At 43.0% G+C, this 60,948-nt stretch overlaps 1 protein-coding gene across 1 annotated transcript; it reads right to left on the bottom strand.

Annotated features, from left to right (window-relative positions):
* Nucleotides 1–3,472: 3,472 nt before the first annotated feature.
* JAG1 (jagged canonical Notch ligand 1) lies at nucleotides 3,473–41,152 on the bottom strand. The gene is made up of 26 exons (XM_064446779.1): nucleotides 40,576–41,152; nucleotides 39,383–39,688; nucleotides 28,509–28,560; nucleotides 22,727–22,981; nucleotides 21,670–21,730; nucleotides 17,663–17,793; nucleotides 17,225–17,344; nucleotides 16,662–16,775; nucleotides 15,997–16,110; nucleotides 14,532–14,645; nucleotides 14,080–14,126; nucleotides 13,365–13,538; nucleotides 12,713–12,863; nucleotides 12,014–12,178; nucleotides 11,419–11,532; nucleotides 10,654–10,767; nucleotides 10,430–10,543; nucleotides 10,189–10,305; nucleotides 9,637–9,664; nucleotides 9,439–9,524; nucleotides 8,514–8,627; nucleotides 8,160–8,269; nucleotides 7,842–8,078; nucleotides 7,385–7,516; nucleotides 6,748–6,898; nucleotides 3,473–6,284 (listed from the first exon to the last, which is right to left on the bottom strand). The coding sequence occupies exons 1-26, from the start codon at nucleotides 40,648–40,650 to the stop codon at nucleotides 5,827–5,829; spliced, it is 3,654 nt and encodes a 1,217-aa protein (XP_064302849.1). The 5' UTR covers nucleotides 40,651–41,152; the 3' UTR covers nucleotides 3,473–5,826.
* Between the last annotated feature and the right edge of the window lie 19,796 nt (nucleotides 41,153–60,948).

Below are 60,948 nucleotides of genomic sequence, written 5' to 3'. Positions count from 1 at the left end.
TAAAATGTGGACTATCCCAGATTGTGCATTATAAGTAGGTATATCTCCTTGCCTCTATCAGTGTCTGATAAAAGGTTTCATACTGTATTAAAACACCCTAACACAGGCTTGATCAAACAGAGTTAATAGTATCAAGAGTCTTTGAGCCAGCAGCGGGAAGTGTGGGTTGGCCTCAGAAATTAGCTTTAATAAAAGGCACCCCTCAATTCTTTGCTTTCTGCTTTTTCCTTCTCTAACAAGCATTAACTAGCACCCAAAGACCTATGTGAATGAGATGATGTTGGCTGGGGGAATAGCAGTACATCGAGCCTTTCACCACAGAGATACCAAAGCGTTCTGCAGCTGAACCTGGGAGGGATATGAATATGCTTATTTGGACAGTTGGGGCAGCACTGAGGGTAAGCAGCTTCTTCAAGGTAAAGCAAGCTGGGTAAGGAACTTGTACTGCAAATTCTTTCAGCAACTTGTTCAGGTATTTCTGAACACAGTTCTCCCATCTTGTTCACCTTCCCCCCCACCCCGATAATTAAAATGGAACCTGGCAGCATGTGATGTTGTCCCTTCCGCAGTGGCAATAAGGTGACATTTATAGATGGGGACTTTTTGTTTGTTTCTTTGGTGTTGGGTTATGCTGAGAAATTGTAAGAGTTCTGAAATTGATGTAGTGTCACAGGGTGTGTCAGCTGTAACCTGGAAATTGTCCAGGGAATTAACCTCTGCTGTCCTACCTCCTTTACTATCCATTTCAATCATTCCAGAGCTGGGAATGGGTTCCTGTGAGAGCTGACAATACACCTTTTCTGAATGAGAATTTCAGTGGTTTGCTCCCATTCTGTCCAAGTTAGATTCTTTGTTATAGCTGAGACATATAGTGCCTCAGTAGTAGGAATTGGTAATCTAGCTCCCTAACTGCTTTATTTGCTGCCAGAATAATTGTCTTTTTGATTTCTGCATCAGATCTTTAAAGGAAAGTGTCTTGAGCTATAATTCTAGAGATGAACATGCCCCTTTTAAATATAAATATGATCTCATAGCGCTAGAATGAAAGGAATATAGGTTTATTTCTCCACCCTGTAGAGAAACTGGTTGAAACAATTTGCACATCGCAGAGAAGGCGCCCACTGGAAGATCTGGGCTAGAACTCCAGCCTGGTGCCCTGTCTGACACTGCATTGCCCCAGTGCTGCCCCGGCACTAGGTGAGCCCTCTGCTGAACCTCTGTCTGGTGGCTGGCCCACAGTACAGAACCTGCACCGTTTTCTTCCTCCTCATGCCCAGAAGCTGGAATTAATTGTTGCACAGCTCTTTTAGTGTTTTTCCCCTCTTTTGGGAAAAATAACTAACCTTTAAAAGCAAACTCTGTGTGACTGGTAAACCATGATTGTGATGGCCACTGGTGTCAATACTGAAAAAAGAGGAAGCTGAAAATTTTTCTTAAATATACTTAAATATTCTTGCTCTGTTTAGAGGGGAAGGAGGAGCTTATGCAATCACTTCCATCTTCTGGGGAGAAAAAGGCGGAATTTGGTACTTTCTGTGTCAGAACTTCTCATCTTTGCATCCACTAATAAAAACATGAAGCCTCTGCCTTGTGACTTGTTCCAGAGGGAACAATGCAGATGGCAGGGGTAGCAACCTAGGCCCCGATGGCTGAGGAGACAAGGCTAACATCAGCCTGATGGCTGGAGCGGCCACGTTGGGGGCTGGCAGAGAAGAAGCTGAATCGTGCAGTCTTCAAGGAGCAATGGAGAGCATAACCTAGTATATTTTCTAGGTTGGCAGAGAGCTGATTAATAGTATTAACTCTTGCTGTACAGGTATGTCAGCTGGTGTAAGAACAAGTGCTGTTTCTGAGGATGTTTAGGCCCTTGTGTTTAGGCCCAAACCTGGTTTATGTTACTCGCTTGCTAGGCTTCGGGTGTACACACGCTAGCTGGCTGTCACTTGCTTTTATTAGCAATGCAGAAATAGCTGTTCCCAAGGCTGTCTTTCCCCCAGTGACATGAATATATTGGTGTAAAGGCTGATGTAACGTGCATGATCAGTGCCTTTTCACTGGTTACCTCGATGTCAGATGGGCCCTTTCCCTGCAGAGGCGCGGTAGCTTTGATGTGGCTATGTGCAGCTCGATTGGAACCAAACCGAGAGTCAACAGGCTCGATTAGCTGCAGGTATAGCAAAGCTGAGGGTGCTAAGGGGAGTCGTTTATGTATATTTTTAAAGTTATGTTTAAATGGTGGCTTAGGAAGCGCACACTTTTCAGTTCTTAGATGAATAAGCAGCCTAAGAACAAACACACTAGCAGCGGGAAACTTCTGACTAAACAGAATGTATCTACCCAGAGTAGTAAACTATTTTACTGGCAAAGTATAATTTCCACAAAGATAAATATGCCTTGGTAGCCTAATGGGAAAGCCTGAAACTTCATGTTTCTATTTATTTTCCTGACAACTGAGAGCTTGGTTCTGGTTCTGGGCTTTGGCAGGCTGGTTTTGGTTTAAATTGACCGCGTGTATTTTGAAGCTACCACTGAGATACAAGGATATAATTCAAAAGTATCATTATAGCCATTTCAAGGGACTCTCTTTCCCCCCCCCCCCCGCACAACTCGTGTGGCTCTAATTTTATAACGCTATGAGGTAGCACTGGAATGAGTTATATGGGGAAAAGCAGGTTGTGTATGGAGAAAGTCTGCAGTAACAAAACTGCTGCATGGTCAATACAATACTTTGTAGCGCAGGAGTGGCTGGAAAGAAAGAAGTGAATGCTGTGCTTGAGGCTTTGGCAAGTTTTGAAGCTTGAGGAACCCAGGTTTGGCTCTACAATGAGTCTTCAGAGACCTAAACAGCTTTGTTACTGTATCAAATGATTAAGTCTGTAATTAGAATTTGCTTCGGTAGACTTCAAAGCAGCCTGTCAAGTAGATGTTCCCAGGACTAGCAAAAGCCACCTTTTTTTTTTTTAAATTGTGCTTGTAGAAGGCAGACTCAGATTTTTTCCTCCAAATTCAGGTATAAATGTTTCAGTCAGAAGAGGTGGTTGGTTTCTGCATCCCCAATTTTGACCCCAAAATTAACAGCAGACATCAGGAAGATGGTTAATTCAATGTTAAAAGTACAGAAAAGCATTCAGTTAAGAGCCTCACTCTCTGCTTCTGAGGCACGTGGAAGATTCTATTATCTTTAAGGGGCTTGTTTAGACATGATGTGTTTGCTTTATTGCAGATTGTAGAAGTCAGGGAACAAAGGGAAATAAATACTCATGGGATTTGTTTGGTGAGGAATTATTGAAGTGGTCAGATGAAGCTAATCTTGTTGGCTTCCCACTCAGCAGGCACCAAACTGATGATTCTCGGGTACTTAAGCTACATGGTGTGTAAGCGTGAGGAATAAGAGCAATCCCCCCATCATGGTAGTGTAGGACAGGTTAGACATCTCCTTTAAAGTGAGTTTGAAATAAAACATAACACTAAATGGATTATACCCATTTTTTTGGATAGCTATAAAGAAGGTACAGGACAGAGTGTGTCTCATTACCAGGTTTTTTTAAAGTCATCATTGTATTCATATCACAGCAACCTCGGTATCAAATATCCATATTTACTACAACCAAATTGTGGATAAAAAGGCCTAACCTTGCAATGGGCTGGTTTAAGCTGAAGTACAAGCAGCAGCCCATCTTATACTATTATTTTTCACTTGCGATTGTTACACACAAGTGTTCCTCCAGATTTGTACCAACACCTTAACCAAACAACATAGCACCTTCATCAGGAAAGCGTGCTGAAATCAGACTGTCAGACAGCTAACCATGACTTCCACACACATGCCTTCTGGCTGGGAGGGGCTGCATTAGTTTAGTTAAGCATGAAAAGCCATTGTGCTGAATATTCTAAGAGTTTATTTTATGCTTCCCAAAGCACTTTTTGTCTATAAGAAATCAGTGTAATCTGTGGATCCTTTTCCCATCCAAGTCAGCAGTTTGGATCTCGCCTAGCTACTTCAATGGGGTTGCTATCTGGTGGCAGCTCATTGGCCCGTGCAAAACAAACTCATTGCACAATGCCAGTCACATCATCATCCTCTTAGAAGGGAGGTACACTAGCCAGGAGCCACCAAGACTGAGGGGCATGCTGCTTTCAAACCCCTTCAATTTGATCGAGAGCCAGAGGGAAATGTGGAAGCATCAAGCACCAGTCTGACTCCACCAAGATCAGCAGCAGGTCTTGGAAACCTAAACTGGGCCCTGGTTTTGCAGAACTGGCTAGTGGGGAGTGGCTTTAAGCTCAATAATCTCCACGCTCTTTTATGTTTTCATACAAAAAATTTAATAAATATTACTTTTTAAGATTTATTGCCAGGAACAACACATCAAAGATGCATTTTTCATATAACACTAATATCACAATACAAGGTATCTTCATGATCTCAATGGTTAACCACTGAGATGACTATGTTTATAAGCCTTTTGATCTTAAACATCATAATAGCACTTTGATTTCCTCACTTGTTAAGGCGGGCAGTGTAATCTATAGTAAAACCTACACAGTGATCTTACTGGACATTCTACTGTTCAAGTATTCAGCAACTAGCTTATTAGAAGAATACTCCCTAAATGCAGTAGATTACAAAAAAAGTCAAATCTACAAGTGGTAGATATTCATGGTGAGAAAAAAAATCAATTTACAAAATAAGATTGCTGTGTTTCCAACTTCACACGCTAATTTGATATTTTAATTACATGCAACCACTCACATTTCATCTACATAAAGTAATAGCTCAGTTTTGTTCCCTTAAACTGCTTCTTAGCAGATTATCTGCCTGTCACTCGTTTTTCAAGTCTAAAGCAGCGGAAAAAAAAAATAGTCTAGTCTAATTATATAAACTGCCTCAGTCAGTACTTACAAATAGTCTTAAAGTGATACTATGGAAGGTGGTTCAAACATTTGACATTTGTACAGAAACCAGCATTGAGGCCCAAAAGCCTGTCCTATTAAAAATAAACTATTTTAGAAGACCTTAGTTTTGGCATATAGGCAACATGTAACAAGAAAACAAATTCAAAATAGAGAAGCCACAAGCTTACAATGCTATCAGAAACCTTCAACTCTAATCACATACATATAAATAAAAAGGAATGATATTTTAAGGCTCTTGATTATTAAGTTAATAAATCAAATATACACAGTGATTAATAAAAAAGAATTATTTACATATCTATACAAACTTCTATTTTTGACATGTTTTCCTCTTTAAATTCTTCATTTATCAGCAACCACTGACAAGTTCCCCCCACCCACCCCCAACAAAAATACAATAAAAAAATAAATAATAAACTTATTTTTGATCGTTGCTGTGGTTCTGAGCTGCAAAGGCACTTTCAAATACAGAACTAGTTGTACGTCACCATAAAACCAATATACAAAAAACTCAAATTCAATAAATATAAATAAAATGTATTATTCTAAAGAAACTGTATAAATCGGGACATCTGGCAGAAAAAGAACAAAATTAACACTATGGAGGAGGAAGGCGGCTACGTAATACTTTGGGAAACATTTCCATGATGTGTCAGCTACAGCTGAATTTACAGGAGGGCACTTTTGACTAGTTTTGCATAGATGTGAAATGCAGCACTTGGTATTCCAGCCAACCACAGCAACTACCATTGCCAGTGTAAGCCAGCTTGTCAAAACTTAAATTAACACAGGGATTCTAAGTAAATAATAGCCTTAGACTCAAATATTACACAACAGTTTAAGAACTACAAGCTCGAGTGCCTTTCTATCAATATTTCAAGGCCCTGCACGGCAGCACCCCACTGTCTGCTATACGATGTACTCCATTCGATTTAGGCTTTGTGCGCTTTCCAAGTCTCTGTTGTCCTGTTTATTTGTCCAGTTCGGGTGTTTTGTAGGTGTGCTGTTGGGGGGCTTTTCATCTCTGTCTACCAAAGTGTACGCTGGCTGCTTGGTAAATCGGGCCTTCTGCTGGTGTTTGTCCATGTCATCTTCCTCCACTTCTGAATTGTGCGTCCTTATTTTGGCGATTTTAGAGTTTTTGTTTTCGTAGTCTTTAATTGGGACAGTGTTTGCTCCGTGTTTCTCAATAGGGTTTTTTATCTGATTCAGCTGTTCCCTTACGTTGTTGGTAGTGTTATCATCTGAGGCCGTGTGGGTATGGGTGCTCTGCTTTCTGCGCTTTCGGATGCACCAGTAAAACACAGTTACCAGGCAACAGATCCAGGCTACTGTTAGGACCGAGCTCAGTAGTGGCACCAAGAAATCTGGAAGAGAGATGAGACCAGTTAACCCCGCCATAAACCAAGCTTTCCACACAGGCTTTCTACAAAGCAAAGTCCCAGTTCTTCAGCCTTATTTTTTGACTGGGGCCCAGATAGTAACATAAGGACAGTGGCATTACCAGGTATGTACATGGGAGATCCAGAGCCAGGCGGCATGACTGCACAGGCTTGCTTCTTCCTTATTTCTCCGTGAAGAGGGCTCAAGAGTAGCAGCCCTGGTAACAGGTTAGGCCGCTGGTTTAGAGCGTTTTCAGAACTTTTTAGCTTTTTTTTTTTAAGTATTAAGATCCTGGTGCAAAGCCTCCTGGTGTTCCCAGTTAACAGAGCCAAGAGGCAGAGATTGAGACTTGCTGCATATCTCAAAAACGAGGAAAGCTTCACCTGCTGTGAAAGGCTGTTGTTGTCACGGCAGGCATACGAGTTTTCAGGGACAAGGAAAGCTTACCTGTTTTGTTTTTAACTGGTCGCCGTTGTACTCTGACTTCTGCAACTGCAGCAATTAGTGTGTTGTTACCATCGCGCTTACTGACAAGTTCAATAATCTTATCTGTGATGTCTTTGACTGGGTTTTCATCTTCCCCTGTATCTTCTGCAGACTGCAGAAAAAAAAAAATCATACCACTAATGCCAAACACCAGATCAGATGCATGGGGAATCTGCTATTTATAAACTTTCACAATCAGTTAAGGCTCTCAGTACTTTAATACTTAAAAAAAAAAGCAGGAACAAGCAAAAAGCCCACCTATGGGCAGAAACTATAACAACGCAGAATTTCTGTCCCTGTCTTTAAAAAGACAACAAAAAAAACCAAACCCCAGACAAACCCAAAAGCAGTGCTCAGGGGAGTGTAACAGAAGAATGTTTTACCACCCAATTAGAGTTGCTACCAGATGGAGGCTTTCAGGCATGGACGTGCAACGCAACCAGGATTTCTTCCCTATTTGTAAAGGGAATTGGGGTGGAAACTAATCCACAAGAAGTGCTGATAGAGCCAGGAGTGATGACTTTTATGAAATCCACATTACACTCATATCCAAGCAATTAACTACTAAGACATTTAAAAATATTCCAGGAATACTTACAATAGCTACATGTATTTCATTATTTGCCAAGTGTGAAGGCTCACAGGTAATATAGATGGAATATTCAACAGAAACATTCTTCAGAATATTCAGATTCCTCAGTTCACTGCAAATGTGCTCTGTGGTGAGTCCCTGGAAGATACAAAAAACGTGTTGTGTTTTTATAAATATATATGCACACAAGCACACAGATATGAGAAAATATTTTTTTTTGCCCTGAAATAAGAGCTCTCAGGGGAAGAGGAGATGGAATTCCCTCCAAATCAGCTTTCGTTCTCCTCTGGACACAAAAGCATTTGGGGTAGAAGTCTATTAATCCTTCTATACCTTCAGTTTTCTTTTATAATAAGGGAGCATCAGCTTTTATTGTACTTTTACCAGTCAAAAAAGTTGTTTGACACTCTGGGAAGCACATGCGCGTGTGCCACAGCAGGCTGAGCCATGTTCTGCTACTTACTGGTGCCATCATTTCTTTGTTAAAGGTAAAGGTGATGTTGGCACAGTTGTCTTGGTAGTAAGAATCAGAACTGCATTTGGTCTTCACTGGCTGTTGGTTCGAAGGCCAACATTCACCCACCGCAGCACAAGGGTGAGTGAAACAGTGGTCATCTTTGACAGGAACACAAGCATGCCCAGCTGGGCATTCGTTATGACCTTTGGCATGTATGACACAAGGTCGAGGACCACACCAAACCTAGAAGATGATAAATACTGGTAAGTAACTGCCAGTTACCGGACAGAAGACTCTGTAACCCAAAACACAGCGCAGCTATACCTTGGAACAGGTGACTTTTCCATTCAAACACTGACAGGTATTACAGTCATCATCCCACTTAGCCCCATCTGGCATTACTCGAACACTGGTAATGCACGGCCTTCCTGTAACTGAAGAGAGATTGAACAGAATTATAAACTTGAAACAGGAAAAGAGTGAAAAAAAAAAAACAAACCAAACCCTTTCCTAAGCTCATCTACACTTAGTGATAACTGCTTCTTCAATAAGAGACTTGCTTTACAACAAGAACAAATAGCACCCCCCAAAAAAGCCCCACACAACCACCAGCCTGTTACCATGCAATTACACAGGTCTTGCTACAAGTACTATGACCAGCTGTGATATCGGGAATACCTTCTTGGCATCCTGGACCACTACGACCTGGTGGGCAAATGCAACGGTAGCCGTTAATTTCATCTACACACGTGGCTCCAAAAGCACAGGGTGATGACTGGCATTCATTGATGTCTAGGATGGGAAGGAGAGGAAATGAAAAAGTTACTCAATAGTATCTTCCCATTTTGTCAGAAAGAAAAAAACATGAGAGATTTGCCTATGGTAGCTTTATGTTAATTTTCTAGGGTCTACCCAGAGATAGGTTCTTATTAGTAGCACCAGTGTAATCTCAGAGCAAGTTTTTGAAGCTTCTGCTGTGTGGCACTAACAAAGATCAAAGCCTGACCCCTATGGCTCCTTAAGCTTTTCAAGGGCAAGGACACATTCCTTCTCACAGAAACACACTTGCTCTCCTTTGACACACTCCAGTTTTGTCCCCCTACTAGATTCTTCAACTGATGACAACGTTAAGCCCCTTTCCAGTCGTATTGCTACTATGAACCTTCTCTTTCTGTGGCTGTTATTAAAAAAAAGTGTTAGTGTCCTCCTACCTATAATTATTATTAAATTACAGGGAAGTGCACACATCACCTCAGGGCTTGTAGGTGGATTATTAATTGACAAGGTTTTTGGCTGGTACGTTTTTATCTTGGGCAGAAGCCTGCACCAACTGGGAAGGCTATCATGAAGGGCATTTTGCCCACTCAGCTGAACCAAGGGGTTTCAGCTCTGGCTGAATGGACTTCAAGGTTTGATTGATTTTCAGTGCAATTCCTGCCCTCCCTGTCTGCTACAGACCTGGGTATGGATACAGAAGACACAGGACATCTATCATTAATCTGATCTACCACTTAACTCAGATGTTTGTCTTGCTTGAATCGTGTTGTGAGAGAGGGGGGGAAAAAAAATAAAAATCAAGGGTGGGTGCCACTGAAACACTTACTGATCCGGCAGTCAGGCCCTGCGAAGCCTGGAGCACATTCACAGCGGTACCAATTGTCTCCATCCACACAAGTGCCGCTATTGTAACTATGAAAGACAGACGTTTGACACATTTTAAAAATGCTCAAGATAAAAGGAATCTAGAACTCTAAAGCAGCAAAAAAAAGCAAAGGATGAAAGATAAACATATGAAACTTACCAAGGGTGTGGACTGCAGTCATTTGTGTCTGCAAAGCAAAGACAGACAACTTTAATATGCAGACTTTGGCTAATACAACTCTACTGTCAGTAAAGAATGATCAAACTTCCCCTAATGCCCAAGTTACACTTAGCTCAACTGTAACAAAAATATGCTGAAATTCTCTACTAAATTGATTCCAGGCTTCTTCCACAAAATTTGTTAACTAACATTGCGGAACACATGTACACAGGAAGAGATTGTAAAGACTCTAATTAGGGGGATGCAGGGGGGGAGGGCTGGAAATGTGGAAGCAGAGCTAGCTGCTCGTAGAAAAAGAATGCAGGAGAAAACAAGACAACATCTGTCTCCACTTAGCTCATTTGCAACTTTCTCACGCCCAGGTCAATGCTCTATCACATAAAGTCATTAAAAACAAAGATTCAGGTGATGCTAAAGCCTTCAGCAAACAAGCTTTTCCTTCTGGTTTCAATCTTGACTCCAAGGGCGACAGGATGAGCTAATGTTCTCATCACACAACACTCTTACAGAGTTCAAGCAGAGACTACTTACTCTGAGTACACGTGGGTCCTTCCCAGCCCTCCTTGCAGACACAAGTAAAAGAATCCCCGCTGACTACACAGGTACCACCGTTGTGACAGGGGTTTGGCAGGCAACTGCTGTTCCTTGCTGCAACAGAAACAAGAGTTGCCACAAAGTTGTTAAAAAAGCTGTCAAAATGAGCCAAGAGGAAAAAATGAGGTCACCGATTCAGTGCTGCATCTGCTTCCTGGTAATTGTGCAGGGTATTTACCTATATTACAAGTGGCTCCTTCCCATCCTGCAGGACACATGCACTTGAAAGTGTCCCCCTCGTCATAACATGTTCCTCCATTGTTGCATGTTGCCTCATCGCACTGGCTGTCACCTGTGAGGAACCCAACCAATCCTTAATACCAGCGCTTTCTTAATGCGATGCAATGAGTTTAAGAAGCCTAAGAGAGCACGCCTGTTACGTTTTGGAAATGCTGAACTTACGGGAGTGGCAAGTTTTTCCTTTCCACCCATTTTTACATTCACAGAAAAAGTCGTTGACCAAGTCTCGGCAAGTTCCTCCATTGTGGCAAGGGTTTTTACTGCAGTCGTTAATATCTAGATATGTTAAGGAAAGAAGACAAGCTCAGCAATGTTTACAGAGTTGATCAGCACTTAATGCTTGAAAGGTACATGTCCCATCCCTAATTTTGGCCTGGGTTTCAATCACGGATTAAACAGTTACGGCAGTATTTTAAAGCTTTAAGCACTGTCACAGAGATGAAGACTATTCCACCATGTTCCTCCAGTTTGTTTTCATTTTGTTTGTCATCTCATTTCAGTAAACGAGAACTGAAAATGCCTATTATATAAACTATCTTATCAGTCAGAGGATAGGAGCCAAGCACTCACTCCTCTTCTGTTCCCGAGCCTGACAAAATACAGGTGTGATATGCAGGTGTGCCATTCCCAAAATGGTGCATATGAATGCAAAGGGTTCCTTACAGAAAATTATCCAAAGGGTAAAGCAGAAAACTGAACAGTGGGAGAGCCAGCCTCTACTCCCAGTCCAGCTTCGTAACTCAGGTTTAGCTCTGATACAAAAGCCTGGGACTCAGTGGAAAAAAGCAGAGGACACCTTGTCCTCTGAAGCAGAGTTTGTGTTGAACTGGTATTGGTCACTATCGACTTAAAGACAGTACTAGCCATTCCTTCCTGATGTTTTTCCACGAGATCTTTCTGCATGCTGAAGAACGGTTCACCACTTACTTGTTTCACAGTAAGTTCCTTCCCATCCATCGCTACAAATACATTTGTAGGAGTTGATGCCATCGATACAAGTGCCACCATTTTTACAGGGGTTGCTCTCGCAGTCATTAATATCTGCGACGGTTTGGAGAAGAGGGGAAGAAAAAAAAAAAATCAGAAGTCACCATCTTATTGCAGATGATTTGATGCTACTTCCATTACTAAGCCCCTTTTGAGAGGAAGGTTTATAAGCAAGATGAGAAATAGCTGAAAAACAGTGCACAAAGTAATGAGGCTGTCACTAAACAATTACTATTAAAACAAAAAATTAGGAGCCCTTAAACTCCATGTTAAACCCCACTGTTAACTACCTCAGACCTCGTATGCATAAGGATTTTAAAAACCATACAATTCAAGGCCAGAAGGTTCATTACTGTGAACTTTCCCCAAGGCCTAGCAAATTCCAGTCTGCCTCACCCAAGTGGGATATGAAAACTTAAAGCAGTTCCAAGACTGTGTTACAAGAAAGAAACCTTAAAGCAGTCTGGGAGGAAAGGATGGAATCTTTTTCCAAAAAGAGTAGGGGAGGGTAAAACATTATCTTTTTAGCTCTTACTCTCGTGACAGTAGGTGCCAGTGAATCCTTTGTTGCATTCACAGGTGAATTTTCCACCTGCTTGACTTTTGCATTTTCCATGAGGACCACAGACATTTGAAGAAATATAACGAACCCCTTCTGGTGTGCTGTTAGAAGCTACTGCCACGGTACAGCTGTCAATTACTGTTGAAAAAGCAGAGACTGCATGAGGAATGCCCATTCTAGCTGATCTCTTAAGCTAAGAGTGATATTTTCATTTCCAGCGATGGATGTTTAAAAGAAACATATCTCAGAATCACTTAGGTTGGAAAAGACCTTTAAGATCACTGGGTTCAACTGTAAAGCTAACAGTGCCAACTCTGCTTGCTGCTTTAAAATAAAAGGACCGTACCAAGTGTTTGCGCATAAAATGACAACATCTTATCTAAAGATTGCTGGACCATGTCCATGGCCTGGAATAAATTCAGTGAAGCAGGCTATTTGCTACATGTGTTTTCTGTTCACATTGATGTAACACTGCCTTCCCAACAGCTAATATTCACAAACAGTACTCATCTTCTCATACAAATAGAGGCATAAGGCACAGGGCAAAATTCAGCCTCTTTATACAAGAGCTACTCCACCGATTATGTCATTGGAGCTGCATTGTGGCTTCAGCCAGGGGAGGGACAGAAACTATTGCCAGTCATCCCCGTTCACCTGCAAGGCAACACAAACCTTCACAAGGAGTCGTGCGACAGTGATCTTTCAGGTGGGAGCAGTTCTTCCCTTCATAATCTTCAGGGCAGTTACAGAAATAGTCCATAGCAAGATTGAAGCACTGGGCACCGTTCTGGCAAGGATTTGGCTCACAATAATCTATGTCCAGCTATAAGAAGTGCAGAGAGAGGAAAGGGAAATAAAAAGGAAAAAAAAAAAGATGGGGAACACTGAGTGAAACAGAAGTTTTGTGGCAGCTTTCCCTCACTATGATAGGCAGACGTTGCAGAATCTGACCTTTTTATCCACTATCTCAATGAATTGTTCATAATGAAGAGCTTAGCTAGACTCGCAACTATTTCAGCAGACAGCACTCTTGCTGTTAAACAGCCAATGAAAGTTAATAGTTAGGGCCCAACAAAACCTGACATGCAAACACTTGCAGTGTGTTTAATGAAAAGAATCCTCAGCAGCCCATGAGGGTTTTCTGTTGCCCCTCTTCTCCCTCCCCAATATATATTAATCAAGCACTTTCCTTGGCAGACTGACAGCGATATCAAGTACAACTTTGTAGGATGGTTCACTGGATGCAAGGCATTCACCGTACAGAGCCCAAGCGCTGGCAGAAACACCACTGCGTGAGGGCCTGCCTTTCACCCATGCTTCTTACCTGACAGAGGTTTCCTGAGAAACCAGCGGGACACAGACATTGGAATCCATTGATTTCATCCTGGCAATGACCCCCATTCATGCAAGGGTTACTTGCACATTCATTGATGTCTTTCTCACAGTGATCTCCTGCATAGCCAGGTGAACAGATACACCGATAACCATTAACCAAGTCCTGGGAAGGAACGAGAAAGTTCAGAGGTAAGGGTTTTTTACTCTCTTTTGGCATACTCTTATAAAGAAAAAAATAAAACAAACAAAAAAAACAACCAAAAAACCCACACAAGTGGAAAAAAAAATCCTCTCACTATGTCCAAACAAGACAAGAATATTAAGGGGGGAAAAAATAAACGCACACACAAACACATGCCAGTACTGGATTATGTTCTTAATTTTCAGGCAGGATACATTAATCCACATTTTGAAGTAGAGTATCTACATTTATAGTAGGTATTTTGCACAACCACCAGCCCGTTCACGGGTGATACTGGCAGTGAAAATGAGTAATTTATTGCAGTTATATTTTCCCCCTTTCCCCTTCCCCTACACACATACCCAGGCATGCTGTAGCATGACATAGGCCCTCCCTCCAGCTCAAATAAATGAAAATTCATACCAGCTAATTGTTATCTTCCACATTATTTGTGTTTAGATTCAAATGTTTTAGTTACTGTTGCAAGTCTCAGGGAAACCAAAATAAAACAAGAATGGCTCACCCAACAGGATCCTCCATTCTGACATTGTCCACGACAGTCATTAATATCTGCAATAAAATTAGCGTGGTTAGAAGGCAAAAATATATTTACACAAGATACAGAGTTCAAGTCTCTCTAAAACTGCAGCTAGATAATCCTTTTGTCAAGTTTCCTGCATGCCTTCCTTGAGATAAGGTTATTATAATGGGCGGGAAACTTTCACAATTCTTCTACTAGAGGCTGTGAAACTTCACAGCATTGTTTTAGCTACTTTATCAGAATATAGCTATGTTATGGACTAATGAGTTTGATAAATTTGTGTATTTTCATTCCCCATCAACTACTCCCTTTCTAAAAACATCAGCCACCAGGACTCTGCCTGATGTTTAAGTCTGAGCTTAGAACTCAGTGGCGTACATAGATACATACACACACAACTGGCCTTTAATAAACCCAGGGATAGAGACACTTACTTATATCACAATTTTGGCCAGACCAGCCGGTAATGCAGTCACAATAGTAGCTGCCGATCAGGTTCCTGCAGGAGTTGGCATTGACACAGGGTTTGCCCTCACATTCATTCGCATCTGAAAAAACAACGGGAATGGCCAAATGCAGGGCTTGTAGGGCAGGGGAGAGAAGGGTGTGGGGGGGTGGTGTGGGGGGTGTGTGTGGGTGTGTGTGTGTGTGTGGGAGGGGGGTGCGTGTGTGTGTGGGAGGGGGGTGCGTGTGCGCGTGTGTGGGAGGGAGGGGCGCGTGTGTGCGTGTGGGGGGGGCGCGTGCGTGCGTGTGCGGGGGGGGCGCGAGGGGGGCGCGTGCGTGCGAGGGGGGTGCGAGGGGGGCGCGTGTGTGCGCGTGTGTGCGGGGGGGGGGCGCGTGTGCGCGTGGGGGGGTGCGCGCGTGCGCGTGTGGGGGGGTGCGCGCGTGCGGGAGGGGCGCGTGCGTGCGTGTGCGGGGGGGCGCGAGGGGGGCGCGTGCGTGCGTGTGCGGGGGGTGCGAGGGGGCGCGTGTGTGCGCGTGTGTGCGAGGGGGGCGCGCGTGTGCGCGTGGGGGGGGTGCGCGCGTGCGCGCGTGGGGGGGGTGCGCGCGTGCGCGTGGGGGGGGGTGTGGGGGGGGAGGGGTGTGTGTGGGGGGGAGGGGTGTGTGTGGGGGGGGAGGGGTGTGTGTGTGTAGCCCACAGACAGTTTTCACAGCAATAATCAGCAGTACATTCAGATCTAAGAGGAACTTGTAACATACAGCATGGATTAGCGTGACTTGAACAAACAAAAGTCAACCATACGTCTGCCTGTGAAGTCTCTTTCAATTTCTCTGCAATTAGAACATACAGGCTACGCTAATTATTTGATAGTTACCCAGCCGCTCATTAAGAGCGACTCCCCTCCCGCCACCACTATCTCAACTGAGCCTTTTGAAGGAGTGCTGCAGCGTGGTCATTGGGATTAGTGTGTTGTGTAAGGAATGCAGACAGCTCATTCTTCGTGAGATCGTCCACATTTTGGAACCCAGCTGTGAACTCCTCGGCCTGGAGGAGTTGACATGGCTGAAGAGATACAGCGACTTTCTCACAGGCTAAAGGAAGAAATACATGTGGGGGTGGGACTGGAAGGCATACACATGCACCCTCCTGACTTCAGTTCGTTTAAGATTTAAAGTATGTCTCTTTGGGTTAGTTAACTATTTCCTTCAACTACTGGCATGCGTCAGCAAACCAATGACAGAGGGAAGCCATGGTCTGCTCTGAGACTAGACACCAGTCCTGCAAACAGTGACACTTAATATTCTCAAGGTGCCGAAATAGGTCTGTAGGCTTCAGAACCATGAATGTGCCTAATGCAAAGGGCACGATTGCCCTTGCCTGCTGGATGGTGATCCCTCTCGCATTTATTTTCCCCACCCCACAGAGTGACACTGGATGAAGAAAAAAGCAGTTCTCACCTAGCTGGCATGTCTTGCCAGTCCACTGAGGTGGGCAGATACACTTAAATCCATCAACTAGATCTTGGCAAGTTCCTCCCTGACCACAGGGATTTGGAGAGCAATCATCAATATCTGTAATGCAGAGTCAGGAGAGGCTTAGCTCTGTTACTGAACAGGCAATGTCAGTAACTGACAAGTTTGATAAATGGGTGCTGCCACTAGGGTTTGCCCTGAGGTAGAGAAAGACAGCAGGACTTTTACTTGGAATTTCTAGGTCTACTCCAATTTCAGCAAAAGCTTCCTTTAAAAATAATAGTAGCGTGAAAGAGGGTTCAAAGCACCGGGGAAGTTTACACCTGTGGCATTTTTGCAATTGGAAGTCAGATTTTCATCTAGCAAGACTCTCTAAACAGTATTTTAAACAACTTGCCAGAACGCTACAAAAATTCAGCGTTCTGCTTCTTTCAAGAAGCCATCGGCCATTCTTTCCCCTGGCATTTAACAACCACCTTGGTACAAGCAATGGAGAAGAGAGAGCGCACCGTGGTATTAAAGGCTGCCAATAACCAATGCTAAAACTGGGAAAGGTTAAGTAGGCTGCCCTGTAAGTATAACATGGATTAGAAAGACTGATCTAAACCAGCAAACTAGCACATTTTAAATTCACTTTTGAAAGGACTTACTATCAGTGCAAGTTGGTCCAGCCCAGCCAGGTGCACACACACATTCAAATCCTGTAGATGTCTCTAAGCAGCTTCCTCCGTTGTGACAAGGATCAGAGAGGCAGGCATGCTCCGCTGCACCAGGAAAGAAGTACATCACAGTAGACTACAGCAGTATCACCAGAAGCCACACCCTGCTCCCTCAACATGCTTCTACTCTAGACACACCATCATTACTCTTGATGTATTGCACTCCTGTGAGAGCTGTGAATCAAAGAGCTCCTAGCCAGCAGGAAGTCATCTTCCATGCTAAACTCATCAACACCCAGACTTGCACCTGTTTGAGTCAGAGCCAGACGAGGTAGGTAACTTGGAGTGATGTCTCTGGTGAACAGAAGGCTGATATTCAGAGATACCAACTGTTCATGACGAAGCATGAACAAGCAAGTCTGGATCTTTGTAGCTAGCCCTGACATCATCACTAATATTAGAAATTGACTTTTCCCTAACTCCATAAAGTATATCCAAAGCAAGGCAAGAATTAACTGCCAAGTGGCAGCTCAGCAGCTGCATCGAACACTTACCGATTTCACAGTTCTGTCCCGAGTAGCCCTCAGGGCAGGAACATTGGTATTTATCAGGGCCAGTGTTGCTGCAGGTACCACCATTCAAACAGGGTGGGTGGGTTCCACAGTAGTTCAGATCTGCAAGAGGTGAGGTGCATTAAAGCCATGGTTGAAAAAGAACAGAAACATCACCACACACATGCTTTGTTCCATTATTCCAGAGCCTTTATGGAGTACATCCTCATGCAAGAGTCGGACAAGCCAGGGAGAAGTCAAGCACTGATGCCAACACCACCAGAACAGCAGAGGAGACAATGCTGAGCAGCTGAAGGACAAAACACTCCCACCATGTTTCAGGAGGCTTGTTCGCTCGGTCTCGTGCACGCTCTCTCCTTGCTAAGTTTGCCAGTGTTAAAATTCAAGTGTTACACTTGGCTATCTGTAAAATTTGCATACCTTTGTCGCAGAGCTGACCACCCCAGTTGGTTTCACAGAGGCATTGCCATGGTTCAATGCAAGTGCCATGGACACATCCTGGATGTGGAATGCACTTATCACAGTACTGGCCTTGCCATCCATACTGACACCTTCATTTAAAAAAGAAAAAAAAAAAATCAGAACAGGGAAACAAACCAACCACCTGTTAGAATTGTTCTGCGTAGGTGTGAGTGTGGAACTCCCAAGTTTGCAGAAAAGACTAGGGAGGTTGGGGAGAAGGGCAGGACGAGGGGAGGGTAGAAGCTATTCAAGGTTTGTTTGATGGTTTCTTGTAAACAAACATTTTAGTAGTTTTGCCAAGGTCTCCGTAGCCAGTCTCCTGACAAAAGAATAACTGTTCTGAGAAAACCAGCATGAGGCCATTCAACACAATAATACACTTTTGGAGCCTCATACAAGTGTGGCAGAGAGGGTGGGTGTGCACTACAAATCAATCTCTAGACTTTGACAAGGTGCTTTATAAATTGGGGGGGGGGGGGGGGGGGGGGGGAAGAAAAAGTCAGTGGAAACAATAGTTATCCAGAGATCCTTATAAATACAAGGTTCCAGGCATTTCAGCCATACTGGGTTTGCAGGAAGACCAACAAAACCATAAATTCCAACTCTCAGCCCCTGGCAAGTCAGCAGCAAAGCATTAGGAGATCTCTGCTCTATCGGAAGGTAACCTAATTCTGAACTAGAAGACATACACAGCAAGTATGGACTGGGCCACAGTAAGAGATGAAAGAAAACGGCACACATCAGGATTTTACATGTGTTCAAAGAAGATCAGTTGTCAGTGTATTTCACAGTTTGATTTAAGCTAACCTCTTTTCAAGGAATAACTAAAACATATACAATTCTGAGAAACTTTAATTTCATGTCTGGAGAAGAATTTGTAATTATTTAAATTATTTACTGCCGTTATCTATGAGCTACCTGAATTCTGTACTTAAAAGGAAGATGTTCTTATACAGTAAAGCCCCCTTAGGGGAAAGCTCATTTTGGCTTTTATTTAGTTCTCACTAGCAAGGCAGACAAAGGATTCTTCAAATTAAAGTGGATCTATAGATAGAAATAAGGAAAACAAGTTGAAAATGAAAAGCAAGGGTCCGTTGAGGTACTGTATTTCATTAACAGGTCCTGAGAGTAATTGATCAGCAGCAATTATGCACTAAGCTGTCACTAAATTATGAAAACAAACCTCATCTGTACAGAAGTCAGCTAAGCTTTCTATTTATATAAATCCCCCACCATCCTTCTAGTGGCAATTTCTTCTCATGGGAAAAAGCTAGAAGGATCTAGCCAATGGGTAATCACACACAGCTAGTGGTAAGTCTGACTCTGACTTCCCTTCTAAAAATCTCAGGTGACAAACTGCACCCTAATTAACTTTTCTTTTTTAACAGCTATTTCAATAAGAGCCTATTCAAAGTCAATGTGGAATTCTTATTAGTTTGTGTGGTAAAAAAACACAACTCATCCAACTTTTGTGTCTTTGTGTGCAAACAACATGAAAGAAAACCAGATCAGGCAAAATAACCTCTCTCAAGTAACTGTTGGAAAATCCTTCTGTATAGTGAATATAATAAGAATGCACGAAGATCAAAATTTAGAAACATACCCTTTTAATTTGTACTGCATTCAAATAAACTTGCCTGTGAGCTTGCACGCAAGCAAAACTAAGGGATCTCAACTGCAAAAACAGGTCTCCAGATCGAGAATTTTACTCCTTTCTGCCAAATCAAAGGGGTGGTTTTTGTTTTTGTTAAAGTAAGTGTAAAGAGAAACAAGTAATTAAAAAAAAAAAAAGAAGCAACAACAACAGCACCAAAACCAAAAAAACCATCACACAGGAAAAAAAAGACATGAGCTTAGAGTCAAAGATATGACTTTCTTCAAAAATCAGCTTCAAAGTGTAACAAACAAAACTGGATAAAGACTACGGGCATTTTAAAAAAAAAGTTAGATATCAATTCCAGAACAAGATTCATGGCAATAATTCTTGTTTAATAATATGTATGCTGCAGTTTCTCATGAGAACTTAAGTTAACTTTCCTTGGATAGTGATTCATGAGTAAATAGGGTTTTGTTGGCTGGCCTGCATTAAAGAAAGTGACTTGCACCAAAAGGAAAAAATGATATTTTAAGAATGTTTGCAAGTTGTCTATTGTACCAGAACCCAGAGCAGTTTCTCCTGGGATGTTATTTTTAAACTCTGGTGCATTTGTAACATACAGGCTATATGACTCATCAAAACTTAAAAGAAAATAAAATCTTGTTTCTGTGTTCACTTTAAAGATATTGGTCTAACTTGGCAAGCAGAAGTTATCTGAAAACACCAGAAGGACAGCATTGTTTCAAGACTATGCAAATCAAGTGTGGGAAAGTTGCACCTTAAGTAAATAAGAGCACTAGTGCATGTCTGGGCAGTGAGTGGGAGGTAAGAGACTTAGAAAGAGAAAGGAAAGAAAAAAAAATATGGAAACAAAGCCTGTTGTTCTGACTAGGAGACAGCAACCCCTACAAGGCATGTTTATTCTGATGACAGAAGCACAAATCACTGGTAGCCTTGACTGATACTGGGGGGGCCAGATGGCAAGAGGAGTGTACTTCCCACTACTTGCTAGGCTTTTTCTTTTTTTAATTAAGAAAAGATTTAGATTTGGTGTTCTGGGGGTTAACCAGTTTATATCAGTGCTGCCAAACATGGGAAAAAAAAAAAAAAAAATCACAACCTACAACAGCCCATGCCAAGGCTTGACTTTCACTTTGCCATGTCTCTTGTGAAAGATGAGAAATCAATTCCTACCTTACTTTCAGTGTTCCTTGACGATTTTGTTTTGTTTTGTTTTTGAAGCATAGATTACATGGACAGAGAGAAAGAACGAACCACTATTTAGGCTGACTTCTTATATAATACAGTCTGTCAGACACCCCAGATTTTGTTCTTGTTTGAACTACAGCTTATCAAGAAAAGCAGTCCACTTAAGGCAAAAGTTTCCAGCAATAGAGAATCCACCGATGTTCCTTAGGCAGAAAAATTACTTTCTGTTCCTTCAGGCTTCCGAGTTTCATTTGTGAATACCAAGGCTTCACTTTTAACCCTTCCTATTCAGGGTTACAACATTTTGTAATGTCAGAAGCCCTCGGTTCCTTATCGTGTAAACAGATATGATACAGGGTTACACAAAGCAACTTACAACCAGTTTGTTGATAAAGTCCACCTCTAATATCTATTAACCCCCTATTAGTAAAGGGGAAAACTTCCCTGTGCTGTAAGTATATGCTGTATATTTTGAGGCGTTCCAAATAGGTAATTGTTAGGGTATGGATAAACTCTGCTTTTCATTGTCTCCTTGCCAGGACAGAATGGACTTCAAAGAACGGGAGTGAAATTCTGCATTCATCAGAGCCTACTGACAAGATTTCATCCCAGCTATTAACCTCTCAGCACTTGGAGCCTGGCTCACAATGGTATAGGAGCTGAGAAATTTAACTAATCCTATTCTGAAGAATGCTTGACTTTTGCCTACTGATGGAAGAAACCAGGGGTTGGAGGGAAGAAGGGGGAAACAGTAAAAGGGAGATGAGGGGAAAAAAGCCACACTGTACTTCAAGCTTGTAGTTGAAAAAGCCCATTAATCAGGCTGTTGAAAAAAAAATACCCACAAAACATTTGCACTATTTATGCAGAAACAATTAGTGCTCATTAGGCAGCATTCACACGACTTATTCCATAACACCACACCACATCCCCACACCCCCCAAGTTCTACCATTTCACAAACCAAAAGCTTCTTAGAATTATCAGCGCATTAAAAGCCTGCTCCCCCCTTATTCTGGGCAAGTCAGCCCGAATAAGCATGCCTCAGTCAAAAACAGGACTCCAAAACCACCCACCTTCCCCAATCCTATTGTGTTTTGCATCGCTTGTTTAATTATTCAGGGGTTTGGGGGAAACAAGGAGGGAGAGGGAGTGTTTACCTGCACTCTCCTGGAATTGTGCAAGAACCATGCTTGGGGCTACATCCCTGACGACAAATAGCTGTTAAAACAAAAAAGAAGAGTATCAGCACACTGCCTGCTTCCTGCATCCTCACATTCATGGGAACATTTTAATATCTAACCAGCACTGTAACCCTACTAAATCCAAGGTTTTAACAAGTCTCTTGAATCAATTCTACTGGAAGGAAAACCAAGGTAGGTGGCTCCCAGTGATAGGTTTCCTATCAGCTAGCTTTGCAGAGGAGTCGTATCTAATGCTGTTCAAAGAGTTGTTTGTATGCAAGAGAAAAAGCCTCGCCTTAGAGAGCTCAAGTCACTTCGAGACAATAGGTTTCCTTTCTGTCCTTTGCAGGTGAACTGGCCCACTCTCCCTGGCTTTACATCCAATTCCAAGCAACTTCTAACTACTATGGATTTACTTTTGAGCCATACCTGTGAACAGACAGGATATTAAGATGAACATCTATTCAAATTGCAGGTACACTCACTCATCAAGACATGCTGATAGTCTGTTCCTATTCAGAGTCCTGCTTTCTCCTTCTGAAATTACCTAGGAAGTTGCCATTCCCCAACAAACATGCTAAACATCATCTCACGTAGAACAAACAGCTTGGGACTTTTCAAACACCAAAGCTTTACACTTGCCAGGTCACCTCTAAAACAAGTCTCTCCTTCCTGCTTGTCTTGAAGTTCAGCACCAAAGGGGAAATCCTTTTTGAAGTCAGCAGCAGAACTCCCACTGAAGTAAATGGGCTAGGCTTTCGCCCCAAGGGCAAAGATGTGGATAATCAAGGAAAGAACACATCTGCTAAGTGCCCAGTACTTGTCAGACCTCTCCAAGATTTTACAAGGCAGAAACTAGTCTTCTCCTGTCCCCTAGTTCTCTGTGTAAAGACTTAGTCGCTGTCCCATTAGTCCTTAGCCCTGTTGTCTGCACAAACAGACTGCGGAATTGCGACCCAGATGCAGTGCACTCAAACCCTATCCAAGTCAATCCTATCCAAGATCATTTGGGGGTTGAGCATTCATCACAAACCTTTGTTGCATTCTGGTCCCATCCAGCCTTCCAAACAGGTTTTGTTACCATTCTGGTCACAGGTATGGTGAGTGAAGAAGTCATCTCTCGGTCGACAAAACTTGTTGCAGCCAAAGCCATAGTAATGTTCTGCACAAGTCACACGGATTTGATACTCAAAGTGGGCAACTCCCGCATTATGTTTCAAAGTCTGCCACTGACGGCTTGGATTGATCATGCCAGAGTGGGATGCCTTCTCAATAATACGATCAGGGTCTAGGATTCAGAAGAGATGTCAGAGTTAAAACTAAGTTTAAAGTATCATTACCTCACACATCACAGCTCTCTAGTTTCACAGGCAAAACTCTGAGGCAGCCAGTTGTTTTTATTGATTTTTCTGTTTTAGAGAGTAAGATAAGGCTGCCCTGGAGCTACAAACCATTAACTGAAACACACATGCAGCATTATCAAACTGAACAAAGCTTGAAATCAAAGGGACTGTTAAGTGATTGGCAGTAACTTCTCTCTTTTGCACTGTAGGGACATTCAATAAGAATCATACAGTTTGTGGTTAAAAAGAATTCAGCTTCTTTCACTTCTAGATCCAATAGACTGGTACGTAATGGGGTTTTCCAGGCTTCTCCGTTGGTGGTACTAGTTTTGTTTTTCACTGGAATATTTATGAAAACATCATACTACAATAGCCGAATTAACCAATGTCTACAAACTCAGCATAAGCACCACAAAAGGTTTGCAGCCGTGTGGGGCTCTGATGTAAACACTAAATTGAAAACTAGCAACTCTGGCATTCAGATGACATCAGTGATCTCATCAGGTTTTGGCGGAGAAATACCATGGAAGTTCTCTCTTCATATGTTAGCTGACACTAAAAATTCACGACTACCAGAGCTCGAAGCAGATAACTCAAATTACTGCATGTGCGCTCTAGATCCTCATTCTCTCTCTAGGGCATTTCAAAGTTTAGATTGTGTACTTAACATTTAGTTCCAGCAAAAGTCTTCTGGCTTTTAGAGCCCTACAACTGTCTAAATTATGGCTCGAAATAATAGTATTTCACATTAGCTTGGAAAATTGTATATGTCTGTGGTATTTCACTTTGTAGTCCAGGTCTTGTGACTTAAATGATCTGACACTGCCTTATGACCTGCTGCTAGCAAGCACTTGACTGCCGAGTGAAAGTTTATCATAAAACAGCCAAAATATCCTTGCAGACATAGTACAAAACCAAAAATAAGTACCAGGCTACACTGCTCTGTATATGGGAGCACAATCCAGAACAGAAGAATTTTAGGTAGAAGGGCAATTTGCCAATGATGTGTTAGAAAGCAGCATGTGAAGTACTGGCACATTCGAGCATTAAGAATTAAAATGTACTTATGTTCAGCATGTTCATCCAAAAATAAAAAAAATAACTTGGGGAATTTCCATAAGGCAGAGTTGAAGACTAATGAAGTTGCTACATAAAGCTTAAGACAACTCATGGGCAGTTTTTCATCTCAAATACTTTTAAACATATTGCTGAGGACCTTCAATTTGTAGCTTTCAAAAGGAACTTCCAAACAGACTTCTCAAGCCTCAGATACCCATTATCAATTCACCACTAGATCCTGCCTGCTTGTCTGCAGTTTTGACTGAAGTTAAGTCAAAGTACTTGCTGCACAACCACAGAAGAGTGTCAATACACAGACATTGTAAGCATTTACCTATTTTTGGGGGTATTCTTGGCTTGAGACAACAGCATTCATTAAGCATTTACAGTGTGAAATTAAGGGCAACAGCTTGTTATTCACCTTCTGGTATTTCTGGTTCTATAATATTTTCAATTTAAATCAGGTTTTATTATTCATTGGCACTAAGCCCCCAACCCCACATCTATGCGTAAGACTGAAATGCATGCAGGCCTTTATTAATTTAAACCCAGTTCACCAGTAACGTAGATGCCTAAGGACTTTTCCATACTGGTATATCCAGAGCAATATCATGTCCTGTTCCATGCAGGTGTAAGGCTCTTAGATCTCATCAACAAGATTACTGATTAATTCTAAGAGGTACTTAGCAGATGCATATCTTTTTGCCTTGAATGGGACTAGTCAAGCGATTATAGTTCCACTCATGCATGCTGGAGATGGCTTTGCTGCACTTGCCAAGATTACACCCCGATCTATAGCACAGTTGGAAAGCAAACGCATTTCCCCAAATACCAAGACTGTGCATAAAGACATCCTGTTTCTCGTGAGTAAAACTATCTTTTCTTCAGTAAGTGGCAGAAGAAAAGGGGAATGACAATTTAGTTTTGCAAACCACTCCCCCCCCCCAAACACACACACGCGCACGCTCTTGCTTTTCCAGTCTTTTCCTGTTCTCCATTGGGAACATACCACTGACAGCTATTTCAGTCCTTGGCACCAGAAAAACAATCGCTTTGGAAAAGAGATCTTTCCCCTTGCCTCTGCTCTATCATTCTTCCCCTATCTGCCAGCTCATTAGGAAGCATGTCCTTGCTGGACATCTATGACATCTTGCTCCAGCCACCAGCTCTTTTGAGCCCTTAACCACAGGCTGAACTCAAATGGAAACATTTGAGTTCACTGGACTTTTTTTTAAGGGCCCAGATGAAAACCAGCTGCAATTTAACTTTGGATCGTGGCTAAAAGGCCTTTCATTCGATGCATGTTATAGAGCTACCACCATACATTTAAATTCAAGTAAGGTCTCTCAGACTTAAGAGCCCTTTCCATTAGCCCTCACCCACAGTTTTCACAATTAAGTATTGGCATGTTCCTTCTTGTACAAAGATTTCTCCACCCCTCCCTATTCCCACCTGTCAGTATGCACTTACACAAGCATGCTGACCCAGACTTCAGGGAGGGCATTGCAACAACTCTTCCATTCTTAGCCCGCACCAACAACAACATTTTAAGTTTTATAGGAAGCAATCCCACAGCAGCATACTAGTTAAGTAAATAAAAAGTAGCAGTCAGCCAGGCTTGAGAGAAAGTGATCTTCCTAACTCCCCTGACATCATCTGACTCAGAATCCCATGCTTTGATAGAAAGGTTAGAGGAAACATTAACCAATTAGAAATTGATGAAGTGGAAGAGAGGCCTTCTGTACATCTTTAGCATCCACTCTACACTTCACTGTCAGAGAGGTTGTTGGTTTCATTCACTTTTTGTGGCTACACTTCAAAGCTATTAATCTGTCTTTTTATTCAGTGGGCAACCATATCAAAGGTTTTAGCCACAGGGAAATTAACTATTTCAATTGCCCACCTTTGCTTTTCAGTGTTCCCGTTGCTGGAAATTATAACTATGCAGCATCAGGAAGCAAACAACAACAAAAAAAGCCCAGGCTCCTCTAAGCAGTTTGGGTGGCCAAGTACACCACAGTTGTTTTTGAAAGTCTTTGTTTCAGACAACTTCCAGCTATGGCTTGGTTTACATTGTGCTGAAGTCTTTTATGCCTGACTGGAATTCACATGCAACTGATACCAGTAATTTAAAATAGCTCTTTGACATAGTTTGAGATGCCATGTCAGCCCCATTAGCTTTATGTATGAAGCAACAGTAGCAAGATGGCATCTAGACAAGAACCAGAGTAAGAAAACCATTTAAGCTGAATCTTGGCTCCAACAAAGCACGATTCTCATCAACTTCAACAGGGCCAGAATTTAACTGCAAGCCACTCTTGGAAGTGAGACAAGAGAGAGTATGTGGTAAAGGGAACGTAGGAGGAGTGGAATGTAGAGGGGGGAAGGAAGCATCCACTCTAGGATCTCCTAAGGACTGCATTGATCACAGGATGCTGGAGCTATTGAAACGTTGCACAAAGCCTACTAAATCCACTTTTTTTGTTTGAGAGCTCTCAGAGAGTCTTTACAATTCAGTCGTAATTAGGGTAAAAGAAAGTTCTGGACATCAAAAAAAACAACTCATCACTTCATATGATGCCAATTGTTTAGTTCTAATGATTTCCTTAACTAGTTCTTCAAGATGACTTCTTCAGCTGTGGGAAAGCTGACTGCCAGTTAAGCGATGCAGTACAAAGGAAAAGCTTTGTGCAGCACAGTGACTGAAATGACCTACAGATGGATATGTGACAGCAAAGCTAGAGCAGGAATGCAAATCAGGAACATATGTAAGAACATGTCTGCGCTTGGTCAAATGCACTGCTGAGAAATGAGGCAATTTTGTCTGAAGACAGTTGTACTTCCAGAACATGAAAGCGAAGAAAGGGTTCATTGTGTAGGTTTGGAAATGCAGTTGTTTCATGAAAAAAGATGAACTCCAAAAGCAGCAGAGACAGAGTCTGAAAAAACTCTCAGATTCTACTGTAAACAAGACCTTCATTTTTAATGCAGGCATCTTCCATTTTTAATACAGCTCTGTTGCTGCAGCAATCTATTTTCTGCTCCTCTATAAAATACTCCATAATCAAAAGCCAAGAAGTTCCCAGCCACCACTCTAACTGTGCTGGCGTACGGCCTGAAATCACACGTACTGCAACAGTGTTGAATGTGGCCAGTTGTAAAGCCAACCACAGCTATCACCATCAGGTCATAGGAATCATCTGCAACAGACAACTTCTTTTCTGGAACTAAGAACTAACAGGACATTCCATGTATGTTTAAAATAACAATAATTAAAGAGCAGATCTGTGCAGAACGGTTCCCAGACTCAAAGGCCATTCCCAAGCAGTGTATTCTTCACTAGCTGAAACATAAAGCCACAGCACTGTGCATGTTTCTACAAGGCCTTTCTTCCATGAAGCATGAAGCCCATTTCATTACTGCGCGGCTGTCACCTGGCATTCCAAAGCAGACTACAAAAAGCTGTTATAAGATTTGTATAAGATGGGCCACAGCGCAGCTGCTTCCTTGCTGAAGGAAAAGGCTTGTTTTGTCAACAAAAAGTCTGAGTTCAGATTCCTACTTTCTCATGTGGCTTTTCCCACACACTATTAAAGCCTTAGATAGAAAATGGAGCTAATTTTGCTCACCTGCTTCAGTAACAGTACGCAATAAGCAGAACAGCTCATATGCCAAGACTATACAGCCTCCTCTAGCCAACAGGAAAAGCTTAGCAGAAAGTTTCTGAACCAACCCAAGACATTCCAGGTGAAAGACCCTCACCCTTGATTTCCAGCCAGCTCTACCAGGTGGTATCTGGTAAATATTTTTTAGCCCCTGAATATGAATCCATTGACATCCAATTCCCAAGAAGGAGCTGGTAGTCACTCCTGTTTCTCATCTACAGTCATTAGATGGATATCTATATCAAGTCTTAAGTTAAGGGATTTTAGGGGATTTTTGTTTGTTTGTTTGGGGGGTTGTTTTTTTGCTTTGGGTTTGGTTGGTTGGGTTTTTTGAAGGCAGCACATTCAGTTTTGAGAAGTACATAGTTTATAGAAAGGTCCCAAGTAAATAAGACTTAGGCTTCTGAATATCACTCCAGATCTTAAAACAACCAAACCAAAACAAAAATACAAACAACAACCCTGAAGAACCCCCTTGGCTTTTATTCTCCCTAAGGCGAAAGGGGAAATTACAGAATCTATTTTCAGGCAACAGACCATTGGTGCCCAGCTACTCGCCCTCTACAGGCAATGCAAGGGAGATAGGCTGCTGCAGAGCCTAGGGTAGTTGCCCTGAGTTGTCTGGGGTAGAGCTTTTCCCTCTCCTCATGCTCTACTTCACAGTGAGCTGGTTAGACTACCAAAGGCCTTTCAATGGACAGGAAATCAAGGTGTCCAAACTAAGTACACCAGCAGAATGAATACTTACTGGTAGAGTTATCATTGTAATCCCATGCCTCAACAAGCAATGTATAGGATCTCTGCAAAAGAGAAATAAGAGTTAGTTTCAAAGCCACACATGACTGTAAGAAAACAAACAAACAAACAAACCAACCAACCAACCAATAATTCTAATTAAAAAGAAAAATCCTGGTCTCTGCCCTAAAATACTTGAAAACATAAATAGGTAATAGATTATACTTGAGACAAACGTGATCTTCTTGCACCCCATAAGCTACCTTATCCAGTCTGACTTAGATGACCTTTCACCTTGGATAGGTCATCTTTGTCATCATTAATGCATCTTATGTACTTAACCAGGAAGTACAGTCTTTGACACCATGCTGTACCCACAATAAAGCATGCATGGAAGAATCGCACATGGAAGACAGAAAAAAACAGGGCTAGCATAGCAGTGTGAAAAAACCAGCCAAACCAAACCCAAACCCTCAACTGCTTCAAAAGAATTTTAGTTGCAGAAAAGTAGTCTTGATATCCCTTCCCCCAACCATCCTGAAAGCAAGAAGTGTTGCTAAGATTACTGTGCTCTGCCTGACAGCACAATCTCTAGGGGCTTTGCTTTTCAGCACCCCCTTTGAAAGCTTTGTCTGCACTAGGGCCATCACAGCTCCCACAAGTATCAGGTAACTGAGGCTATGGGAAGGGGGTGGGGTGAGGGAGAAGCATTGTAAAACAAAGGCTAAAATCAGACTGTTTGGAAGAACAGGGAAAGAGAAGCCACACTATCCACCCCGTGTCACTTTTACAGACAGACTAGTCTGCCAATGAGCTCACTAGCACTCCGGTAATAATAATCATAAGCAAAAACTAACTGAAGTGACTCCATGGGTTGGAAAGATGCCAGCTATTACATCTAAGCCACCTTTACCTTCAATCCTAACTTCAGAACAAAAGCCATTAAAACATCTTCTCCTCCCCCAGCTCTACTCTGAGATATTATTATCCAGGCTGTATCTTTCAAAATTGCCATTTAGTCAGACATATCCAAACTTACAGCATCATTCAAAACCAAACCAAAACACAACCCCCCTCTAAAAAAAAAGGTAAAAAGTATAATAATGAATATAAATGAAGTAATAAATGTAACATCTTTCTGAGAGCAGAACAATAATTGAAAAGATAAAAACTCCCCATGAAGGGTTTTGATGCTTTGCTGTAGCAGCTGTGTATCGTAAGGTTTATTTCTTCTTAATCCTATCTGTGCTCAGTCACACTCAGCTCATTTGTGGTCTGCAGCGCTTAACACCTTTTCTATAACAGAAACCAAAATACAGTTCTGAGAATAAGTTGCTACAAGGTGCAAGCATAAGGCAGACCTCAAATTCCTTAAGAGGAGAGGGAAAAAAAAAAAAAAAGAGAGGGGATAAAAAAAGAAAACCAGGGTTGAAGCAGACTGCTTTCTCACGACTGGACACAGCATGCAGCCTCTGAATGAAAACCTAGTTTGTGATGGACACCAGCTTGGAATATAGCCTAAATATGTTTCATATTCAAAGCAGACTAGGATTCCATTCTGTTCACTGATAACTGTGGGAAAATACTTCAAAAAGTAAGCAAAGCTGGGCAAGCCGAAACATGTGCCCAAACTTCTATGCAGAGGTTCCATTGGGCCAAACTGTTCTTGGTTAATAGTTCATGAAAGTTACATGTTATCTGTTACTCTTTCAGACCAAGTCTGTCACCTTGAGAGAAACTCTGAAAATAAAACAAAACACAACATGATCACTTAACACTGTTTAAAGCAGATTTAAGAGGTCCTTACACAAGTCAGAGATTAAAAAAAAAACAAAAAAAACCAAAAACCAAAAACACCCCAAAAAAACCAAAAAAGCCAACCCCAAACAAAACCAGAATAAAACTCCTGAGTGCAATCTATACCTCTAACAGGGCTATCTTGGGTGCTTCCTCACTGGTTTAATTACCAACATAGAGAAGCACAAGCACAACATGTTACTGCAGGCTTGAAAAAAATATTATGATATAGAGAATGAATTATGGCAACTAGCGCTACTTCCAATGAAGTTAAGGATGTTTTCCTTTTGGCCTTGCATAATTGTTTTGGAAGATATTTTGTCTAAACTCATAGCAACAGTTCCCAGTTGGTTCTCAGGACTGTTTACCAACACACCTAGCCCTTAAGGAAAGGAAAGGCTGAATCCTAGCTTTAAGTGCTACTGTTGCTAGATACTTGTGTGACCACTTTCCAACATCACACTGGAGTTCATTTAAAGAGAGGAGATGCTTCTGCTTTACTGGATGGAAAAAAATGCAGGGTGAATAGACTTATCCTAGCAATTCCCTTGTTTCTATGTGCCCCCCTCTCACGTCATCTGAATATTTTAAATGAAGAATCTCTGTCCTGAAAAGGGATGATACAAAGACTGGCAGTTTAATCTCTTGGCTCTGCCCCTCTCAGCATGGGGCAAAGAAAGGACAAGATGGGACACTTCCAGCAAAAGACACACAGACACCCACAGCCCCACAACAACAGTAGCCAGCCCCCCTCAAAAATCCAACTACCGCATACCTCTAACCAATTCCCCCTGCCCTCAAAAAAAGCAGTTCTGTGCAAAGACTTCACTGTTGAGAATTTTTAAAAAGTGCATATCATCCCCACTCTATAGATCAACAATTCAGATCTCAGGAATAACTACTTACAGCATGAAGGTTTAAGTTTTCCCACGCTCATAGATGACCTCTGCCCATCTTTGAATAAATGTATACATATATCCAGACACAAGAATTCCATGTCATGCACCTTATTCCATCAAAGCAACATCCTAGGCAACAAGGCAGCAGTGAACTTTCCAGAGTCACACCCAATTAGCCACTGTAAACCTGAGCTTGACCAGAAGGCAGAGATTCTGGTTGGAGAGGAAAAGCAGCTTGAAAAGAACAGCAAGCCAGCACGCTTTGCAGAACATCCAGAGTCTGATCAGCCCAGAGGACTGAAAGGCAGCATGGTCAAGTTTAAGCAAAACCCCTATGAGTTAAGCTATGAGAGGATGGAAATGGTTACATCCACACTCCAAAAACCAAAGAAAGCACCAATGTACAAGGGCTATTTTCCTCAATGAAAGGACACCATGATTTAGTCTTGATCCATTGATAATACACAACTCAAGACTGCGAAGACCCTGAACTCCATCAGAAACTGTCCCTTTTAAGGGTCTGAAAGGGCAATGCAAGCTCTTTTCTGGTTACTTAAATTAGACACTAGCAGCTCCAGGTAAGCAAAAGGTGTTTAAAGCTCTCTGCTTCATTACCTTCTTCCCTCTCTTCATCCAGCCATCCACCCAAAAGAGGTGTTTTCATACTTTGGCTTCTAAAGGCATTCTGCAAGTCAGTGGGACAGAGCAAGATTAAAACATAGGCTCATTAGTGAGAGGACTGCCTCCTTTTTGAAAGAGGTTGCAACTAGTCAAACTTCTTTCCCTCCTATCCTTGTGGTTAAACCATGCAAGAGCTTTGCTGAGCCTGTGAAACCATGACTAGACAAATGCAGTGGGAAGTTTGTATTCTGAATGATGCGCCTGCTCCTCCTCTGCCAAACAAGGAGAGCAGGTTAGCCCCAGCAATGTTGTCCTCATGCTCTGCCAGCCATGCACAGCTGTGAAGACCAGTTTGAGAAGGGTGCTTGCACCCTGCCTACATCCTAGGGAAGAAGGCGAGGAGACTGGCACGCTGTCACAGGAGGCCACAGCAAATTACCAAGAGCTCCAGCTCCACCTCCTCCCTTCAGCTAGAAGGGGGTGAGATAGGGAAGAGGGAAACTGAGATGCATTTCAAAGTGCCCAAGGGCTAGGAAGGAGGGCATCTCTGCTCAGAGTTAAGGCTAGTCAGAAAACTACTTCCTCTAAACATCAGCAGGACTCTGACTTGGGTACCCCTGTTACCACATGACAAGACATGATGATGCTATACAGATGCACCACAATGTCATGCCATGGTCAGCCAGTCAACTTTGACAACAGAATATCCCTTCAAAGGAGTTGAAGACAATTGGTTCCTCACCCAAAAGAGATGTGGACCTATTTGGGAACAGGAGGGAAACAACCTAACCCTCTTAACCCTTTGTTGAATGCAACATCATCAGGAAGCTCTTCTTTGGGCCAGCCTACATAAGGATAAGGCACCTCCCTACAAAGCTGTTACTCTCTCGACCCTGCGTATATAAACAAAGTCTAAGCTTTAATGATCTTGCACCTCAGAGTCCATGGCCAAGAGCTTGGCTGAACCTCAAACAGGCAGCCCAGCCAAGAGCCTCATCAGAATATACCCACATAAAAACTGAGGACACTGTTCTTTCAGTCTTCATTTTGAGTAGTTTCTTCATTGCTGTTAGTGCTGGTAAACACTTCACTTCCACGTAAAGGCAAAGACATGAAAACAAATTTAACTGTATTAGCAGCTTCCAGGAGATACTTCCCCCCTCCACCCCCAGTTCTGCCTTGGCAGAAGCCGAGCCAATAACTGAAGTCAAGACCTTCTCTGCGATGCACCTGCCACCCTCCTGACAAATTATGAAGGACACAAAAGTACCGCTATCTAAACTATGCATACGCTTAAGCATCCAGTAAACCAGGCTGATCTCTGATCTGGCAAGCCTGCTTGAATAATGAGTATCCTGTGAATACATAATGTGCTGAAGTTGCCATTGTGTGAAGTAAGTCCATGGTTTGTCTGGGAGCTGAGCAATGCTGAGTCTACTGCTGCTTCCTGTTGCTTGTCCTGTATTAGCATTATTTTTGGATAGGCACCATTATGTTCTGTAATCCTCACTGCAGTCAGTATGGCCACACTATTGTTCCTAGCTAATATTTGCAGTCAATGCCTCTGTCTGGGTGGCCGGACTCAATGTATTCCAATCATAAAACTTGCATGCATTAACCAAACAACGCACTGGGATAGAGTGGGGAGACTTGGGGTCCTCCCTCCTCCCTTCCTTTAAAAAAAGCAAAAGTATAGCATCTTTCTTCTTTCTTTTTGAGCCAATGATTATAAATGATTTCAGCTTCCAGGGTGCATTGTATGACAACAGCATTTTAATCAGCACCTTGTCTCATTATGGAGTTATTTTCTCATAGAGCCCCGCTTGTCAAAGACTAGCAGGTAGGCCAATATGTCAATGGTTGCTTTCAACCTTCCCCAACAAGCAGATTACCTGCTCTTATCAGTCTCCCTACCTGTTTAAAGCATCCCACTGATAATTAAATGCACCAGTTACAAAAGGGTGGCAAGGTTAATAGAGAGAATACCTAGTAGCCAGCCAAGCAAAACAATCAGGTTCACACAGAGCAAGCCTGAACAAGAAGCCTTTCTACTTATTTACTTAAGTGCATAAGAACTGGGTTGAGCTGGTAAAGGACTCTGGATGTTTGACTATTTACAAACCACTTTAACCACTTCTATCCACATTTTACAGTTTCTTCTGAATACTACAAGAATAATGAGTGCAATTTATGCTGCAGAAGAGTGACCACAGAACCATGAGCTCCACAGAATAACAAGAAATGAACACAATGGCTTCTTGTTTTGACATCTTTGCCCACGTTAAGGCATACAGGTTACCAGCTGAAATTATTAGAACTGTGTCAGTTGACATATAAAACTTTATCAGCAGAAATGCAAAGTCAAGTTTAGTTTGAATTTTCAAAAGCAATCCTGTCATTAGTATTATCTTTTAAGAACTGTAGCTTAAGGTTTTTGCATGCCCTGCAAACTTAAGACCTGAAGAACTTAAGAACTGAAGTTGGAATAAGTGCCACATATGAGAGCGCAAGCCTCTTGTATGGCATATCATCTCACTTAATTAGCTCAGGCCCAATTGTACCAGCTTCAGAACTAGTTTATTTCTATTCTGGCCCTCAATCCGCAATGAAGCAGTAAGTTTCCCTGAGTTAACTAGAATTTTAGGCATAAAGCATCAATTTTATGCAATTCATTATCAGACATGCAGACTTCCAGCTGCATAAACAAGCTGACAGTGCTAGATGTATGTAGTCTGAGAAAGTTTAAGAATAAGCTTCAACACCAGGTCCAATCCAGCTGTCACTGAAGTTAAACTGGAGCAGGCCTTTATTACAACAAGAACAAAAATTCTGGGAGCAGGCAGCATGAGGATTTATTTTTAGACATATTATGGTAATAGAGTCAAATGGATTTACCAGGAAGATGAAGTTCTGAACTGACTGGAACATAAAAAACTCTCAAGAACATAAGAAGTCTAAAACCTCTGAACGGATGTATCACTTCTCTACAGTCCTGGGAAAAAAACCAGCCCTGTGGATGCTCATTATGCTTCGGATGTCACTTAATATTCTCAGCTCCATTTTGGATAGTAATCCTAGTCAAAACATTGCACTTTGAGCCCTGAAGATTTATTCTTAAATTATTAGTTAACAACAAATGACACAGTGCAGATTTGATTAATACGCATTTTGTTATTACAAGATATTCTTCTGATCTGCCCATACTCCAAGATGACTTATCAGGCATTCTTCAAGAAAAGCTTGACCAATATCTAGCATTTGCTTCTACAAGTGTTCAAAAGGTTAACTGGAAGGAGGGAAAAACAAAATTAAAAACAAAGCTTTAATGACTGTGACCTACTGCTTTTTTTATTTTTTAAACAACAACAACAACAGAAAAAAGAAATGAAGTGATATTTTTCTCTCAGATTCAAAAGACTATTACTTTAGTACCAGCTGCAGATTAGTACTTTGGAAGCCTCTTGTGTCAAGACAGGGGGAAAAGTTCACAAAACTTAAAAAACACTAAAGCTCTTTCAGTACCTCTTTCTAGCAAAAAAAACCCAGACAACATATTTGACATCTTCAGGAACCAGTAGCACTAAGATTTGTCATTAAAAAGGGGAAAGGACAACTATTTTAATTTTTAGAGTAAGGATAAAATAAGATGTTCAAAACTCTTTTTAATCGTATTTTATGCTGAACTCATTTAAGTGCTGGAGGGTTTTTTTCCACCTCAGTAGTTTCCTGGTGTGTTGGTACAATTGGCCCCAATATTAAATAATTACAAGGATCATAATTTCAGGATAAACAAGCCATTTGAATTTGGAGCTATGAATAACAAAGGAATTGCCAAGTTTGACCTCCTTCTTGCTCAGTCTTGCCAAACCCCCAAAAGATCTTTCTTTACATAAAAGCAAAGTTTAGTGCTAAGCTTTGCTTAGTTAATTCATGCACAGCTCCCTTAAGGTATAGCATGCATCACACTTTGGATTCTTTAAGAAAGGCATGAGATTTGATTTATGTCAGAGAAGAGCATATGCCTACCATGAAGCAAAACTTGTTGAGACAGACTTTGACAAGTGGAACATGGAAATTCTTTTGTTCCATACTTTTCTATATGCCTTCATAAGCCAAGTTTGCCTGTCAAGAAAGTCACTAGTCTCAAAATGAATGCAAGAAGCAAGGCTACGCATAGTTTTTTTTTAATCATCATCATTATTATTATTGTTCCAATTTACTGAAGTAGCCTGCTGGCTACTGCAGGGGCAGATTTCTGATGTGCTCTGGTTCCTTTATGCTGGTCTGCTACCCTGTTTCCTAGCAACTTACTCAAACCTCCCATCACTTAATTTATGGCCCACCATCTCCACACCCATTACTCACAGGGGTACATATCAAAACTGACAAGAGCAAACCATGTAAGTTTTATTAATAAAAGACCCTGACACTTCAAATCTACATTACAACTACAAGCCAAATCTAACAATAGATTTAAAGCACACCCTTCTCTTTTCTTCTTATTCTGCATGATGAATTAATTATGCAGTATAACTATTTTTAACAAATGGAATAAGGTGGCAGCTTGACATGGGAAGAATTTTTTTTTTTTTAAAGTAATCAAGGCACCAAGACTTCTTAATGTTACTGACTCAAGCTGGAACATCCAAGAAAAGCCTCCCTCAGACAGAACACAAACAACACATAGGTGAACATGAATTTTCAAGCACAATATGATTAACATTTCAGTCTAGCTCCTATTACCTTTACTGTAACTGTCACTTGGATGTATTCAAAGACAGCTCTGGTGATTAGCCATGTCAGTAAATGCAATGCTAGTCTCAAGCTTTTATTAAAGTCAACAGTATTCACCCATCTAAAGAAACTTTTTTAATTTCTGAAATTTTAGCATCAGAGTTGAGTTGACTAATGAAGTTTACTACCTGATCTGTAGAGCTTTCAAAACGCCTAAGGTGATTTGCATACACAATTTTAGTACAAATGAGAGCTTTGCCATGTTAGCCATTGTCACTTTCAAACAGCATTTGAACAAAAGAATATCTATCATAAAAGCTGTATCCTATGGAAGTTAAAGCTGTGAGGCAGGCTTGATAATTGCAAACAGACTACCATCGCAATCTCAAGGAGTGCATTTCTTCATGGGAATAGGCAAGAGTTTATTCCAAAAATTCCAGTCTTGGGAACCAGAGTATCTGAAGTTGACAAGTTTTACACATTTCAAAGACTACGCTGTTCTAAGATTCCAGTGCTCAATTAGATTCAGCAGGACAATAGAAGCATTTCTTTTACTAAGATGCAGGCAAGCTTAAGAAACTTCTCCCAGGGTCCCCACTCCCCCAAACCCCACTCTACACACAGATTGAAGGGAGGGGCTGTTAGAAGGAACATGCTCTGTTCTCACATGGTTTTTATATACATACACTTATCTTCAGATTCAAGACACTTGCATTGCTGGGAGCAGAGTAGGGGGCTAGATAAAAAAATTTGAAAAACCCAATCATCGATGAATCTGACTTGTCTGAAAAAAAGTCAAAACCTGCAGCACAAGCACTGCAGCCATTGGCAGAGCTTCAAATACCTCAGATTTTTACAAAGCCCTTTATCCCTTTGATGGCATATTTGATAACAGTTTTATCTCACTCCATGTTAGAAAGAAAGAGAAAGAAAGGAAGGACTTGTACTTCCAACAAAAAATACACTTTCGTTAACTCTGCTATTGTACTTTGTAAGACTATCTCCTTAAAAACCCAGCCTTGATTTCACCCTTGTGCCTCTCCAGCCCTCAATACTCCAGAAGTCACAACTGACAGAGGAGGCAGGTAGGAGGCAGCACAGGACATTTCAAGAACACATGGCTGCCTGCAGCACTTGGCCGTAGGACTACAAAGTGGGTGTCTACACTACAACTGGAGAAGGAACACTTTTGGGGAAGGCTTTCTCTCCCAAAAGTCCAGGCCCTCCTAGAAACCAGTCCTTATCTGACTAGGAAGGGCCAAGCTTTGGAAGAAGAAAGTCTGTGGATGCTTCCACCTCGCCAGCAGCAATAGTGACAGTGAATAGGAAACAAGATTCACCCCTCCCCTGTGTGCACTAAAAGCCCTCCTCTCCTCACAAAAATGACCCGAGGCATCTAGGTTAGTTAGGATGACTGGATTTTCAAAACTGTTGAGCATCAACATACCCCAAGGCAGTCGGTGGGAAATTGTCTGCTCAGCACCTTTGGAGAAGGGGAGGGGGGAAAACAGTTTTGCTCCCTAGACAATCTCTAAATCTAAGTTTTAGAAGCATAAATTTGACATTTTTACCTTTCATACCACAGCATCCCAGGGAGCCACCTCAAAAAAACCGGACTGTTATGGGCATGTAAGAGACCCCCAGACCAGTCACCCTCCATTTTTGCCTGCCTGCACGCAGCACTGCTGGGCACAAAACACACCTCCTGCCACCCAAGCAGTCTTCCACGTCCAGAAACCCTATCGCCCTGGAGCCTGCATCTGTGGGTCTGTTCCTGGGTGACGGCTGTTTAGGAAGGACAGTCCTCAGCTTCTGTCTACTGAGTAGAGGACTGCTCTGCACAGCTGACCATATCAAAGCTTCAAACCTCTTGAGCACCTCAGAAGAAACAAGCAGCACTGAAGCCTAAGTGAGTTTTCTTTACATGACCAAGAACAAAGTAGGGTTCAGGTAATGAAGGAGTCACCCATCCTCCATCTCACCACTCTACAAGGCTGACCAGTATTGCTAGAGTGGACAACGCTGGTAAAGTGCCTGGCTCACAGCCCCACCTCCCTGAGCCATGGAGTTCTGCACACAGCTAGAGGGAAGCCAGAATCTATAGACTGCACAGGCAAGTAGCGAGGAAAAGGTGTGCTATGGGGAAGAGCAGGTGAAATGGACCAAAAGCTAAGGCCAGGCTTTTCTCAGTTTTTAGATTCTAGAGTCTGCAAGTACCTCAAGACATAGCAAGCTTCCCAGGGAAGCTGGCAACTAGTTCACCAAGAGCAGCAACCGCAGCTCCCATCAACACCAAGCAGTGCGGTGAGATTTCCCCTTGGGAGAAGCAGGAAGCCTTCCCAAACACGCTCCAGGGAAGGATGCCAGCTATGACACACATTTTTCACACAGGATCCCTCTACAGCCCCTAACCCACTGCTCTTTTGGCTTAAGCCCAAGGCTTCACTGGTTGGGGGGGGAAGGGGGGGGAAAAACCAAAACCGAAAAAAGAAGAAAAATGAACTTCTGACCTTCTAAGTCTCAAGAGACTTATTCATGCTGTAAAGTGCAGAGATACTGGGTTTGCTTCCCTGACCCATTTAGATCCCCCTCACTGCACATCTGACTTTCAAATTTAACAGGCTGTGTATTGTGAGTCCCAGGGAACAAAAACAAAAACACCACCACATTTTACTGATTTCTGTGCTGCAGATTCCCGACGCTCTTGCCAAGATGCCTGCTCCCTCCCCAATCCTGGTCCTTCTCCCCCTGCAAAGACATTAAAGCTCGGCTTGCTATGGCCATCTCAAACAGGACTGTCCAACACAGGCAGAGCCAAAGCAGGCCATGCACTCACCGGCCAGGCGAAGCTGAAAGGGATAACAATCCGGTTTTTTTCATTATTCCGGTTGTACTTTAAATTGAAGGTATTTCCTCCAATGATTGGAGTGGATTTGGATCCAAAGCTGCAAGGACCACCAGCAGTGACCCGTGATTGATACTCCTTCAGGCAAACTTTAAAATAGGTATCACACTCGTCCCTGGTGCATTTTCTATCTCCTGGGTTTCGGGTGCCATCACAGCAGTTCCCATTTTGCAGTTCACCATTCACGTTTTGCATGGATAAGATCTCCAACTCGAACTGTCCTGACGCTAAAGTCACCTGTTAATCCCAAGAGGAGAAAAACAAACAAACAAACAAAAAAAACCAAAACAAAAGAAGAAACAGTTACCTCACTTTTTTTTCCCCCAAATGCAATCTACAACAACAGGAGAAAGTAATCTTAAGTGTGCTTTCAAGATGCACATACATAATATTTTCTTTTTTAAAAAAGCAACCATTACAAGCTTTTCACTATCAGACATCCATGAGAAAGGCTCATAAATCATCCCAACCAAATAATGCCATTAGTGCCAAAAAAGAACCTTAAGTGTCAACTCCAAATAACACTGTGTGAAGGTTTCTAAATCGTTAAGAGATAAAACTAAACCAAACCAAGAGTGCAAACCCAACAAAACAATGCAACTAAAGCACCCTGGAAACAAACGCAACCCCCTCTGCCTTCTCCGAGGTGCAGCTGAGATGGGGAAAATAGCCTCTCCGATCAAGGCTGCCCAGCTGAGATTGAGCCCTTGCTCATTAGTCACCTCAAAAGTACTGCAAGTAGCCCTGGCTTTAAAAAAAAAAAAAAGGAAAAATGAAATTTCGAAAAAAAGCGGTTTGCAGTAACTACATTTTTATTCCCAGGGAACTAAGTCTTGTTGCAAGCCGGACTTCTGCGTTTGCCATTTCCGCAGAAAAGTTAACAGCAGTAGCTCCGCTCTCGCTGGAGGAGCTTCGCAAAAACTCCTTGTGCACCACTGCACTGAAGGCGTGGGCTTTTTGAAAACCATCTACCCGCAATCCTTGTGGGAGCCGCGTTTCACAGAAAAGCGGCAAAATCCCTGCAACCCGCCCGGCGCGGCGGGCTCCGGAGCCCAGCTGAAGTTTCCCCTCTGTCCCTGCGAGGGGCTGCCGCCCCGGAGGACGCGAGGTGCCCAGGTACCTACCTTTGCCCGCAGCCCCAGCAGGGCCAGGAGAACGAGGGAGCACGCCGCCGCGGCTGCCCACCGGGGCGCACGCATGCCGCCGCCGCGCTGCCTGCCCGCCTGCAGGCCGCCGCCGCCGCCGCTCGCTCCGGCACGGGTCGGGACGGGACGGGGAGGGCCAGGAGGAGAGGAGGAGGAGGAGAGGGCGAGGAGGAGGAGGCGCCGCCGCTGCTGGCCGCCGCCGCCCCGCTCTAATATACCGCGCCGAACAACGCCGCTTTTCAAGCGCTTTCAATAGCGCCCCGGTCTTCAATGCAAAGCAGCCCTGCCTCCTTTTATTCTCCTTATTCTCTCGCCTCCCTCTTTTTTCCCCTTTTCTTTCCTCTCTCCCTCCTTTTTCTATTATTATTATTGCGATTATTATCCCAATCCTTTTATTTCTTTCAGGTCGCCGGCGACCGTGCGGTGGAGGCGCGGCGAGCCCCCCGCCCCCCCGAGACGCGCGCGCACGCACGCACACGCGTACACACACACACACACACGCACGCACGCACGCAGGCAGGCATACACACACCCACACACTGCCAAGGAGTCGACCACCCGTCTGGCAGCCCCGCCACCGCTCGGCTTCATCTAGCCCACGGCGGCAGGCGGGGAAGCCACCCGCCTGCGCATGCGGCCATCCATATGCATGAGGGGGGAAGGAGGAGGAGGAGGAGAAGGAGGGAAATGGCAGGAGCAGGGGAAGGCAGGTACCGGCAAGAGAGGAGAAGAAGAAGGAAGAAAGAAGGGGGGGCGGAGGAGAGAGGGCGCGGAGAGGGGGGCTAGCCGGCCGCAGGCGGCGGCTGCCCCTCTTGAGGGAAGTGGTAGGCCCCGGCCCCAGGGTCGCAGCCCGCTGCGGCGCCCCGCCTCCCTCGGGAAGCACCGCTCTGCAGGTGCCCGCTGGGCTACCTGGAGCAGCCGCAGGAGTAGCCGCCGCCTGCCGTAGCCTCGCTGAGGCGCCTGCGGCTGAGGTGGCGCCGCGCGGAGGAGAGGGCTTTTACCGCTCGCTGAGGGGATGTGCGGGTCCTCGCCGCCCGGGAGGGGAGGGGAGCGGCGCGGCGGCTGTAGCCCTTTCCCCCGCACCTCCTCGGGGTTGGGTTGAAGGAAGAAAACCCTGAAGCTTTCGGGGTCGCTTTTACAGCGAACGCTTCCCCCGCCCCCGCCTTGGGCCGGCGACAGCCGCCCGCCTTCCCGCCCCGCCTTACCTGAGGCAGCGCGGCCGTTACGGGGCGGGGGGCGCGCGCGAGCTCGCGGCGGGGCCGTTGAGGGACGATTGACGGGGGCTGCGGGGCCGCTGAGGTGACGGCGAGGCTTGGGAGCGGGTTTGCGGTTCCCCGAGGGGAAAGGAGAGACGGATGAAAGGAGAGACGGCCAGCGGCTCTCCTGAGGGAAGCGGAGGTAGTAGTCGCCCCCGTGGGACTCGTTGTCCCCTCTTTAACACGAGCCAAGGATCTCCCACGGCACAGGAGGGAAAGAGCTGGAAGCGGGGCGCATCCCTCAGTTACAGCTCCAGGCTGGCTAGTCTGGGGAAAACAGCGCTGAGTGCTGAGGCTCTGTCAGGCTTGCTGGAGGCTGCCCAGCTTCCAAGTGAGTGCTGGGGTTTGTCAGCCACATCCCTTCAGGAGCAGGGGCCTGTGGCACGTAACCAGGTGGTTTACCTGTGGGACTTCTTGCCACAGGACACTGAGAAGCCCAACAGTTTGCACAGCGGCAGAAAGTGTTCAGACTAACCCCCAGAGGAAGAGCCACACATCAAAGGGCATTGAGCAAAACAAAACAGAAATACCCATAACTTTGTCTCTGGTTTGGGAAGTCCCTGAGCTGCTGATCCTGAAGTTGGGCAAGTGTGGCTGGGAACTGTCACTGCATCACTGTCCCTTTCTTCCTGAGGTGCTGGAGACAGGAACCTGGCCTGCATGATGTTTGGTCTGACCCAGAAGAGCTATTCCTGTGTCCCTGTCTCCTATTCCACCCTGATCTAATGTGGTAGATATGTGTCTATTTTATGCAACAAAGTCAGTGGTATAGAGGAAAACAAGATTTCTGACCTAATTTTATCTCCTTTTAGGATAGGAAGTTTTCACTTCCTATGGCAAAAGCAAAGTGCATGCTTGTTCTTGGCTGTGGTAAGGTTCATCCTCTTAGAGAGTGTCTAAGGCTGTGAAGCCAGTGGTACTTGTGCCCCTGATGCTAGAACCATGCTCGTACTTTCATCGGGCTCCTGCAGATCACCTCCCATTTGCAAGTTCAAAACTTAGATTATATACCAGCAATTCTGGCACGCCTGCAAGGTATGTGGTTCCTGAACACTTTTTTCCACCCTCATTCGGCCCAGCAGTTCTAACAGTATCCGTTGTTCCTTACTTGGAGTCATTAACTTTTCTTAGGCTGGTAAACCTTCATGGTGTTTTATCCACAAAGTGGCTGCAGTTTGGTGAGACGAGAACCAGTGCCTCTCTCCTTTTTCTTTTTTTTCAGTGGGTGTTGGTTAGCTTCCACAGCCTATTTAAATGTTACTCATACACAAGTGCCACACATGTGCTTCTCTGGGCCTTTAAATACCCTGATGCCTGCTGGTACGCTCTGTATCTGTAGGGCAGGTCTAGAGTTGGCCTTTTTGCAAAAGGTTACTCCACCTGTTTGACTCCAGTAGTTAGGAAATCCAGAGTTCTGGTTCCCACAGTGCTTGTGACTCAGCAGTGTAGCTGCCCTTAAACAGAATTACTTGTCCAACAACTTAAAATGCTTTGTAAGCACTAATGAGTTAAGCCTCCCAATGCCTTGAGACTCAAAGTATTACTGATAGGTAAACTAAAGCAGAATGAGAGTCATGCGCAGCAGCGCTTTGTAAACCCTCTCCCTTGCAGCCATGAAAGAAATCTTGACCTCATGGAAGTCAGAAGCAAAATGCCCTGAGCTTATTAAGGCCAGGATTTCACCCTTGGAGTCCTACCTCCTGCTTTTCTGTACTGAGCTCTCAAGGCCAGCTCTTTAGCCACTGCAGGGCAGCACTGAAAACCAGTTGAGCATGGTGTGTTACACAGCCTGGGGGTCTTTTTAAGATGTCCGTTTCACTGCATATACAGCAGTTGCACAAATTGCTGTGTATGCACAGGGGGCCCGAGTTGCAGTTGCTTTGAGTAGCCTGAGTCTGGTGCGTGTAAAATGCCTGCTGCAATGCTCTGCTTGCATCTGGCCACGTCTCCCAAGGTGCGGGGCTGACGTGTCTTCCTTTGAGGCCAGCAAAAGAACTTTTCAATGTCTGCCACTCAGCTTTTTACATTGCGTAAAGTTACTTCCTGCTAATCTTCCTATTCTGACATAATTAGATTACATCCACATTAGAAGCCATTATAAACATCTGGTGTGCCAAGGTCCGGTGTTACAGACCGCACTTTGCTTCGGGCCTGAATCAGTTCCCTAATATAGAGTTAGATCCTGCTTTGTTGAAGCCACTGGGAGAATGCCCAGGACTTTGGTGGGCTGAGGATCACAGCCTTTAGAGGGAGCACCTGGTTTATGAGGGTCAGGTGTCGTGCAGTCAATTCTTTGTGTTAGGAAAGTTGTAATTTCCTTTTAAAGCTCAGTGACTCATTGAATCATGGCTGTGAAAATCCCACAGGATTTCCTTAGATCTGTGATACCTGAAGGTAAGCATGGAATGGCGCCCCTGGAAAAATTCTTCATTCGGGGACCTGATCCATCTCATTTTCAAGTCAGTGACTAAACTTCTATTTACTACTGTAATTCAGATCAAGACAGTTGCGTAATCATGGGGGCCTGATCCTGCATCAGGCTTCAATAAATCAGTAGAAAGGGCTACCAGGAAAGGATGGGTTGAAATATGGTATCTGTAGTCATAAAGAATAAAGCTTGACAGCCTCATTTCACAGCAAACCAAGACGCGAGAGGAGCCCTTTGTTTCTCTGCAGATTTTTATAGAAGCAATTCTGCTTCTCTAAATTAACCACCCTCTGAAATTCATTTGCTGCAGTTTTAGATATAATTCTGGACAAAGTGAGTGCGAGAGTGAAAATTTCATCCACTTGGATAAGCCTTTATCTAGGGGTTAAGCTTCCCTGTTGCATGGAGAAGAACATACCACTATGGTCAATCAGGACAAGGGAGCTTCTAGATAAGGCCTTTCCTATAATCACCCATAACACTGTATTTTCCTTTTGCTGTGCTGGAACTGACCTCCCCACTTGGGCAAGTGTCACAGAGGCAGAGATAGGGGCTGTGCCATGCTGCTTGGCTGACACGCATTTCAGACCAACACATTCCAGCAGATGAACCCATTTGCACAGTTGAGTGATCTAAACTTAGAAAGCTAATTTCTCTAATTACAGAGCGCGACTGAACTCCTATAAAGCTTTTCATCACCTGAGTAGAATGGGAATTGCACTTCCATAATCATTTAATGTTTAGAATCTAATTAGAAAGCGTTTTGTGGGGAGGGCACACCCCATCTTAGACTATTTCACAAATGGATCAGGAGAGAACACTACCTCTGATGAGAAAGTTGAGCAAGTGGCAGAGGTTGGGAGAAAGAGGACAGTTTACCAGATGCTCAGCCCTGCATGCCTACTTCCCTAAAAGTATCAGTTCTTCAAGGTCAGGCAATTTCTTAAAGCTATATCTCTAGGCAAGCTTTCCGAACGTGACAAAAGATTTTGGAGAAGATGGTGCTCTAGTGACCAGAGACCCAAATCCATTTTGCTGCTACAAGCACTTACTTTCCTCTTTCCCTGGAGCACGTTGCTTAAGAGAATTAAAATTTCAAAGCCCTGTTGTGTGTATTGTGCTTGTGCGTTTTGTGACTTTGAAATTCCCACCTTAGTTTTTCTATACCTTAGTTCCCTGGTGTTAAAATGAGGCACTACATCTAATGCAGAGGATACTCTAAGAACCCTAAAAAATAAAGGCTGTGGATTACTCAGAAATTGCTGTAGTGAGAACCAGTAAAGTCCTTGAAAGAGTTAAAAGTTGGAGAGCCAAAAAAGTATGTCTATTGTAGAGCTTTTAAGTTTTATCCAGCTGTAATTAACTGAATCCATAAAAATATTGCCTTCTATCACAGCTCAAAATTGAGACCCTACTCCATTACAGAGAGTAGTACTGTTTCTCCTTCAGTCTTCTTTACTGATATGCATTTAAAACCTGCTTTCTGGTTGTTTCTCTGTTAACCCTTCAAGGATCAGATGCCTCCACATCAACCTGTGAACCCAATTGCTTTGCCCTTCTGTTATCCTCCCCAGTGGTGGGATTCCTACACACCAGTGATTTTATCTCAGATTACTGCTTTCTAAAAATGGGGGAGAGCTGAGACTAGAGTTTTAGGTCTGAGTAGGGGTACAGCTTCTCAAGCTAGAGTAGCTTCCAGTAGGTGCAAAAACTATGACACTGAACAGTGCTGGCACATCTGTCACGGGCAAGATGACACTTTCATTTGATAAGCAGTAACCTCAGCTATCCTTGTCAGTTGTAGAAAAGGCTGTGCTGAAACATAGGCTGAACCCTGTCTCCAATAAACAACTGATGCTTTTAAGTTCCTAGCAGGGCTTCCTCAGTTTTCTCCAAGTGTCCTTCTTTTAGCCAATTTTATTGAGTAAGGGTGCAGATCAAGTTTCATTTTTTGGTTGGGAAAGCACCAAAATGTCTGAAGTTTTCATGTAGATTATTTTCATTATTAAATGCATGTGATAGGATGTGTTCAATATGTTCTTAATCACAAATGATCCTAAGGATGCAAGTCTGAAGAAGACAGGGGTGTCATTTAGCTAAGGAAAGTACTAAAAAGAAGAGGGCTGCAAGTGGCAAATTTAAATTTGGGTGACCAGTGTATGACCTCTTGCCCTTGCCCGCCATTATTCCATGGCTGTTATAAAATTCTGGGCCTTGAGTTTACTTAGTCCTGCATGGGGGCTATAAGGGAAGTTGCTTCATTTGGCCTGAAGAAGCATTTAGAGGAGTTAGGATCACTAAAATCCAGATTCAGCCTAAATCAAGGAAGAAAAAACTTTAGGTTAGGGATGTGCTTAAGTAACTTGCTGGAATGACTAGTGAGTTGAGCCTCAAGCTGGGTGGGTGGGAGCGACCCTGCTGATCTACAGGGGAGGCATTTCTCCAGGGAGTTAGGGGTACATACAGTGACACAATGGCCTGTGTTTATCTAGTCCCTTGGCAATGCCTGCTCCCTGGCAGAAGGAACCTTTCTGTATCAGCTAAATGTTTTTAGATAAAGCACAGGCCCCAGAGGGTGGCTAGCAGCCTTGTTGGTAGAGACAAAGACAAGGCCCTAGGCAAAGGGGCTAAAAATGGCTTTCTCTGTGTCCATCCTTTACCTAGCAATTAAAACACCCCTTGACCATTCTGCATGTTACAGTAGTGCCACTGGCATGCAGATGTTACCTTGACAGCTTTTCTGTCACTGATCATGCAGTGATAGATGTGGCAGAACTGTATGTTAGAGCCTGCAGCATTTGGAGGTGTCTGAGCCTGTTCTGATTTGGGAGTTTTGGTGCTGAAACACTGCATTTTGAACCATGTCCATCTCAACTGGAGCAGTTAATTGCTTGAGCCTCTCCCAGTCCCACTCTAGAGTTAACTGTGATCAAACTGCCTGCAACTACTAGTAGGATAAAAAAAACAAGAGTGAATGAGAAGGAAGGGAGTAAGAATAAGCTAGGCGATGGCAAATAAAAGGCCTTATTCTTGGGAGTATGAACAAGATACAGTGCCCTGTCACCCTGTGTCTCTGATTAAAGGTTTTTGTTTGCTCTTTCCACAGTACCTGGAAGGTTTTACGTTCCTGCCTCCCTGACAGCCGTTCTGTCTCACATTTTCAAACACACGGGAGATGATTCTTCCTTTCCTTGCTCGTGGTCTGAGTCATGGACTGCTCCAAGTGTGATGAAGGACATCCCTGATTTGTGGCACTGTGGCAGTGAGACATGCTTGGTGAAGAGTTGAAAGAAAAAGAGCCTGGTTGTAGAATTAGACCCTTTAATTAACCAATTAATTTCTTTGAAGGTAATGGCATTACCCAGCGTGCATCCGCTCTATGTCTGAAAAGGGCCACAGACTCTCACAGATCGACAATCTGTGTGTTGCCCTGAATTGTTGGGGGGTTTATATATATAGTAATGATTTTTATTTACTGTGGCAGAGGGGAACGAATGGGGATCTGCCAGAACTTGAATAGAAGCAATTCCACACCTGTCTCTTTAAAGGCACATTTGTGGTTGGCTGCTTTTTATTGTCCTCCCTCCTCTAGGGCTGCAGCAGGGGGAGTGAGTGAGAGAGTGTGTGTGTGTGTGTGTGTGTGACACAGAGAGAGTGAGAGAGAGAGAGAGTGTGTGTGTGAGAGAGAGAGAGTGTGTGTGACCCCTCATCTTACTGTTCCAAGCAGTGGCTTCCCTCCCCTCCTTTCTTTCCAATATTTATTAGAAGCGCGTGCTAAGGAATCTGTAAGCCTGTAATGCTAATGAGTGCGTGGCACAGCACAGAGCGGGGCAGCAGATGCAAAGGGACAGGCGCATTTCCTAATGAGGAAGCCCTGAGACCCATCTGCTGAGTCTCGTGGGTCCTCAATGAGGTTAGCTGCGCAAGGTTGCCAGAGGAGGTTTTCTTCTCTAATGCTTTTAGTTCTCAACAAGTGCCATCCTGTATAGAGCAGCATGTCATGGGGTTAGGCTTTGTTGTTACTAGCAGATAATGTGACTTTGAAAAGAACACCCCACCCCAGCTGAAAGGAGGATAACCCTCCTCTACCCCCTTCCTTCCCATCCTCCTTGCTCAGATCAATAACAGGTCCCTAGGCACAAAGCCTGCATTCTTTTATTCTCAAATTAGAGCAGCTGCAGCAGCAGCACCACAGCTCATTGGAAACCTATTAGCTTTTGAAAGACTTAATCCAGTTTGAAAGTAACTAGTGTTTCTCAATCCTTCATGCACTCACTCCCTTAAGAGGCAATATTCTTAGGCTGCATTGAGAGTGGACTGGGCTTATTATTAAAATAACCTGCATCTCTCTCCGTGTCCCAAAGGGGCAACAAAGAAGGCAATATGTCAGTTTCTCAGCTTCACACGGCCTAAGAACATTGGATTTACTTTGCCATATCACACCCTATCACTGAGCTATGCCACCTACCATCCTGCTTTCAATAGTGGCTGATATCTTGTGATTCATTCTCCAGCTTCATAGTTTTTAAGGCCAGAAGGGACCATTACGATAATCTTTTTGACCTCCTGCACAGTGCAGACATTAGAATTTCATCCTAGGTGGGATAAAAGCTGGGAGCAGCTGGTTTCTTTGATGCTGCTCTGCTGGGCATCAGTGGAAATGTGGTGGGTTTTGGGTGGGGTACTTTTTCCTATAAGGGGAATTTGTTCTTTTTAAGCACATTAAACACAGAGCTTTGCAAATGGGACCCTTGTGCGTACTGAGCAAATGCCTTGCTTTGGAGGTAGGGCAGCTGATTTTAGGTAGAAGGGGTTGCTCGCCCATCTTGGTTTCTTGTTCAGCTTTTGTATCTAATCACTCCTTTACTGTGGATCTCCCTGCAGCAGCCCTGTGAGCTGGTTACTCCCATTTCAAAGGTGGGGATCTGAAAGTCAGCAATTGCTATGCCTTTCAGAGACCTTTAGGCCACAAATAGCTTGTGAAGACCACAGCAGTGAGGAAACAAGGTTTTCTTGAACGGGGTCCTTAATCTCATGCCCCAAGTCACTGGAAGTCTGTAGATGATCAGGGATCTTTTTTTCTCATTTTTCTTGAGTTCCAGCCTAGTGCACTTGCTGGCACATCTTTCTCTGCTCAGTCTTTTCCTGTACTGTGCCAGGCCTAAACCTTTCCTGTAAGTGCTGCCAACTGTTACTGGTAATGATGGCACAGATATTTTGCCAGTAGTAGCTGGGGTAGGACCACCAACTGACTTCCTGAAGGCCACCGAACAGTGATAGCTTTTGATTTCTACTGACCTGGACCAGATTCAGTGTGGTGACCTGGAGCTAAGGGGCTCAGTATCTCATTACTAATCCCTTGAGCTAGCCAATTCCTTCCACCAAGTCAATGTTTTCTAAAGTGTTAAAAGACTTTTCCTTCCCGCCTGCCCATTAAATCCTGCTTTTCTGTCCGTGTCCTTGGATCAGCCTAATCACTGAAGTGGATCAGTTTCAAGTCTTAACGACACAAGCTGTGGTACTGACAGTGCAGAAGATGGCTGGCAGTGCAGCTGAGGCGCTGCAGTGCAGGTGGCAGGACAGACACTGCTCTTAGGGGCCTGCTTTTGTAATGCATGGCCAGCTGGGACATGTGGTATTTCCTGCTTTTAGCTTATTTATCTGAGATTTACAGTTTCTCTATGTTTCTAGAAAATAGAAATCTAGAAAAAAGAAACCAGGTGTTTCCCTGGATCATCCACTGGCATTACTATTTGTGTGACTCAAGTACTGGTTTTCTTCCATCACACTTTAATCTTCTCACTCTCTGAGATGGGGAACCGCACAGAGTGCGTTTTTCTTCCATCACACTTTAATCTTCTCACTCTCTGAGATGGGGAACCGCACAGAGTGCCATCACTGTGGTCTAATGTATCCTTTTTACTGAAGTCTTATATTTTAAAGATACAGAAAAATGTGTTTCAAAAGAGTGCGTACAGAAACCCACTATGTTTTACATTAGAATTTGCAATAGCCTCATCCGCATATGCTTAGCAGGAAACAGCTTTATTGTCTTAATTTTTGGTTGGATACAGAGCAGCTTAAAAGTTTGGATCTTCTGTATATGTGTCTCTTCTTCCAGCTAAAGCTTCTTCATAACTCTCATAGGCTTACAAGAGTGGGCATATACATTGCTCCATGTATTTGCTTTTTTCCCCCCTCATATATATCCATATGAAAAAGGGGAGCTATTCTTAGATATTTCAGTTACTCATCCTTGATAACTCTTTTCTTAATATTTACTCTGGTAAAGTGGGCATAGCTGTGTTTTTATGAGGAATGTTTTTCTTCTTGCAAAGTAGGAACACTGTTTCTCCTACTACTTATGCAGCTGTACGTGTGGCACTGTCTGTGTGTGCACATGCATTTGAATACCAATTTCCCTCGTCAAATTTTTCTTGAAACAAAAATTATTCAGAGGGAGCATGTCTGCCTTTGATCACATATAGTACACTGGGCTGCAGATGAAAAGAGCATAAATCTCCAAGTTCTTGTACTTGCTCTTGTAGAAGGCGTTGTGTATTTACTGAGGGATACTAACTGCACTTGCCCTTACTTTCAGTCAGTGGATCAGGATACTCTATTTCTAGGCTCTCACATTAAGAATATTTTCACAATAGTTATTTAGTCTCCAGAATCGTAGGCAGTTGTTCCTTTCCAACACTGGTGATGCCAGTTAATGCTCTGTTACCATTTGAAACTAAGTTCTTAATGTGGAGCTTGACACGAAGGCCCATGTCTGGTAAAGACACAGAAGCAAAATCTAACAGTGCCCTTCCTCTTGCCAGCACTTTGTTTATCTGAATTGTTTCCCGAGATAACTCCTGTGGCCTAACCCTGCAGAAGAGAAGATCTAATCTCTGATTGTCCTCTGGGACTATTCCTGCAAGGTCCTTGAAGAATATATCCTGTTTCCCAGTCAGAGAGTCATTCCGAGGATGTGTCCTGTCTTCTCATTTGAAGATTGTTTACCTGTTATTTATGAACTGTGTTTTGTCTATGGACTATTCCTAGTGTGGTGGCATTGTGATGCTTATTAGAGAAGGAGGAAGGATTAAAATGGCTCAGGCTTTACATTCAACATCACATATTGTATGCAGAAGGATTTAGTCGTATTACAAATGCACCAAAGCCCAGCCAACCCTTGGAGGCAGCAGGAATTCTGCCATCACTGAAAGACAGATTGAGTCTCTAATAGAGAAATATTGAGATAATTTATGATTACCGGTTCTGATGATATTTTAGAGCAGTGTGGTATATGTTACGGGGTGTCAGATGAGGAATAAAATATTGACCATTTCAGGGTGGTGCTAAAATAAAAGCAATTCAAGGATCAAATTATGCATGAGTGTAAATATTCAAACTCAGCTGTAGCAAACAGAATGCTCTCATTCATGCCAGCTAGGATTACAGTCTGGTAATTTTATTACAGTATGAAGAGGTCATTAATTGTTTCAAAGAGGTTTTTCCTGAAAGGAAGGTGACCAGTGCTGAAGAGCTGAAAGCACTGAGCTGCGCTCATTTGGATTAAAAATAGGTATTTTGGGCCAGCGGAGCTTCAAAATAAGCAAATTCTCAAACCAAACAGTTTTCCTTTTGGTAGCTGAAAAGGAAACCGCACATCCAGGAGGAATGTAGATAAAAGCAATCTCTGCAAATGATGCAGAAACACATAAAATAACAAACAAGGCTGGTGGGAAGAGGGGAGCTTTTGTAAGCAGATAGGTCCGTTCATATTACACTGAAACCAAATGCAAGTAAAGAAGATACTTGAGAGGGCTATATAGATGCTATATAGATTTTTCTCCTCAGAGGATTTTTTTCCCAGCCTGATTTTGCATGTCCATTGTATTTGTAAAGTAACATATGAAGGACATACTCAGCACCAGATCTCACCAATATCAACTTTTGCCTTTCACCACCGTATCTTATCTCTTACGTTCCTTGTCTCTCTAGCTTCCTTGAGCCTCCCTCTGCCTGTCTGTGGCAAAATGTGTTTGTTTTGCTGCTTGTCCATAATGCTGTTAAAGCACATCATCAAGTCATCTTCCATAACTAAACTTTCAATATTTAGGTAGATTAACTTTCATACTTTCAGAACAGAACAATTACAAATGTGTATAGGTATTAGCTGCTTAAATTGGAATGCATTTGTTTAATGTTATATATGAGAGTACCTCAGAACTGTTTTTAATAGTTGTAAAGTTATTGCTAAATATTTTTTAAACTCATTTTTTAACTTATGTTTAAGTAAATATGTTACTGCAATAATCAATGCTTGTAAAAACTGAATTGATAGGGGTTTGGTGATTTTTTCAGTGAGGTTGCTCTTTAGCTTAATGGCTTATCCAGTCCTTTCTTGAATACATCTTCCTGAAGTGACAAGCATATAATTCCTCAACCCCTCAGGGTTTTGCTTCACAGAATTCTTGATACAAGAGAAAGGACTTTGCAGAAGGGAGAAGGGTCCTTTGTTCAACAGCCATGAAGAGATGGGGATTTCTGTGACAGCTATGTCCTACAGGCCTCTGCCTACCCCTTTTGTCCTGCTAGCTCCCTCCATGTGCCTCTACAGCTGAAGAAGCTGCCTGTGTGGCACCTACCAAACCTTTGGTAAGAAACAACTCTTTCCTTGTGCAGAAAGTAGTCTATTTCATCTAGGCCAACAAGTGAGAAGGCAACGCTTCTTTATGAGCCACATTTCTTTACATAGAACTGAATGTGTCTCTTACCTCTCACCCCCCATCTCTTACTTCTGCAGCCACACACCTTTTGAAAGCACCCTGGTCCATATTGCCTAAGGCCGGAGCAGAGCAGGTTCCCCAGGGCTCTACAGATGTAAGAATGGGACGCAAGTTGGATTGACACTGTCCTGGTGGTTGGAAAGATTCTGTTTCCTTCTCTTTTTTTATGTAGAGCAGTCCCTTTTCTCTTGCTTTCCAGAGCAGCCTGCCATCAGGAAGGGGAGGCCCCACTGCACCAATCCTGTACAGGTCATAGGATATACATCGCGCCTTCCCATCTTCCCCTTGGCTGTGCACAAAAAGGTGCCTGCTCGTTGTGCGAAGGGCTGTTTACTGTAGAAATGCTACCCTTCAAAAGAGTCTCACTGGGATAGCTGTGGGGAAGGTGGAAAGCAATGCTTTCCCACTGTACCAATAGAGAATTGTTTGCACCAGATGAAAATTTCCTCCAGCAATTTGTGATTTCTCGAGGACTCTGGATTTGTTTGCCAGTTCTTTGAAATTTTTTTACATGGCCACTTTTAGCCTGAATGGAGACTGGTGAAAGTTTGAGCTCTGCATCTGGGGAAGCTCATCTCTGTGTGAGCAGTGGACCAGTCAATAGGTTCCATATATCAGGTTGTTAGACAAAAGGGCAGCCTAGAGCAAAAGGGGTGTTTGTACTGTGGCCAGAGCAGGGTCCCTTAAAAATAATAGCCAAGAGTAAACACTATCAATTCACAAGTTAGATGCTTGTAAAAAAACCTCAGCCCGTTTGCTAACCCATGAAGGAGGGAAATAGAACTTGACCGTTCTCTATGCTGTGATTCTAAGCATGTTTCCCTTAGAAAGAGTGCTGATAGTGCTCTGTAGGCAGGGTGAGTGCACTGCAGTCACTGATGTCAAGTGATTGGGAAGACTTGTTGCTCTACACAAGTTTGTGCATGGCTTGGTTTTAGGTTGTTTCAACCTATCCACATCAAGTGACAAAATGCAAAGCAGTCAGACCTGAGCCAGCAAAATAAAGCTGGTGTTCTAGAAAGAGTGTTTTCATACAGTGACTTCTGTTTTTCTCCTCAAATGTGGTCTTTATTTTTGTGACTTCAGGTTACAAAAAATGTGGGTTTTTTTGTTGAAAGAGGATTATCCCCAAGCCCAAGCTTGCTTTGCTAAGGGAAACTTGCTGCTAAAGGAGGATTTCCGCAAAATTTATTCCCAATGTGATATCTTCTGAGTACAGAAGAAATATGTGTTCTCCTTTGTTCTTGGTAGATATATAGGCAGCAGATCTGAAATTCAGTCAGCACTCTGTGTCCAGTGGCTAAATGGGTTATCCTCGTCACTGGAGGAGAAGATGCTGGACTTGCAGGGTTTTGGAAGGAAGTTCATTGATGGGAGAAAGGTTGCAGTGACCTTGATGAAAGGTATAGAGTAGACTGGACGTAAAGCAGGCTGCACAACTTGTGAGTAATATTATACAGAGTATTTCAAAGTTGGTAGAAAATCTCTCATTGAGTCCAAGAGTTTTTATGCTGTCCCAAAGTGTATAGCTGGTCTCAGATATATGGGAAGTCATACTGGAATTGGAATTTTTTTAAGGACAGCAAATCGCTTGGTGAAGGCCTTGTACCAAGATGAAGAGCAAAATGCTGCTTCCTGTGAGACAGCTTCGAGTATGATCGTGATGGCTGTGCTTAGCACTGGTAACTGGTATCAGACATTAATTATATTAATCAGGAGACAATCCCTAGTCCATACAACTGAGCTTAAGTAGTTGGGACGGAAGAATGGCATAGAGATATAAAGTGATTTGAAGTGCATAAGAAAGCCTGCTTAGGAATAAGCGCTTAGCCCAGACCTTACACAAAAACAACCCAGACAGGAAATTAAATATATACTTTAACGTGAGGCTGAAGACAACAATTGTCTGAGGTTCTTTTGCTGAAATACCTTGCTGTGTGCCCCATGGATCGACTACAAGGCTAGTCTTTCATTCTGATGACTCAACTGGTGTTGATAAACATAGCTTGAGAACTGACCTAAAAGGACATGTGGGGTTTTTATTTTACACATTTTTCATCAGGACATAGCTTTTGAAAACATGATTAAATATTTGATCACTTTAACCACAATTAAAACTTTTTAGTCTATAATTCAAGGTTTTGAAAAAATAAACAATTGCCCCCAAACTTCCAGAAGCTCAAAAGCCTGTAAAGAAGATCCTTAAACATTAGAAACAGCTGCTTTTACATAACCATTAATACAGCTATTGCTTTTATTATAGTGTGGTTCCTTCACAGTATCTGTTAATGCTTATGTATGTTAACACAAGAATTGCATTCTCACTTAAAATAGTGATTGGCTTTTTGTTAACAAAAAGCTATAATCAGAATTATTTTTGTATAAGCAGGACTTTTACAATGAAAGTCCTGCATTTAAGAGATTTCTAACAACTCGGAGCTCGAAAGGGACTGTTTTTAAGAAAGTAAAATGCTATTAGTATCACTGTATTATAGAGAAGTCAGTTACATAAGAAGGAAAGCAACAGGGAAGCACGAACACTGTCATACCAGATAAGATATGCAGTGTGATAACATTTGTCAGTATTGGTCAGTGCCAGGGGCAAAGAAATTAGAAAGCAATTAATTATTTGCCTAAAGGAAAAAAATATCCTGAGCCTTTAGTTTGTAGTTTGGATTGGAATCACAGGGCTTTTAACCATTTTGTTATATCTTGTCCTAAATAACACTAACTCATTTTGAAATCATGCATTTTTGGTTTCCCAGTTGTTCTTCTGCCAAAGAGTTCCACAGATTAATTATTCATATTGAGACTTTTCTTAAATCACTTTTAAATACTACCTTTCTGGTTCATTGGTAGAATCTCTGTCCTTTGTTACGAGAGAGGCTGAAAAGGACATGGCTCACCTTCTGAATGTTTGATCTGTTATGTAACTCTCATCTCATTTTCATTTAACAATTATAATCCTTGTGTTTTCGGCCTATTTTTTCCAGATATTTCTACAAGCTTCTAGGCACTTCACTTGCCAATCTCTGGACCTCTTTTGTTTCTGTTCTCTCCTTCCTGTGGATTCAGTATTTCAGGGAAGGAGTTTACGTAGCAACACTGTTGAAATAGGAAAGTCATAAAATTTATACTAAATGCCCATATATTATAAGCAACTGTCTAGACAAGATTCTACAACACTTATCCAAGGCTCTTAGTTTTTGGGTTTTAGACTATCGAAGTGGAAGTGTAACCGATTCTGTTGCTAAGAAAATGATGGCTTTGCTGAGCCAGGTAGGCATGCTATGCTGCTACTACTTAATAATTACAGCTGAGTGAAAATAAAGGTATTTAAGTTACAGGAGAGCTGCAGCACTGAGCATGACTTTTCAGCCTAAGCATGGTCTTTCATATTGCTCCTGGAGGTAAACTGATAGTGACTTACAGCATGGTGGTACTGAAAATCTGTTGGTTCAGGGCCTGTCGTCTTCTAGAGGATGATCACATTGCAATTTTAATGTTTCTTGTACATTTGAGTGTCTTTAATTCTGGAGCACGTGTTTTAGGAAGGCTTGAACTCTCCGTATTTTAGAGTGTCTTGCTGCTGCCACCGAGCATTAGGCAGCGTGAATGGCTCATTTCAAATGGTCTTGGTCTGTGGTGAAAAGAACAGGCTTTTGTTTATTGAGTCAAAGCTGTAAAACCATAAAGGGAGCAAAAGCTGAAATCAAGGGAAATCGAAATAATGGAGTGGGAAGGGAAAAGGAGAATCAACATTTGAGGGTTCTTCTGTATGAAACAGACATCTGGGTTCCAGCAATGGGGGAAAGGCATATGAGTCATTCTTCCAAAGCTTTGCTTGATGCTAGAACCCCTTTATTTAAGCTTGAATTTGAGGTTCTTCTAGGTGAAGAAATTATTTATCAGCAAGAATTCACCAAGACCTTCCCTCCCTCTCAACTTTCAGCCTGATTTATCAAAGCCAAAAAGTAGCATGACATGATGATAAATATACTCTTAGACTACTAGCTGAAGCTAGGGTCCTCCCTCTTAAGATGCAGGAAAGGCTTTCTCAAATGTTATTCTTAAAAAAAAAAAATAAATAAAATGCTTTCAGTGTTCCTGGTGGGGACTCCCCACTCATTGAAAGCTACTGCTTCCTTGAAAAATCTTTGGTCTTTTACAGCATTTTAAAACAGATATTCTTAGGAAATGCTATTGTTTGGGGCATCTGGCTTGTAATCAGTTGGTCCTTTCAGAGCCTAACTCTTCTGTCATGATACCGACCCAGAGCATGCCTAGTGTGGTCCTGGTGAGCCGTGTGCCTTATATGTCCATTGCAACTCACAGAAGGTCAAGTAGGGGGAAGCCAAAGGATTTCTGCAAATGGTGGAGCCAAGCAGAAGGTCAGGGATGGCATTTTGTGGCCATGGGAAAGAGACAGCTCTTTCTCCTGGGTCAGGATGAGTCTCCGTCAGTGTCGAGTCTCTAAGGATCATGGGGCTTTCATGGCTGGCACCCAATGTTATTAATTTTGTGGTGAATGCGAACCCTGAAAGCACATAATTTAATCTGCCTGAAGATAATTGTTGAAATAAATAATTCTCTTGTTTAAAGAATAAATCTTCAGCAAGTTTCAAGAGAGCCTACAGCACTGCTGATTTTAATCATTACACAGGGAAGTGTCTGTACTGCTTAGTGTTTCCAAACCATCAGTGCTGCTATTTAAAAGCTAGGCCTGGATTTAGAAGCTGTCACAATTCAAACAAAGCTTTTGGGGGGATTCCTGAATTCACAGCTAAAAAAGGAGAGACCTGGTGAGCAGTGACTGTACAGTCCTCCCCAGATTTAACTAACCAGTAAGCCACACAGTCATTTGGTGCCTCAGTTTCCACATCTGAACACTGGGTTCTGTGGCCAGCGCTCTGCAGCGCACTGCCGTTCTGGATGAGAGAAACACTTCAGGGTATTTTTGGTTTTGGTGTTGTGGACTGTTGCTGGAATATGGGTTGTGTGTGACAGGAAATGTGCTGTGGTGTGTTAGACTGTACCACAGAAAGTGATTCCAGTCAATGGTGGGTGATTTTTGTCAGACTGCCCTGTGGTCATCCAGTGGGCTTCCCAGGGCTGTGCTGGGGAGTTTCTTGTTCAATAGCATGTCCTACTTTGGTTGAAATTTTTCAAGGTTTGGCTGGTCCACAGGGATTTTTTTGGGGTGTGAAAAGGATCGATTTGGGTGAGATGCATTCTAGCAAAGTAGAAATTACACTGGTCAGCTGAGGTCTGGAGAACCATGCTTCACCAAACCTCCCTGCCCTTCACTTGGGAGTGGCACTGTGACAGAGACGGTTCACTACTGAGGCAGGATGTGGGCTGTAATGACTAGCTAAGGTGTTCCGTGAACAACCATGGGTGAGGTAGGGTTTGGACAGACTAGAGCTTCTTTTGAGGCTTGATTGTTTAATTAGCGCTTGGCAATTCAGTTCCTCCTATGACAACACTCTTGATACCATGGCTGTTTAGTTAAATAGCGTTGTTCTGCTAATATATGATCCTTACATTAAGTTAAATACCAGAGATACTGTGCCCTTTGTACAGAAACTATAAATCTGTGATGGATTGCAGGCAGGTTCCTGCTACTTTCCCATTTTTTTCCTGGCCACTGGTTAAGCACCAGAGGAAGTTGATGATCTCACTATTCTCCCATGTTTTTGTTAATTTCTCCTTTTTCTTAGGCAGCATTTGGAGATCTTGTTTCTGGAGCTTTATGGGAGGAATGAACACTGCTCTGGTCTTTTCCACTGCAAACAATCCCATTTCTCCCTGTCCTCCAAACTGGGAAGACTGTTCTACTGAAGCTGATCATAGTGTTAAAAAATAAATTCATATAGCTTTTGGCACAACACCATTTGAGTAATTCTAAGTGGTTGGGAATTAATTCACTGTGCCATTTAAGCTACTTTGAAGGAGAAGAGATCTAGCTACATTTTATTTTGGTTGTATTTTGTATTAGATGTGTGGAGTTATTGGAACCAGATATATTAACTTTGTGCTAGGCTGATGTACACCAGTTAAAAATTTGTCCCCTGGCATATGGAATCAAAAGCTGAGGGTTTTCTCAGTCACAGATTCCACCCAGCTCCCTCCATTCTAGGTATCCTAGCCCCCTGGTACGTTACTATGTCTAATAGATATGAAAACACTGGGTCCCAGGGCTATTTCCCTCAAGTCATCCATTTTAAAGGTCTTAGGACTTGGTTTTGTCTGAAGCAAAATATTTCTCACATGTTATTATAAGGGACCTTCCTGTGGAGTAAATCAGGAATAACCAGAAGGATTTATAACATTGTTAAATATAGAATCATAGAATAGTTTGGGTTGGAAGGGACCATTAAAGGTCATCTAGTCCAACCTCCCTTTCGAGGGCAGAGAGGCCCTACAGAGGGATCTGGACAGGCTGGAGAGCTGGGCAATTGTTAACCGTATGAAGTTTAATAAGGGCAAGTGCTGATTTTACACCTGGGGCACAACAGCCCTGGATGTACATAAAGACTGGGGAACAAGAGGCTGGAGAGCACCTCTGCAGAGAAGGACCTGGGGGTTCTGGTCAACATCAAGTTGAATGTGGGCCAACTGTGTCCTGGGGTGCATCAAGCACTGCATTGCAGCCGGTCAAGGGAGTGGATTGTCCTGCTCTACTCTGTGCTGGTGCAGCCTCACCTCGAGTGCTGTGTGCAGTTTTGGGTGCCACAGTACATTAAGGATATAAAGCTCCTAGAGAGTGTCCAGAGGAGGGCCACGAATTGGTGAAGGGTTTAAGAGGGGAAACCATACAAGGAGCAGCTAAAGTCACTTGGTTTGTTCAGCCTGGAGAAAACTGAGGGGAGACCTTATTGTGGTCTACAGCTTCCCCTCAAGGGGGGGAGGAGGGACATGTGCTGATCTCTTTTCTCTGGTGACCAATGACACGACCCAAGGGAATGGCAGGAAGATGGGCCTAGGGAGGTTTAGGCTGGGTATTAGGAAAAGGTTCTTCACCCAGAGGGTGGTGGAGCACTGGAACAGGCTCCCCAGGGAGGCAGTCACAGCACCAAGCCTGACGCTACTCAAGAAGCACTTGGGCATACCCTGAGAGACATGGTGTCCATTTGAGGTTGTCCTGTGCAGGGAGAGTAGCTGGACTTTATGATCCTTGTGGGTCCCTCCCAACTCAGGACATTCTGTGATTCTGTACAATGAGCAGGGACATCTTCAGCTAGATCAGGTTGCTCAGAGCCCTCTCCAGCCTGACCTGAAATGTTTCCAGGGATGGGGCATCTACCACCTCTCTGGGCAACCTGGGCCAGTGTTTCACCCCCCTTATCATAAAAAAATTCTTATATCTAGTCCAAATATACCCTCTTTTAGTTTATATGCAAATGTGGGGCATGTTTAGCTCCAAAAGTGGTGTAAACAGTATGTCATGAACCCTTCTGTCATGTCTAAGTTATAATATTATACATAAATCATAGAAATATTATATGTCATAAGCACAGGCTTTCATAGGCAATCATTCTTAGAAATTTGCATTTGCAGAAAATCTTGGGAGCTGTTATCTTTGTTCAAAGTTTAAAAAAAGTAATCTACTTGCAGTATTTGTAAATCAGCCTTGAAAAAATAAATTGTAAATGGAAGAGGGCCAAAACAGAAGTGTAACATTTCCATCTATCTTTAGAGGGAAGTCTGTTCTACAACACATTTCAGGTGACAAAACACAAATAGGATGCACAGTGCCAAATGGTAAGAAAGAATAGACACTCTGCTGCTGGGAATAAAAGAAGACTATAGTAACGTGATTATGGTAATGGTCAACAAGTCATAGTCTTGGGCTTTTGTTCACTGTAATTAACTTCTTGGAATG

The sequence above is a fragment of the Phalacrocorax carbo genome, chromosome 3 (genome assembly GCF_963921805.1).
Source record: "Phalacrocorax carbo chromosome 3, bPhaCar2.1, whole genome shotgun sequence".
Classification (NCBI taxonomy): domain Eukaryota; kingdom Metazoa; phylum Chordata; class Aves; order Suliformes; family Phalacrocoracidae; genus Phalacrocorax; species Phalacrocorax carbo.
Note: the sequence above shows the minus strand (reverse complement) of the source record. Positions and strands in the feature narration are given on the sequence as shown.

Bases quoted from the DNA above. Each gene is read 5' to 3' on its own strand.
- JAG1 (XM_064446779.1), bottom strand. From the start codon at position 40,650: ATGCGTGCGCCCCGGTGGGCAGCCGCGGCGGCGTGCTCCCTCGTTCTC. The intron at 17,794-21,669 runs GTAAACACTCCC...TTTTAAATGAAG, and splicing joins ACAATTCCAGGAGAGTGCAG to GTGTCAGTATGGATGGCAAG. The intron at 14,646-15,996 runs GTGAGAACTGCT...TTGTTTTTTCAG, and splicing joins TGGCAAGACATGCCAGCTAG to ATGCGAATGAATGTGAGGGC.